We start from the raw sequence: 72,089 nt of genomic DNA, 5'->3' as shown, positions 1-72,089 counted from the left end.
CTGAGTCCAACATCATGCAGGATCTCACCTTGGTGGGCACATGCTCCTGCAATGAATGCAAGATACATGCCAGACCCCCTATCTTCAGATTATTACAAGAATTGACAATATTGGTAATCACATCCATGTTTGAAGAAATGTACCCCAGACCTCATAACTCAGGCTAGGATGGAGTGTGAAAACAGAAATAAAATATCGCTACACAAAAGAGTTGAAGGTTGCTAGTAGTTTATACTGAAATCTGGAACACCATTTTCCTAAGCTAAGAATATTTTTTTTGCAGCTAATTACTATGTGTAGAAAGGTCTTACATTATAATGCAAATTCTTATCACATACTAGGTAATTAGTTTATAGAATATTTCTCCCCCAGTTTCTTGGGGAAGGATATCTTCAGGTCATGACCTGGTCAGTCATGCTATTAATTATTAAACACTAAATCTTGAAATACTGTCAATTATGTAGTACACCACATTAATATTGAAGCAAAATAATCAATGTGATCATTTGATGCAGAAAAATAACTTGACAAAATCTAAACACCTTTCCAAAATTAAAAGAAAAATACACACACACATGCACACACACACGTACAATAATCAAGGAACTTCCTCAGCCCAATAAAAGGCATTCATAAAAAAATCTAACATCATATTTATTGAAAAGTAGAGCCACATCAATTAGGCTAGAAAAAAAGTATCCAACAGAGAAAAAAAGAAATAAAAACTATCCATTTGCAGATGGCAAGATCTTGTATATAGAAAACCCTAATACAGTTATTGCAGTGAACTCCTATAACACCTTGGAGGCTATGTGGGAGGCTGAAACAGGATGACCACAAGTTGGAAGCCAGTTCTCTCTCTCTCTCTCTTTCTCTATCTCTATCTCTCTCTCTCTCTGTCTCTCTCTCTCATACACACACACACACACACACACACACACACACACACACACATTCCTAAAGAATACACACATGTGCACACACACAACTAGAACTAATAATAAAAAAGTTCCATTTCTGTTTTGAAGAAAAGTTTGAGTTGCACTTAGTATTATCCTGGCTGGTGGGTTTTCTCTCCTCTCCTATCCAGCCATGGCCAAAAAGCCAATGAGATCAGTCTCTGTGATTATTACTGTTGCCATATTTTAAGGTGGAGAGAAATGCTAAGTATCTTGCCCAAGGTCAAAGAGCCACACAGTGTTGGTTTCTTAGCCTGGGTCTCCAGAGAGCCATGCTCTTTCCTTCAAGGAGGCATTTGTCCCAGACCCTCAGAGCCTTCCCCCCCCCACCCCCGCCGCCACCTACATCCCTAGAAAATATGCTTCTCTGAACCTAGAACACAGAGGAAGGGCAGCCATAAAAAGCAGCAAATATATTTATAAAAATTGAACATTTGTGGGGGTCAAGGCACTCCCGACTGGGGGGTGAGTGAGGGCTCAGGTCCAAAAGGCCTCCATGTGGGGCTCATGTCCTGGCATCAGTGGGTGGGATGGGATCTTCTGCTGTAGCACTGGGCTGATGGGAAGATTAACACAGAGTCAGTACATGGGGCTCTCCCTAACCTCCTAACCTCCACCCCAAAGCTCACAGTCAAGTCCTTGGGGCCCTGGAGGACAAAGGAGAGGGCTGGCACTACAAGTCACTAAAAGGAAACATGGGAAGGTACTGTGGGTTATGCACCCAATTGCATTCCTAATGTTCCACTCCATATATTTCACATGAGATTTCAAATAAAAATTTTCAATAAAAAAGAATCACCTTAATAAAACACCTGTACTAGTCTCAATCCTCAAGCAAGGTAAGAAAGGTAAAGGACTGGCCCAAGGCCAACCAGCTTGTTAGCAGTGCAGTCTTTTCTCTCTGTCTATCCAGGGACACCTGGGTTTACTCTGAAGTCCAGTGACCTGGACCCTGTGCCTTCCAGGTCCATAATCCTGCTTCTTAAGCTCCAAATGCTTCAGCTTCAGGGCCAGCCCCACATTAGGCGTGCAAATCACAGACACCCCTATCTCAATACACACCCTCTACTCCTCACCTCCTAGATAGCTTCAACCTTGCCACTTCCTAGGGAGCCTTCCCACAGTTTTCAAAGTCCATAGTTTCAGAGTTGGGTCCAGGGAAGTCTGTGGGATGTTGTGATGGGGAGTATATGTGTGAAAGTAGGGCCTCCATGGGCTCCCAGTCTCTCCTCCCTCTGGAGCCACTCAGCTTCCTACATGTACCTGGGGAGTGACAGGCCAAATGCAAGGATCAATACCCAGCTTGGCCTGGTCTCCCTGACCACCCTCACTCCCTCAGCTTGAAAAGAGCCCAGGGCTCCCAGCCAGGAGCCTCATCCAGGCTGCTGTTCCCCTCTAACTCATTTCTTGGGGAAAGGACATAGAAAGGCAAGAAGAGGGAACTTCCCAGAGGCTCCAAGAGTGCCCAGGGTGAAAATCCCAAAGAAAAGGAATAGTGAGTGATAGGGCCTGGGAGTTGGGGTAAGGGATGAGAGAAGACCTAGCTTCACCCCACTGCACCGGCCCCGAGGTCACCACTTGAGCTTCCGATTGACAATGTCATTTAGGTCCCAGTGTTACACAGAGGGTAACATAATAGTTCCTGGCACAACCCTGGTTAAAGGGCTGTTAAAGGGGTTGTCCCCCTGAAGGAACTGCCCCTGGAGGGAGGTGGAGATTGGAAGAGGAGGTCAAAACTAGTGGGACTGGGCAAGGTCTACTCCCAGTGACCCTTCCTAAGTAGGTCAATTAAACCAGAGCTCAACCCAAGCCTGGAGCAAGACTTTAAAGCCAGGAAAGCCCAAGAGTGACCCTGGGCACCCTACCTTCCAGAACTCCTAGAAAGTGTGTCCTCCCTCAACCCACTTCTGAGCAGCTCTCCCCAGACAGTGCTGACTTTGCACCCAACCCTCCTGCCTTCTCAGGGCTCCTCTTCCCCTTGTGCCTCCATGTGCAGCATCCTTGCTTTGTCTCAATTGGCCACACCTGTCCTCCCACCAAGTCCTTCCAGGTAACTTTTTATAATTTCCTTGGGCTCCTCAACTGCTCAAAGACATTGTCACTGCTCCAAAGACAGTGTCACCGCTCCCACTTCACTTTTCCACCTCTCATTTTTTTTTTTTCCTAAACATGTGCCTTCATTGAATTTCACTACCTGGGAGAGCAGTGGCAGCCAGAGATACCTAATCATATTTTCCTAGTCAAAAACCACTACTCAGAAAAATCTGGGCTGAAAGTCTTCAGTACACAAGTTGTAAAGTTTAAGTTCAAAACTCAAGTCATACCCTGAACTGACTGGCTTCTCCTCTCCTTTATTCCACTTTCTTCTTCCTCTACTCCATCCATCTGCTTCATTCCCTCTTCACCCCAGACCAGGTTGAGCCTCATCCCAGCTTCAAGAGCTTTAGCTAGCAAATATTCTGGCACAATGGCAACTGGTCCAGTACCACCTCTTTTCCATCCCCTTTTCTCCCATTGTCCATGCATGAAGACTTTGATCTACTCAAAGAACAAGGATTCCATATCAAGACAGCTCTGGAATATCTGACCATGCACAAAAAGCAGCATGAGCCAGTGTGCTCTATGAGGTTCTTCCTCCTTTAATGTGTTTACAGAACTTAAAAAACTAACATGCAGCCAGGTGCGGTGGTGCATGCCTATAATCCAGTGACTTGGGAAGCTGAGGCAGGAGGATTGCAAGTTCAAGGCCAGCCTCAGCATCTTATCAAGACCCTCACCAACTTAGTGAGACCTTATCTCAAAATATAACAAGGATCAGGGATACAGCTTCATTGACATAGAAGCAGTCCTGGGTTCAATCCCTACTATCAGAAAAAAATTAACTAATGGCAGAGCATGAAAAAAATGTAGAATTTTTAAACTTGTGGAAAGAATTTTTAATTATGTGTTTATAAACTATACAAAATATAGAATGTCTATAAGGTATAGAAAAATCCTTAAAGGAATGATAACTGATAATTTTTTTAAGAACTGAGCAGTAAATGTGAATACTTTTCTCTCCCCACAAAGAACCCTATCAGACATGAATAGAATCCAACATCTCTTAAGCACCCAGACCAGCTTTTCTCACGGGCTCTACTCCTGGGGAGCCTGCTCCAATTCTGTGTCTCAAATGCCCTCACACTCAACAGGATCAAAATCAAGAGGTATCTTCTCCTTTCCTCATCATCTGCCCAACTTTCTGCTGCCTCTCACTTCTTCCCCTTATCTAAGAGGATCAGAGCAACAATCTTCTTTCTTTTCTTCTAACCTCAAATGTTGATTATTTTCTTTGTTGTTTCACTCATTTATTGAGATTTCTTTTCTTTCTGTGCAGGAGATTGAAAGACTCAAGGCCTTGTGCATGCTAAACACATGCTTTACCACTGAGATACACCCCCCAACCAGAAATATTTCAGGGTATCTAAAATGTGTCAGTGAAGCTGGGCATGGTGGTGCACACCTGAAATCATAGCAACTGGGTTAGAATGAGGAAAGAAGAAAGCAAGTTCAAGATGGGCCTCAGCAACTCAATGAGACCCTGTTTCAAAATATAAAAATAGAAGGGACTAGGGATGTAGTTCAGCGTTTAAGTGCCTCTGGGTTCAATTCCCTGGAACAAATGTCCAGTCATTGCATTAGGGGTTGAAAGCACACTGCAAAGAGAATGACCAGCCTACTTTCAAGTGCTGAGGCCAGCAGCAACTCAAGGCCCTGAGCATTGTGCGGAGTGGCTAGGGTAGCGCAGAATGAAGGTATCATAGGAAAAGAGTAGGCAACCCAGCCCATGGCATCCAGATACATGTAGAAGAGAAGCCCAGAGAGCTAGGTGCTAAGACATGGGAAAAGGCTACTTCAGCTACTTCAAGTTTCAAAGGCCATGACTAGTGCAGAAAGAATAGTCTAAAGTCTGAGTGCTGACTTTGGCCACTCAGGAGAGCATCGTCATGACAACAAGAGCTGCAGCTGAGATAACAAGGACCAGAAAGTGAAGGGTGGAGCTAGTGAGCATGATCAACTCTTTTATGGAATAAAGCATAGGACGTACATCTGTCTGATGGAATGGAGGCCTGGGACATTAAGGGCAGGGCTTGCTTGGCTTTAAAGATGAGGAAAAATATGTGTCAATGACCTGAAGGAAAGGTAATAATAGTAATGATAGCACATAGGGCACTTTCTGGTACCAGAAAACTTCCCATGACATTTTTATGTGTCTTTTGCAACTTAACCCATGCTTCCCTCTTTTACAAATAGGAAATTGAGTGGCCAGATGGCTAAGTACCATACCCAAGGTCTCCTTGTACAGCTGTGATTTGGACTTAATGTGGTCTGGCTCCCATGTCCTTTCTACCAATCACCAAGCAGATGACTTCAGGAGGAGTCACAGGGAACAAAAGCCAGAGAGAATGAAAGTTGGAGCCTGTAATCAGTGTCTGACATGGGTGCTAAGAGTAATGGAAAGGAGCCCTGTCTGGTGAATCCCAGAGTGCAGAAAACATTTCGTTCTCTTGAGACTAGGAATCCTGGACTTGTAGGGCTTCATTCTGAGCAGAGGAAGAAGGGCAAAGGCCTGACCTGGGGCTGGAAGAAGCACAGGATGGAGGAAGGGAAAAGGCTGCCAGGAAAAATTAATGATGTACTGAAGATGGAGAAAGGAGAAGACAGGCAGACCACAGGGCTGATGAATAAGAGCCAAGCAGAGGAGTCACAGGTGGGAAGAGAACCAAATATGGCAGTGGGGGGGAAGTAACTAAAAGAATGGGAGGTGATGAGCAGAGAAGCTCCTCTGTCTGTTCACCTGTCTCAGGGTCTGCAGCCTCCCCCTTCCCCACTGATGCTGCCCACCAGTCTTCCTGAAAGATCCTTTTAGTCAAGTGATTGTCATACTAAACATTCCATGGCAAAGATGCCCACTCCTACCATTCCTATTCAATGCTAAAAAAAAAAAAAAAAAAAAGAAAGAAAAAGAAAAAAAGATACACTGTTTGTAAAGAAGGTAATGAATCTGTTCTTCACAGAGGACATGATTTTCATGTCAAATGAACAAAAACACTCAGTAGTAGATCACCCCTGATTTAATCCCCAGCACTGGAAAAACAACAAAACTAAGAACTTCAGCTTCTTTGGAAGATTCTACAAAGTAAATGAAGTGACAAGCAACCGATTGCAAGAGAAGATTTGCAAAACATAAATCTAAATCCAGTATAGAAAACTCTTAAAACTCAGTTAGGAAACAACCAATTTTTTTAAATAGGCACAAGATTGGAGCAAACAATTTACCAAAGACATACTATGGCTAAGAATGCATTAGGAAAGCACAACCTAGAGTCTTAATGAGATGCCACTACTCATTTATTAGGCTAAAATGAAAAGACAAAATAAAATACCAAATGACAGGGTCAGATATTGGTGAGGATGTGGAGCAACCTGAATTCTCATACATTGCCAGTAGAAATTAGGAATGGTACAGTGCTTTGGAAGACAAATTTGGCAATTTCGTATAAAGTTCCACCCACAGTTACTTTATGACTCAGCATAATGCCACCCCTAAGAATTTAACCAACAGAAATGAATACTATGTTCACATGCCTGTACAAGCAATATTTGTAGCAGCTTTATTTATAACTGTGAAAAACCACCTGTGCACATTGGCCCACACCTAAATCCTAGAAGTGTGGGAGGCTGAGACTGGAAGATGGCAAGTACAAATCACCCTGAGCAACTTAGTGAAATCCTGACTAAAAAAGAAAAAAAAAAAAAGAATAAAATAAAAGTGCCAGGGGGGGCTGGGGATATAATTCAGTGGTTAAATCCCTGGTAGAAACTGAAACAAACAAGAAACACTGCAGATAAACTAGATAAAATGAACAATACTTCAATTGGTGAATGTGTTAATAATGTGTAGTGCATGCATACAATACAACACAGTAATAAAAGGAAATAAAGTACTGATAGGAACAATGCATGTATGAATTCAAATGCATTGAACTAAGTGAATGAAGCCAGATTATAAAGGCAAAGACTCCTTTTTCACATGGTTCCTGAAAAAGAAAACCCCTAATGACATAGGGAGAGAAATTGACAACAGAAGATAATGAAAGAATTTTCGGGAGTAATGAAACTGGACTAACCTTGATCATGGTGGAGAGTGCAAAACGATATCCATCTGTCAAAAACCTTAATTAGAGACTAAAAAGAACGGATTTTATTTTATGTAAATTATTCCTCAAGAAATGACTTTTTAAAAAAGAATCCTACAATGGCTCCCAGGTTTTTACTTCATCCAAATTAAAATCCACACTTTCTGAGTCTTTTTAATCTTGACCTCCAAGGGGTGAATTTCATTGCCCATCCACCTACTGCTTGAATCAGAGCTGTAGCTTCATCATTTCCTTAACATGCTGTTTTCGGATTTCCGTTTCTTTTTGCACAGGTGTGCCTCTCACAGGCAATGCCCTCCTGACCTCTGCCTCTCCACAATCATATCTAGGACACATAGAGGCATGTCCTACTCTACTCTACAATGTGGGCCTCCCCAAACTTTCAGTTTCCTCCAGTGGGCTACACCAATCAGGACCTACACCGGCGTGCAGTGTTCTGGGTGTCTGCTGTGTTTGATTGAAGGTTGCTTATCAACACAAATGCAGGTGTTTACTTCTAGACCCATCCTTCAGATAACACACAGCCTAGCACACAGTAGGCTTTGGAAGCAATGCACCCAGGAGGGAGAATGACCAGTGAGCTCCAGCAGGAGGAGAGATCTGAGCTGCATCTTAAGGTGGGTCTGGAAAGACTAATGAGGCACCATCAGGGCCAAGGGCAGTGGAGAAAGCACAGAAAGTGCCAGGTGGCAGAGGTGCAAGTTGCCTCTACAGAGCCAGGTATCCAGGCACAGACACTGGGCACCACTTACCTTGCCCTTGTAGGGGTGCCTGGTGGTGTTCACCACTACAGCTTGGATCAACAGGCCCAAAATGAGTGGTTGAAGGGCACTAGTGGCAGGTACAGCCACCATGAAGCTGTGCACAGGCTAAGAAGGCAAGCCTGGTCACAGTTCCTCACTGGCCCTGCCCCTAGACCCACCTTTGACCCACCCTGGCCCCACCCCCATATGGCCCCGCCTACTACCCTTCCTCCCTGTACTGGACAGTCCAGTACACCCAAAGGAAAACTTACTTCACCTCACTGTCCTCCTGCCTGTCCCTTTTGTGTCTTCATTACCCCTGCCTGGTTTACCTTTGTTTATATATTAAGCCTTTATAACCCTGTATGAATTCTCCCCATTGGTGTTTCTGTGCTCCATGAGTTTCTTTGAATGCAAAAGGGAGGCATTTTCAATTCACCCCTTCCATAAATTCCTCCAAGAAAAGGGCATTTTGTGTCTAACAACAACTAGATGTCCTCCTTACCCTCCAGAGACCCATTTGGCCTGCCAAAATGAGAAATATACCCCACATAGATCATTTTTTTTTCTGTGGGTTATCACATTTGGAAGTATGTAGTAAGAGTATATTTAGTATATTATCTGAATCAGAACTCTCCATGGTTTTTGGCATAAGGTAATAAGGATTTCAGAGCCAACCTGGATAACATAGGGAGACACAGAGTTTAAAAATATTCTTTGGTCAACACACATTTATTGCTATATTATCTTGTTCCTATAAATAAGAGAACATGCTTTCCACATGATTCTCAAAGAGAATACATTCAATGTAGTGACAATCGTAATGTCTTATAATGTAAGATTAATTAAATATATATATATTAAATATGTATACAAATATTTTAAATAAATAGATACTATATAGATAAATAGATACTTTCAACAGAACCCAGAGATCCTGTGGCACTGAACTATATCAACACTTTTTATTTTTTGAGACAGGGTTTCACTCATTTTATGAAGCTAGCCTCAGCCTCCTAGTCAGTGGGAATAGTTTGTGCCACCACAGCGGGGTGATAAGATTATGTTTTCAATGCTACATTTTAAAGCTTTTTAATATTTTAATTTGTTATAATTTAATATAACTCCATGTATGTTTGCACATAAAATATTCACTTACTGAAATATGTGAAAATTAATTGATTTTTAAAAGAACTATGTACAGTGGGAGGAGAAAGTATCATAGAAAAGGAACATCCTTGAATAACAATTTGATTTCAATGTGAAGCAGTAAAAAGTTCTTATTTGTTAGGTTTGGTGGCATGCACCTGAAATCCCAGTGGCTTGGGAGGCTGAGGCAGGAGGATGTCAAGGTCAGCCTCTGATCTGAGGGAGACCCTGTCTCACAATAAAAAATAAAAAAGACCTTAGGTATACCTTAGTGGTAAGTGCCCCTGGGTTCAGTCTCCAGTACCAAAAAAAAAAAAAAATAATAATAATATATATATATATATATATATATATATGATATATAAAATCATTTTATTTCTCCCTATTCTACCCCATGGTAGAGAGTTATTACTTCACCTAACTTATTTAATGAGCACTATGATATTTTTACATTTTTTGAAAATTTTATGACCACAGAAAATTATTAGCATATTAATAGAACAATAGGAGATTCTGCACTTCTAAAGAAACTGAAAGTATTGAATAATATGTGGACTTGGGCTGTGCCAAGTAGAGGACTGCCAGCCTGGTTAATGACAAGGTGGACACTGCAAGCAGTTCTTATCCTCAGGCACTTGGACAATTATCTGATGATACCTTTGATGTTCCTGTTTTCTGATCCTGGACCTCAGGATCTTGGTCCTGCCTGCTTTAAAGATATTTTCTCTTTCTCTCTCTCCCTCTCTCTCTCTCTAGCTCTGGTTCAGGTCATCCTTCATCAGGGGATGAAGAACCACCAGGTGGGAGCTTTTCTGTCTATGTGTGTCTGTTTGTCTTTACTCCATCCCCCATTGCCAGCTTCTGAACTAATGGCCCTGCAGGTCACCAAAAGTTACTATCTGTATTTATAATTGCATTAAATATTCTATACTTTGGTTTATATGCTTTTACACTTATGATCTGGACATTCAACTGAATGTAAAATTCTCCTCAATTAAAAAATCAATCTTGTAATAATCTTGTTGTTTGAGAAGTAAAAATGTAACCTTTGTAAAATTCTTAGTTATTCAGTCTCTTATGTATTATGTTAGTTTATATAATCTCTCTATATTATAAATTTTTGAAAGAAAATAAGGGCTGTTAACTTCTTGGTGAGATTGCATTTCATTTTTGTAAGAAACAAATATGTTTAATCATGGTATAAAACAATTATGAGTAACGAATTTTCAACAAATCTGTGGAAAGCAATTTTCATTTCAATGATTCCTACTTTCTCTATAAACTCTCTCCCACATTTTATGTCTGTGTGTTATTGTTTCTGACAGTTGTCAGTGTACTTTTTGTCCCATCTGTCCTTTATGGGTATTTTTAGCCTTTATCTATCTCTTACTTCTTTAGTCACATACACCTAATAGCTATTTTTTCAAGTTGGAAGAATTATATGTGCATTAATTTTGTTATTTTTTTTTCATATGTTTTCATTGAATCAAATTTATTTTAAACTGGTATACAAAAACATAATAATTATATATATTAATAGGGTAATGAGAGGTTTTAGAACATGGATACACTGTTTAATATTCAATTCAAGTTAACCATATGTATCTGCTCAAAAATTAAGGGTTTTTTGTTAAGTCCCTCTTCTAACTATAGGGTTTTCCTTTTTCCTGTATATGATCTCTTTTAAAAGAACAAATTAAACTATTTAATCAAGCAAAGAATGATTCATGGATCAAGCAGCACACTGAAATCACTAGAGGTTTAGAAAGCTTCATTTTCCATGTTGGCAAAGTATTTATAGACAGGAAATAACTGAGGTGTAGTCAGAAAGAACTCAACTGCTTACAGCTCAGTGTTTGTCTTACATGGACATAGTTGGATTAGATGGCAGCCTGTGATTGGCTAATGTTCACTGCAGACAGTTTAAATTTTACCTCTCCCTTATTCAGTCTATTCAGCCAGCCAATTACAAAAAAATATCTATTTCTTACCAAGGTTTCCCTGTGTGGGATAAAAAAAAAAATCTCCAGGCATCTCTTGCCTCACAGAAACCATTTCTGGTAAGAAGTGTGTACCCAATTCACTATCAATAATATTTAGAAATCTAAAAAATACCAAAGTGTCCTTAGGAGGTCTTTCCATGATAGATGCAGAGTTCCAAGTATCATAGGTAGTGGTATTTTAATTCTCAGAATACACAGTGCTAGGCTCTTAGCATTTCACTCAGGAAACTCTTGCCTACACGTTGACCTTAGGATGCAGGCCTCATCAAGCACCTAACAGTTTTCTTGAAAATCTTTAAATTAAATTAAACGAAATATGGCATATTTTAGTCTTTAGATAAAAGCTTCAGTGCCAAATTGTAATACACATTCACATAATTTTTATGCTTGCTTAAAACTTTTGCATCTCCAACTTCCTGTTGCCCTTCTGCCCTATATCTGCACAGCTGATTACAGAGAGCCTGTGTGATACTTACAAAGTGCAAAAACTCTTACCAGCACCATTAACCAAGAAAACACACACACACACACACACACACACACACACACACACACACAAACTTTGCTTGCTCTTTCAATGTATTTCTAGACCGATTTTTAGCTGTCTTTCTCTTCCCAGAAAGCCTCATGAAGTGAGTAACAAATATTTTTATACCCTTTTAATATGTGTATTCCATCATACCCATATCCATATCCATTCAAACCAGATATGAAGTCAGACACACATCCTGCCTCTGCAGGTGAATATGTTTCTGATTTTATGTGCACTTTTTTATATTGGAAAAGATGATTAAATTAAAACAGAAAAAAGAAAGAAAATATATGGTATTTCTAACAACTGATAATACCAAACTCAGAGCCATTCTATTTTTTAGTAACTATGTTATTGTACTTACTCTAAAGTTCAATTAATTCTGTTTTCCACTTTTCTTTATGTACACTTAGTCTAACAGAAAGTTGGGCAAGTTCACCTTAGCAAAAATGAAGAAAGCTAAGGTAAAAAACACATTGTAGCATGACTCTTCACATTTATATATATTATGCATCATGTGTTAAGTATTGACTCTGAAACACTGTGAAATAGATAAGGCCAAAATTCAATGGCATAAAACAATACCTATTTGTCTCCAAAGTTCATGCTGGGTCAGGTTTCTGAAGTGACCTGGCTTGAGGATGGATAGCATCTGTGGCTTAACCTATGATGAACCAGACTTTCTAAAGAAGGGTGCTCAATCTCTGGCAGCAGGTTGCCTGGGCTTGTCCATACAGTACTCTTCAGAGCAGAAGTTAACAGATAATTTCTCTTGAGGTCTAGGTTCAGAACAAGTATACCACTCATATCTGTGCAGTTTTGTTGTTGTTGTTCTTATAATTTAAGGCAACCAGGCACTCCACAGCATGAGTGGAAAAATATAATTGACTTCTTAATGAGAATATATATATGGACTCAAAATGTAAGAGAATTGAGAAATCAGAGCCATCTTTGTAGTAAGTCATGCTCATTTCTGTTACACACAAATAATCACCTGTAAAATATGTTTAAAGGCAATTCACCATTTCTTTCTCCCTAAAATGTTGTAAATTATGATGCATTGGGAATGTTGAAATACAACATTGACAGATGGGAGATAAGCATACAGCCATTTCTTATCTTCTTAAGGAATACAAAATATCACATTGATGAGACTAAGACTTGACATTAACTAAGTATGCAGTGTACACACATCTGGAAATTAATATTTTCCCTTTATAAGGTAGCATGGTGAACCGGGGTAAGACATAAATGAATGGGGCTGAACTAACAGGGAGAAAGTGGAAGAGTCTACTCACTTGGGTGCATTAAGTGCTAGTAGGAGACAAATAAATGAGCTTTTGAGTGCCCAGTTTATAGTGTTTGAATGACTTTGTTATTACAACTCAGAAATATTGCCATATGGCCAAGCAAATATGACACAACATTACTCTCAGCATGTTTCCAGGTGATTTTCCAACCAATGTCTATTTCCCAGTTGCCTCAGTGTTATTCTATTTAGGTGTTCTGAGTTACTCTCTGGGAGTCATTTATTTCCCTAGTAGTTTTTAAGTTAACTAAGTGCAATAATGGATGAAAAATAACAATTAGCATGTTCTTTCTCACTTTGGTACACTCTCACATGATGTTTACCTTGCTAGGAAATCTCACCTTCTCTTTTTCCATCTGAATAATTCTTATTTGCATTTTAAGACTTAGCTCATGCCACCTTCATTGGAATTATATCACAAATGAGAAGAAATCTCCATTTGTGATATATTTCCAATCATGTGTGAGACATCCCCTTGCCCTACTCCTTTTTTTTAATATCAAACTACTGGAATTGTTAATTAACTTAATATCGCCTATTCTCAAAAAGTTAGTGGAGCACTTGAAGAAAAGATCTTTAAGCAGACAGCCTAAGCCATATATGTCTGTAATAGGCATTTTAATATTTAGTAAAATAAATACACTTTATTTAACCATGGGCCTGTTTTTATTTGTTATTTTTAGATATACATGACATTAAGGTATAGTTTTATATATATACATATATATATATATATATGTGTATATATATTCTATATATACTTTGCAACCCATTACAATTTTGATTCCAATCTTGTGATTGAAGATGATATGGAGTTACATTGGTCATGTATTCATATATAGGAAAGTTAGGTTCAATTCATTCTACTCTATTTCTTATCGCAGTCTTCCCTCCCTTCCCTTCATTCCCATTTATCTAATCTAGTGAATTTCTATACTTCCCTTCCCTAACTTCCTTTGTTATGAGTTAGCATCCACATATCAGAGAGAATATTTGACCTTTGGTTTTTTGAAATGGGCTTATTTCACTGGGCATGATATTCCCCAGTTCATTCATTTACCCACAAATACCATAATTTCATTCTTATTTATAGTTGAGTGATATTCCACTGTATAAATACACCACATTTTCTTTATCTATTCATCTGTTGAAGTGCATCTAGGTTGGTTCCATATCTTACCTTTTGGGAATTGAGATTCTACAAACTTTGATGTGGCTATATACCTGTATTATGCTGAATTTAAGTCCTTTAAGTATAGCCTGAGGATAACTATATCAAATGGTGGTTCCATTTCAAGTTTTTTTAAAGAATCTCCATACCACTTTTCATGTTAGTTGCACCGATTTGTAGTCTTACTAGCAATGTATGAGTGTACCCCTGGTTTGGATGTGAGGAGTCCCCCAAGAGCTACATGTGAGACAATGTCAGAGAGTTCAGAAAGGAAATGATTGGTTTGTGAGTGCCTTAGCCCAATCAGTAAATTAATCACCTGATGGGTGGCAGTTGGATTGTGATTGGAGGAGGTGTAGCAATTGGGGCATGACTTTGGGGCATATGTTTTGTATCTAGCAAGTGAGTATCTCTCATTCATTCATTTTCTCTCTCTCTCTCTCTCTCTCTCTCTCTCTCTCTTCCCCCCCCCGCCCCCCACTTCCTCTTTGGTTCCTGATTCATCATGTGAGCTGCTTCCCCCTGCCACACTTTTATGCCATTGATGTTCTGCTTCATCTCCATCCTGGAGGAATGGATCCTGTTATCTATTAAGACCTCTAAAATCATAAGCCCTCAAATACATTTTCCTCCCCTAAAACTGTTTTGGTTGGGTCTTTTAGTCACAACAGTGAGAAAGCTGACCAAACCCCCCCCCCTTTTTTCTGCCACAGTTCGGCTGGCTGGGCAAACTAACCGGGAAGGGAGGGGGGGGATGAGGAACTTGTGTAGATTGATACAGCAGGAGTGGGAGCCATTTGTTGTAGGACAGAAGGGATATATATATATATATATATATATAAATATTTATATATATATATTTCTGAATACACAGCTTATCTTAATTAACATAAACTAGATACAGCAGTCAACCAATAAGGAATCTCCACAATTAATGGCTCACTGGCGTTACTTCACAAACCACTCCCTCTGTCTGGCAAAATGCCAGGCGCCATCTTGACTTGTTTATGGACCCTAACCTCCCCTAAAATTGTTTTGGTTGGGTCTTTTACTCACAACAGTGAGAAAGTTGACCAAAACAACCCCTTTTTCCTCTCATCCTCTTTGGTAGTTACTTGTATTACTTATAATTTCTGTTTTAAGTGGAGTGAGATGTAATCTCAGCGTAGTTCTATTTGCATTTTTCTAATTTCTAGAGACACTGAACATTTTTTCATATTTTTTGACCATTTGTATTTCTTCTTCTGTGAATTGCCTGTCCAGTTCCTTTGTCCATTTCTGATAGAGTTACTTGATCTTTGGTTACATTTTTTGAGTTCTTTTTGTATCCTGGAAATTGATGCTCTATCTCAGGTACAGGTGGCAAAGATTTTTTTCCATCCCACAGGCTCTCTTTTCACAATATTGATTGTTTCCTTTGCTGTGAAGATTTTTAGTTTCATAGCATCCCATTTATTGATTCTTGATTTTACTTCTTGTTCTTTATGACTCTTATTGAAAGAGTTGCTGTCTATGTTAATATGGTGGAGAGTTGGGCCTACTTTTTCTTCTGTAAGCACCAGGTCTTTAGCCTAATACCTAGGTCCTTGATCCACCTTGAGTTTTGTGCAGGATGAGAAATAGGGTTTTAATTTCATTCTACTACATATGGATTTCCACTTTCCAGGGCTACCTGTTCTCCATTGTATGTTTATGGTACCTTCGTCTAGTATGACATGACTGTATTTATATGGGTTTTTCTCTATGTCTTCTATTCTGGTCCATTGATCTTCATCTATTTTTGTGCCAATACCATGCTTTATTTGCTCTATATCTCTGTAGTATAATTGATGGTCTGGTGTTGTCATACTTACTGCATCACTTTTCTTTTCTTTCTTTATAAAAGAGAGAGAGAGAATTTTTTAATATTTATTTTTTAGTTTTTTTTTTTTTTTTTTTTTTCCGGCCGACACAACATCTTTGTTTGTATGTGGTGCTGAGTATCGAACCCGGGCCACACGCATGCCAGGCAAGTACACTACCACTTGAGTCACATCCCCAGCCACCACTTTTCTCACTCATAATTGCTTTGTCTATTCTGGGCACCTTTTTTTAAAAATGAATTTTAAGACTGCTTTTTTCTATTTCTATGAAGAATGCCATTGGAATTTCAACAGGAATTTCATTAAATCTGTATAGCACTTTTGGTCATATGGCCATTTTTATAGTATTAATTCTGCCAATCCAAGAACATGGGAGATATTTCCATTTTCTATGGTCTTCTTCAGTTTCTTTCTTTAGTGTTCTATAGTTTTCATTGTGGAGGTCTTTTGCCTTATTTATTAGAATGATTCTTAAGTATTTTTCTTTTTTTCTATTCTATAGTGAATGTAATAGTTTTTTTGATTTGTCTTTCAACTGATACATCATTGGTGTATAGGAACACAATTAAATTATGGGTGTTGATTTTATACCCTGCTACTTTGTTGAATTTGTTTATGAGTTTTACAGGCTTTCTGGTAGAGTTTCTTAGATCTTCTCTATATAGAATCATGTTGTCAACAACTAAGGATAGTTTGAGCTCCTCTTTTTCTATCCATATCCCTTTAATTTCTTTGTTGTGTCTATTTGCTCTGGCTAGGGTTTCAAGGATTATGTTAAATAGGAGTGGTGAAAGAAGGCATCCCTGTCTAGTCCAAGTTTCTACAGGGAATGCTTTCAGTTTTTCTCTATTTATAGTGATGTTGGCCTTGGGTTGAGCATATATAGTTGTTCCAATGTTGAGTTATGTTCCTACAATCTCAAGTTTTTCTACTATTTTGAGCATGAATGGAGGCTAAATTTTGTCAAATGGCTTTTCTCCATCCATTGAGATAATCATTCTTTAAGTTTATGTGGTGAATTACATTTATTGATTTCCATTTGCTGAACCAACTTTGCATACCTGGAATGAACCCCACTTGATCATTGTACATTATATTTTTAATATAGTTTTGTATGTGATTTGCCAGAATTTTGGGGGTCTATATTCATCAGGAATATCAGTTTGATGTTTTTTGTTTTTGTTTTTTTTTTCCTTGGTGTGTTTTTGTTTGGTTTGGGCATCAGAATGATACTAGCTTCGTTGAATGTGTATGGAAGAGTTCTGTTCTTTTCTATTTTATGAAATAATTTGAGCAGGGTTGATGTAAGTTCTTCTTTGAAGGTCCAATAGAACTGGGCTGAGAATCCATCTGGTCCTGTGCATTTCTTTGTTGGTGGGATTCTGATGGTGTCTTAAATTTTATTGTTTGAAATTTATCTGTTTAAGTTTTCAATTTGATTCAATTTGGGTAGGTCATATGTCACTATAAATTTGATAATGTCTTAAAGATTTTCTATTTTCTTGGAGTATAGATTTTCAAAGTAGCTTCTGACTATCCTCTGTATTTAAGTGGTGTTCATGGTGATTTTTTTTTCATTACAAATTTTAGAACTGAGTTTTCTCTTTTTCTTCATTAGCTTGGCTAAGCGTTTATCAATCTTGTTTATTTTTTCAAAGAACAAACATTTCATTTCATCGATTTTTTGAATTCTTTTTGTTGCTTCAATTTCATTAATTTTGGCTCTGATTTTAATTATTTCTTGTCTTCTACTGCTTTTTGTTTTGATTTGTTCTTCTTTTTCCTGGGTTTTGAGATATAAAGTTACATTATTAATTTGGTGATTTTCTGTTCTTTAATGAAAGAGCTTGATGCAGTATTCCAGAGATTTTGATATTTTGAGACTATAGCTCAGCCCTAGTTCTGTTCCTCAGCCTTGTCTGATATACCCCAAATATCCCAGTCTTCAAGACTCTTTGTCCAACATTGCATATCAGTGGAGTGTTGTTTTGTTTGTTTCCCATTCACCTCCCAGACAAATAGTTTCTTACTGTTTTGAGTCTTGAGTCTTGGAGTTGTGAGAAAAGCCACTTCTCACTAATTCACCATCTTGTCTCTTCTCAGAACACTATTTACAAAGCATACCATCAAATAGTTTCTGACTTAATCAGAAAGTGTGCTATAGTTAAAGAGTAAACTACAGAAAAATTGGGTTGTGTTGGAGTAAGGGAACCAAATGTAAATCTCAAATTAAAATACAAAAAAAAATCTGTATGAAAATTTTACCTAGAACTGTACAATTAAACTGCAAAGTAAGCAGATAATAAACCTTGTCATAGTAGGACTGAGAATGCAAGAGATGAACACCTATTTTTCCTAGTTTTGTAGTATGAATTGTGTTGAACAATTGCACAAATGGTATATAACAACATTGGTGAACCTAAAGGAAATTATGAAAAGTGAAATAAGTCAATCGTAGAGGATAAATACTGCAGGATTCCACTTATATGTAGTATTTAAAATACTCGGGCTCACAGAAATACAGTAGAATAGTGGTTACCAGGGATTGTTTTTTCCATTCAATGAGCGTAAAACTGTAGTTGTATGAAGTGAATAAGATCCACAGACCTACCATAGAGTATCATCTTTACAGTTAACCACATCATATTGTGCACTTTAAAAATTTGATTAGAAGGGGAGTTCTCTATTAAGTATGCTTACTTCAATTTTTAAGAGATAATATATTTGAATAGAGAAAGAAGTATCTATCATAAGGTTACCTAGCTATTTTTCAGCATAGTTGCTTCCATTAAAAGGAAATTCAATTTGATGTTGGCAGCAATTTTTTGACCCAGTGATTTTGGTTACTGGCTTCTAAGACCAACTGTGACTTATTTTCATAGAGTGCCATCGGACAACTGTAATATGATCACTTTGGGCAATTTTATCCCCTTCTATTTTATTTTAGTCATGGACTATAGGGAATCAGAAGCAACTTTTAAACACAAAAATCCAATAATTCTTAAAGGATGGAGGTTGAATAATTTTAAAATGATTCTTTACTAAAATACTATTGATATCAAAACATCTTTGAAAAATATGGATTATTTTCTAAATAATAATCAATGCTTTTCAAAATTATCAGGGAAAAAGTTATGAAAATAGTTACATTAAAAATGTTGCACGACCAAATCTGTTATATATGTGCTATTCTGTTAAAATACTATGAGTTAGATTTTTGTTCCATAATGAATTCTGTTTGGAAATAATCAACTATAAATAAAGCTTCCTGGTGGGAATATCTCTTTCATACTCAATGACACACATATAAATCAGCTTATATTCTTGAAACAGATAAAAATCAGCCTAGATTACTAAAGTTTATAATTTAAAAATATTTCTTAGTATCTAATTTTTAGCAAATAATAAGAACCCTTTGAGAAGTTTGTAATATAACTCAAATTGATGATATGCAATACAAAGGTAAGCATGACTTGATAATTATTTTAAAGAAAAAAATAAAAACAAATGATTTTACTGCATATCATAATCAAAATCTTACTAAAGCAAAAAAAAAATCCTCTTTTGTATTAGCTGAATGCAGAGGAAGAATCTTTTATATTAAGGAAAACAATAAGGAAAATCTCAGAAGAAGTACAGAAGGAATGCATTTGTATTTTGTTTGTGCCAGAAAATTTAGGAAATTGAATATTTATTCAATACATGTAAAAAACACAGGCAACTTGATTCATTTTAACAGTGCACTTAGGTATCTCAGTAATTACCTCCTGAGATTTCCATATAATTGACATTTTAAAACAATTAGAAATTATGATCCCTACAGAACAAATTGCTAAATTAGATATTAAAAAGAAACAATAACAAGAATTTTGTCAAAAGATAAACTTATAGAGAAGATTCTTCGGTATTCTCTAAAGAGATGAACAATGTATAAATTTAAATATTTGAAAAGCCTTTCTTAGAATGTATCCTCAGATATTGAATCCATTATTACATAAATATTTTCATTAAAAATATTGGTGCTTACATATTTTTACTAAGATATCTACATAAAGCTTGTGATCATATATATATGAATGTGCATATATTCACTTCATGTAATTTTTTCCAAAGTAAAATTATATTTAAGGTAAACCAAATATTTCAGAAATTTTTAAAACAACATGAAGAAGATAAAAGATAATTGTAGTTACGGGTAGGATACCCAAAATATTGTTGTTAAAATTGGAGCTTAATTTACAGTGCTATCCAAAAGAAGGCAATTTCCCAACTTGAATAAGTGAACATTCTTGGAACATTTTACAATTGTAAATATTTATTGAGCTTGATATTGATTGGCCTGAGGACATGTTAGCCACAATGGGCATAGGGACAAAAGTAGAATAATCTGGGGGCGGGGGGCACTTGTCAATCATGTCTAAATTAGCAGTACATTAGCACATGCTAAGAAATTGTGTATCTTTGATAGAGATGACTAAGAAATATGAAGAATAGAGCATCTTATTTTAATAAGATATTAAAATAATTGTTAGTTTTTATCTGTGGTCTATGTCATTCAGAGAACACTGAAACTACTTATAGTGCAAAGCGTATTCAGTAATATCTCTAACTTTAAACACTTCTATAATGTAACACAGCTTCTCCTGAGCCTTCCAGAGAATCAAAATATTACAAGAATTTCTAAGAATAGGAATTCATATCTGCAAAGAAACAAGAAAATTTGATCCTGACTGGGGTAAAAAACACAGCTATGTGCAAACTTGAAGAAATAAGAATATGGATAAGGATATTTCAACATTCACAAATACTAATATGTATAAATAGACCAGAAAGCTATAAAAAGTCATAATCGTGATATTATTTCAACAGGTGATTGTAAATAGGAATCTATGGTGCAACAGAAAAGTTTGAAAATCTTGTTTAGTTGTAGATTTTATGTAGATATTAATGTCAGTTTCTTTGTGTATCAAACTATAAAAACTTAACTTTCTAAGTTTGAAGTAAGCTTGTTTAATTCAGTTATAAGTATGTGAGTGTGTATTTAGAAGATAATATAATAGACTACAGAAAATGTGCAGTGATATGAGTGTTCTTTGTAAAAACTCTAATTTTTATTTTAAAGTAACTTTTTTTGTTCTCTAGAAAACATAATATAATATATGATTTCTACAGTGTTGTCATATTTGTATACTTTATGGACTTTTGTATAGGAAATAAAGTTTATATTTAATATCTTCAACTTTATGCAAGTTAACTTAAGTCCTTAAAAGCAGAAAGGGAATGAAATATGAATTTTAGTCCAAAAAAATCCCAAATGCTGTGTAAGTTATTAAAAATATTTATATATTTAAAATATTTATATATTTAGAATACCATCTCATGCATACACTTAAAATAGAGGACACCTCCCAATTTCTTTTATAAGACCAACACAACCTGATAAAAAAAAATTGTAAGATCAGAAAACAACAGACCAATGTCCTTTATGAAGATGTGAGTAAAAATAGTAGTACCTCAGTTCTATCAATTTATATGAATAATTCACCGGGACCAAATGGAGCTCATCTCAGAAATGAAAGGTTGATGTTATTAAAAAATACATTGTCATTCAATAAATAACAACATAAAGTAAAAAAAAAAAAACATAGTCATTTCAAGAGAAACACAAGCATTAGAAAAACTAAATTTCCATTGATGATAAAAATGGGCAAGGATATTAACTTTCTTGCTGTAATGGAAGGTCACTATGAAACATTTACAGCTAACATTTCAATCAAGGTTGAAATGTTAACTTCCTTCCCTACAAAGATGGGATCACAGCAAGGATGTTCCCTACCGCCATTTGCATTTATATTGCCCTGGATGCCATAACATTGAAAGATGACAACAAGAAATGGCTAAAATGATTAAAAATGGAAATAAATAATTATATCTATCCGTACCTTCATTTGAATTAGTATTTACTTACATACTTCTTTAAAGAACATACCAAGAACACACCAACTATAGCAAGCATATTTAGAAACATTCCAGGATACAAGCTAACTATAAAAATGTAAGTACCTTTATATAATGACAGGAACTGATTAGAAAAGTAAATTGAAGAATTAATATTTTAGAAGAATTAATTATATTTAAATATATATTATATCTAAATTAATTTATAGGAAAATCAATAACATGAAATTTATATTTTTTCTTGTCAGAACCTTAGTAGTACATGAAGAACCAGACATTGAATAAGAATGCTTTGTCTGTCAAAAAGTCATGGGAAAATGGTTTGGTGTCACTATCCCATGAACTTTTAAAAATATTAATGAATCTATTAATTAAAATTAATATTCCCATATGACTTGTGCCTACCACATTAGGCTAAGACCTAGGACAGCACCAATTTTGGTACTAAATACTGTTCATACATGCTATTTCTGATGTTCATGCTTGAAGCAATGATTCTGATCCCTATGTATTTTTCTTTTATTATTTATATTTCAATTTATCACTATAAAAGAAGTCATTTTCTTCCCTCCTGCTTATGAATCATTTAGACATAAGGGAAATCTTACTATAAGGGTGATGAGAAGAAATTCACATGGGCTTCCAGTGAAAAATGAATCTAAACACTACTTATGCCAGGTGTTTCCTCAAATTCAGAAGGCTTTGTGACTGCCTCTGCTTAACTTTTTTGAACACTGATCTTTGAATAAATTTTTCATCCCACTATCCTTCTTGTCTAACCAGTTGAAGTTCTAGTTTACATCATTAACTTAATTTCTCAGTGAAGCCAACAAATGAAGCAGTTGTTCCAGTTACTAAAGCACAATTGTAAATTATTAACTTATTTTTTAAAACCTGATGTGTGGTGAAAATTTTCTCTATATTTAGAACATAAAGATATTAAACTCAACAGAGAACTAGGCAAAAGATAAAAATAAGCAACTCATTAAAAAGGAAACCCAGTGGAAACTAGTGTAGTGTTATACCAACAAAAATATATTAGTTTTACTCACCTGATTATCATGCAGAAATGAGAAATAATTCATCTATTTCTGCTCAGAAATTGCAGTAAGTGCTTGAAACATAGATCTATATAAATATTTGTTGAATAAATAAAACTGACCAATGTCAAATTTTACAAGTATTGTGGAGATTCCCACTACACAAGTGGTAAGAGTTTGGTGCATCTAAAATGCAAGCTTCATGAAATACCATGCAGTATAATCTATTTCTCCAAATTCTTACTCTGTACAAAGTCATGCATATGTCCATAAAGAAGCATATTTGAAGTGTTCATCATAATTCTATTTCAAATATGAGGAGATAGAGGCAATCTTTAAAACCATCAAAAATCTATCTTGAAAGATATAGCCATTTTTGTCTTATCATTATTTATTTTCTTCTATTTTTAATCATTATGAAAAAAATATCAGTAGCACCTGGACATTTCTGGTAACCTTTCCTAGTAATTTCTCATTTTTCTAAAAAAAATTATTTATCTTAATATATGCTTTTGTATTTAAAACCATTCTCTCTTGGGCTAACATATATGAGAGTATAAGAAGCAGAGATCAGAAAAAATACATTGCAATACTGTTTTGGGAATTGAAAGAGATTAAGTAAACTATGGTTTCCTTCTTTCCCCTTCACATTGAATATTTATTTATTATTCATAACTTATTCATTATTTATTATTACATATTATATGTGGTCTTGAAATTGAACATATTTCTCTTCTCTTTTATTTTTCTTTTTGCCCCTCCCCTTTCCTTCCTACTTCCCCCTGGTTTTATTTTCTCAACTTTTATACAAGGAACTTATTATATTTCTTTTCCTTACCTGAACTTCTCTGTCTTCATCTCCTCACTTTCTCCCTGATTTATTTTTCATTATATTTTTCAAAGCTACTACTTTCTTAGGAAGATATAAAGGTCTCATAATTTAAACAAAAATTATCAATGTCTTTGCTGAAGTTGCTAAAAAGCAGAAACAAAAAAAAAGTAAATACATAAATAAAATAAAAGCAGGTCCACAGTAGGGGCCTGTGGAACACTAATTGAGAAGTACTTCCTCACCAAGGTGCAAGGAATGAATGTGATTTATATGTAAGACCTGTCCTCTTTGTCACATTCACTCTTACTTAAATAAATGGTTATTTTACAATAAATCAATTGTAGTTTAATTAAAATGTTAATCAGACTATTCATAGGAAAGTATGAATTAAGTTGCTCCGTACATAGGAAACAGCATAGCATTTCCCAAGAGAAATAGAGAAGGAAGACTTTGCAAACATCCACATGATGTACAGGTCAAACTTTTTTCTACTTAAAGGAAAAAAAAAAAAAAAAAACATACAAACCAACAAACACCTAATGAAATGTAATGTAATTTTGATATTTTCCTACAGGAGTAAATTATTACCTAGAACTTTCACAACTATAATCAAGTTAGTTCTTTTCTGCCAGCAAAGCTTCTAAAAACCATGTAAGAAAGATGAATTATAATCTGAATATTTCCATAAGAGTGAAAGATCAATTATAATAAACATTTTAGTTTCATTATGACACAGGGAAATCACTTTTACCACAGAAGGGAAAAGCATCAGACACATACACACAAAAATATAGAAGTTTCTGATGGGAAATGAGATCCTTCCATTATAGCCCCCCATTTTATCCACATGATCTGAAGTGTGTTAAATTTTACAGAGTAATAAAGTGTACTAACTGCATGTTAGTTTATAGCAAAAAAAAAAAAGGAAAAACTAATCTAATTAATTCATTTACTGACATTTTACTGTTTTAACAAAATAATTTATTGAAGTTTAGTTTTATAATTATTTTCATTTAAAAAATAAGTCAAATAAAGATTGCTTTTCCATAATCTGCCACTTCAATCATGCCATAAAATTTATAATAAAGATTGTGCAATTTTGAAATTTTAATAGTTTTTAGTATTGTAGTTTATACTTCATGTTTGTTATTGTTTTGTTCATTACAATCCTCTAAGTTATAATTTATCTCCATTTTGCTGGTGAGAGAATTAGGACGCATATTTCCCTTTGCCCATTGTTATAGATGTACCATTGGAATAGCTAATTTGTTTAAAACATCAAATTGTATACTTTATTTATTTTTATGTGGTGCAGAGAATCAAACCCAGTGCCTCACATGTGCAGGCAAACACTATACCACTGAGCCACAACACCAGCACTGGAATAGCTAAAATTTGAACCCGAACATTTGAAAACACTAGCATGTACTCTAACATAAACCAACACACAATGAACCAATATGGACACAAGTTTGACAATACACTGTCATGAAAAGTGGTAGCACATGCTCAACAAAAATTGCCTGTCGATCTTCACTGAAATGTATGTTTCTGAAACAACATACACATCACCAAAAGAAAAATTGAAAAATTGTATATAGCCATACAGTGGAATACTCCTCAGCAGTAATAAAGAAAATTTTGCCACATCAAAATGGAAATTTTCCAAAACAATTTTATTGAATAAAAGGACACAATGAGAAAAGGTGCATATGATACATATTTTCATAAATTTCTAGAATATAAAAACTAATAAGTGATAACACAAATATGATAAGTGGTGAGATAGAGAGGGGGGAGCTACAAGAAACTGTAAGGAATGATAGAAATGTTTGTTACCATGAATATGATAAATATGTCAAAAATTAGAGGACTGGGGATGTGGCTCAAGTGGTAGTGTGCTCACCTGGCGTGCACAGGGTGCTGGATTCGATCCTCAGCACCACATAAAAATAAAATAAAGATGTTATTAAAAAATTTCTCTCTCTCTCTCTCTCTCTCTCTCTCTCTCTCTCTCTCTCTCTCTCTCTCTCCCCCATCCCCTCTTTAAAAACATCAGAAAAATATACATTTTAAATATATGCAGTTTCTTATAAATAAGTTAAACCTCATTAAAGCTTTAAGGGGATAAGAGAGCTTCAATTTACATAAGTACGACATCTTTGGTCTATATCAAAAGCTTGAAATTTTGATTTTATTGAAACTTTTTGGTAGATGGAAATAAGGGGTGTCAGGAGAAAACCACACATCACATGATTATTGTGTTAAAATAATGAGGCCTCTGGCCCATTAAGCATCAATTAAGATTTAAATTTTAAGTGCCATGATTCCTCAGTAGGGGAATTGCACAGATCCACCGGTAAAGTGATCCTGTTAAATTGAATGTATAAAATTTAATGATTAGTAGATCTGTGCAAAGTGCAAAGAACAAGGAAAACAAAGAACAGCTGGGAAAGTAGCTTAGTGGCAGAGTGCTTGCCTAGCATGTGTGAGACCTGGGTTTGACCCCCGACACTGAAGAAGTAAAGAGGGGTAGAGGATAAAATATAGTTAGAATTTGGTGCAGAGTAGAGACCCGACCCGAAACATTACTTATCTAGCAGATTAATTGTTTATAAGCATCAAGTCTTTATTTGATACCAGGTGTTGACCTGCGCTGAGTACACAAATCTACCTAATAGCTCTTTTCATTCTATTTAATTACAATTGCTTGAACAGAATCTGAATTAGTTTTTCTAGAATCAGGATCAGGAATTTGACCAGCTTCAATATCAGGAGTTCTGTGCTCTGGGAAGTGCAGATGAACAAATCAAACAACAAAAACAACAGCAGAAGTAGGAATGAATAGGAAGGTTTCAAATTAGACCCAGAAAACAAATTTCATACTATTACCCATGGGGGAAAGAAAAAGAAATATACTTTCCCCACTATAAAATAATAGCCTTCTTTATGTACCTTACATTACAATTGTAGGAAGATAAAAATGTAAAAAGTGAAGAAAAAGAATCAAATACATTGATTTTGATTGTCTGACATGTCAACATTTTCATTTTGTACATGTTATGGAAATTATTTCTTACACATGATCTCATTTGATTCTGATGGCAACTACATGGTTAGGACAAAAACTATTTTATGTTTTAAGTGAAGAAATTGAGATTCCAGGGGCCCCAGGAAATTGATTAGATCATTATTCTGGATTTAGTGCCTTAGGATTACATTAAAACAATGATCATAAAATATTACAATTACAATCTCTCATTCAAGTTTAAGTGGAAAAAATAAACAAAAATTCTATTAGCATACAATTTATCATGAACCTTTGCCGTACACATTCCTATTTAGTGTCTTTTAAAACGGGTGTTTAAAACAAGACATAAAATTATATGTAGTAAATAAGGCTGTGGAGGAGTGATATGTAGGGTAGTCACAGACGATGAGTCATGATCATCATGTATTAAATTCCTGCTGAATCTTTTAAATACTCTGTGCAATTAGTTTATTAGAGCATTTGTGAAATCACTCTTTGCTCTTCTATTTGCATTTCTGTTCATGCTGTCCAACTTTTGATTTAATATTAAGATAGTATGATCTGACATGTATTTCAATCATGGGAGCAATGGTTTTAAGAACTGAAATAGGCATTTGTATAGCTTATACTTCTTCAAATATATTTTACTCTGTTAATTTAGGATTGTATAGTTAAAAGAAGACTAGTATTATACTTAGATTTTTGCTTTCTGGGTACAATTTACTTTTTCCTTATGATATAACATTGGTGAAACACCTGAATATCTCTGAATCTGATTATTTTTATTTTAGTTTTGAGAATGTAATAATTCCCTTGACTGTTTCACTGGGCGATAGTCAAAATCAAACAAGATAGCATACTCTCCATTGGTAGGACACATATAGGAAACAAATGCTTTAATTAAAATAATGCAGGGTGAGAAACTAAACTCTGGTTTTAAGCAGTAATTTTGCCACTTTTTAGCTCTGTACTCTTGGGAAGATATCTTGAACTTTCTATGCCTCAGTTTCCTTATTTATAAAATTCATATCATAATGATAATTCTGACCTAATATCACTATGATGATTAAAGGAAATTAAATATCCAGTGCTCTTAGAATAGTGTCTAGTATATAATAAATATTCTTCAAAATTCTTTTATTGGGAAGTAGAGTAGGAAGAGGAACCACAACTAGGATACATTAGTGAACAATCACAATTATTTCTTTCAGTAGATTTCAACTTTCACATACATGTAAGCTCAATATCATAATGCTAAAGCTTTATTAACAAAGCTTACATTTGCAATTTAAATCTTACAGCATGTAAATAAATTTAAGCTTTATCAAATTACTTGTATGCACAATTATAAAGTAAGTATGTTGAATCACCTTTGGCTGCTTTCTTTGAACAGCATGCGCCACCTCTCTTAACACTTTAATTCCTTTAAGAGAAAGAGGAAAAATTTGGGATTTGCCTCAAACCAACTTTGTGTTGAGTTTCCACCTGTGAAACAAATTCACTGAGCAAAACTCACTGTAAATCAACACACAAATTTTCCTAGATGTTTTACTTGATGAAAGTTTAATACTCTAGTAATTCTTTTACTTATAATTCCATAAGAACACAGTAGTTTTATGTTTTAACATACATATTAATCTTTATGATGTACTACATATTGTTCTGGTCCATGTACATATTTTATATTGTCCATATGATGGTAAAAATAACCTTAAAACATAATCTGGTTAATGAAGGGCTAAAATTGGCCCCATGAATTTCCATTTCAGAGAATTTACTCTTACAAATTATCATACATATGATCAATGGTTCATAGAATAGAAACTCTATAATAGTTATGCTGGTGATTTTCAAAAATTGCTTTTATATTATTGCTTGACTATATAATTAAATTAAATGCCTATTTGAATATCTTCCAGCAATCACAGTGTGGAGTAAATAAATATGTTAACTAATGTACACCTGAGCTCATTTTTTGTTGTTATTGTTTGCTTCCTATTCTCTCTGTAATAAAATGTTAGGATCTTATATTTTGAAAGATAAAAACATTTAAATTGAATATTCAAAATGGATAATTATGTGTCTTTCACAAGTCTTAATTGTTTAATGAACATTTGCTATTTGTGAATATTCTATATTTTTATCAATAATGAAATATGTGTAGATATAAAATTTTTTAAATGTGAGATACTTTCAGATTATATTTCAATTAAAATTAAAAATAATACAGTATTTCAAAATGTGTGTCGTTTCATGTTTCACAGATTTGTTAAAATGCTAGAGTAGAAGAATTTTTTTTTTTTCCCCAAGCTGCTCCATGCATGAGACTGGGAAAGTGGATAAATATATTTTCATTAATGTGGGTAAAAAGAGGTACTTTACTGGGATTTAATTTACTTAAAGACTTACAGAAGAGCTTGGAGGCTCAGAAGATTGGATATAGAAAAATAAAAGAAAAAACTGCACCCCAGGCACCCACTGGAACTGATACACTGTGGGGAAGTTGGGGAGAAGGATGGAAAATACCCACATCTCATGTGGCACCATAGTACATCTTTGTATGAGAAATCAGAGATCAAGGACACTGTTAGACTTATCCAGAGAGTGAGATATACTATATCCTCTTGTGGAAAAGATGCTGTGTGTCCACAATTATCCATGGAGAGCTGAGGCAGATGGCATGGTCTGACCACACTACAGTGGCCAGTGGTTGTGGAAGCAAGAGCAGGAACACAGACCTATGTAATCTGAGCAGGGTCAAAAAACTAAACCAGGCAAGGACCCATCACAAAACTAAGAGTGTGCCTAGGAAACCAGGAGAAATTCAAGCACAGAGAGTGTTTTACCCAGGGGAATATGGGTCACTGAGATCCAAGAGATCCCCATATCCCTCTCACACTTTGAATCTGATGGCCTGCAGGACCAGCTGGGGCATACCAGGAATTCTGTCAGATGGTTAAGAATGACTGTAGGCTCACGGATTGATCCCAAGAGGCCAGTAAGGACATGATCTGTGCATGGCAGAGGGGAAAAAGAAATTGATCCTTTCTATATGACAGGAACCCAGAGCAGATCCTGTGGTGCAGACTTCCAGTGTAGATTGGCTGCTGCTGGACTCTAGAGGTACACTAATTAAAAATCTTTAGCCCAATCACCCTTCAACAAAAGACCAGGGTCAAACTAGACATAAAGCCTTTGGGAGATCTACCTATGGAAACTCATCTCAAAGAATTCTACAGCAAGCTCACCCTGAGATTGGAGGAGAAAACTCTCCAAACTGCCCTACCTCATACTGCCAGGAGGGGAAGTGGAGAATTTTTGAACTCCAACCAGCAACCTGACCAACAACACAAAAACAGAAAGGTCTTAGTAGCATATGGCAACTACTCTAGAAGGGAAGACTTTGGGGAACACACAACTAATGTATATTTTCATTGACAATTTTGACAACTGCAACAGAAACAATTTAATTTTTCATCAAGAATCATTTTTAAAGAATCTTATTTTAGTTTTTTTCCTTTTGTTCTCTCTTCTATCTCTTTCTTTTGATTGGGTACAGAAAGGTACATGGGCATGTGTATATACATATATTTCATAATTTTTTGATTTCTAACATTTTTAAAAAGTAGTTATTTTCATGACTCTGTCTTTTGAGGGCTTGGGTTTTTGATTAGTGTACTGAAATTTGCCTATTTCTCTTTATTGTGTTCCTCTCTGTTCTTCACTAACATACAAATTACATCATTCTATTTTTCACTCCTCCTTTAATTTTTTACTTTCTCTCCTCCTCCCTTATAGTCATCATATCCTACATCTCTTCTGGACTCTTCTTATTCACCTTTTGAAATAGCAAAGCCTTTTGTAAATTTATTGTTTTAAAGTAGACAATTGCTTATCATATAACTTCTGTTTATTGTGTAATTTAACATTGTAGATGTCATAATAGGAACTAAGAATTTAGGTGAATGATATAAATCGTTTGCATTGGATGATGTTGTTATTATGTGACTCCTTCTAAACTGTGAGGTACTAGAAATCTTCAGTGACATTATTAAGTTCGTATGGGAGAGTCTCTGTCACCTAAACTTCATATATTGAATGGACACACAAACAGTATGAAAAAATAAAGGAACAAAACATTTCCAACAAACCAAAATACCTAAATGACAAAATTCATGGACATAATAATGGAGGAAATGTCAAAAAAATAAACTTAGAAAATTCATACTTAAACTGATCTGTAAGGTAAAAGATGATGTAAGGAGCCACATTAGAAAGAAAATACAGGAAGTGAAAGACCACTTCGAAAAGAAAGAGATTCTGAAAAAAGATCCAAATGGAAAGCCTCAAAATGAAGGAATTAATAAACCAACTTAAAAATTTTATGGAAAGGGTCACTAACAGACTAGACCACCTGGGATGTAGAGTTTCTGGACAATGAAAATAAAATATATAATCTTGAAAATAAAGTTGACCATGAAGAAAAGTTGTTAAGATAATCAAGAAGTATGAAATAACATGAAAATGCCAAATTTAAGATTCATTGTGATAGATGATGTCTCTAAAATACAGACTAAAGGAATGCACAACCTTTTTAACAAAATAATATCAGAAACTTTCTCAATCCTTAAGAATGAAATGGAAAATCAAACAGAAATCATATGAGATCCCAAATATGCAAAATTACAACAGACCCACACCAAGTCACATTATTATGAAAATGCCAATCATGCAAAATATGGATAGAATTTTAAAGGCTGCTGGAGAAAAAAATGACAGGTAAACCAATTGGATTTCAGCTGATTTCTCATAAGAGACCCTAAAAGCTAGAAGGTCTTGAAATTATATATACCAAGCTAAAAAAGAAAATGGGTGCCAACTATTAAAATAATACACCAAGAAAAATTAAGCTTCAGAATTGATGATAACATAAAAGCTCCCATAATAAACAAAAGTTAAAAGAATTCACCACTAGAAATCCTGCACTACAAAACATAATCAATAAAATATTTCATGAAAAATAAATAAATAAATACAACCAGCAAAGAAAGGAACTACACTATAAGAATAGTCAATCAAAAGAGAAATTAATGTGAATTAAAATTAGAAATCAATCAAAATGATAAGAAATAAACCTTATCTCTCAATAATAACATTGAATGTAAGTGACCTAAACTCATCAATAAAAAGACACAGTCTGGCAGATTGGATTAAAAACAAGCCCAAAATATGCTGTCTCCAAGATATTCACCAACTAGGCAAAGCCATCCATAGACTGAAGGTAAAAAAATGGGAAAAAAGAACATCATTCACATTAATCTTGTAAAAAAACAGATAAAGTAGACTCAAAGCCAAAGTTAATGAAAAGAAACAAAGAAGGTTATTTTATACCGCTAAAGGTAATCATACAACAACAAGAAATAACAAAGATAAATATTCATGAGCCAAACAATGGAGCTTCTACATACATCAAACAAACCTTCTCAATATCAAGAATCAAATGAGCCACAACAGAATAATACTGAAGGATATTAACATGTCTCACTTATCACTGGATAGGTTTTTGAAAGAAAAATTAAAGAAAGAAGCCATAGAAATAAAAATATAATTATTTAGGCAGACATATATACGATATTTTAACTATCAATGATTGAATACACTTTCTTCTCAGCAGCACATGCGTCATTTTTGAAAATAGATCCTATCTGAGGCCACAAAGCAACTCTGAACAAATAAAAAAATACAGATAACTTCTTGCATTGTGTTAGATTGTAATAGAATTAAATTAGAAATCAACAATAAGACAAAACAAAGAAACTACTGTAACATGTGGAAACCAAATAATTCACTATTAAATAATCAATGAAAGCATAAGGAATCAGGGGTGAAATTAAAAATTACTTAGAAGTAAATGAGAATAGTGATACAATATATCAAAATCTCTGGACACTATGAAGGCAGTATTAAGAGCAAAGTTCATAACATAGAGTTGATCATTAAAAGAAATGAATGGCACTAACTAAAAAAAACCTTAAATTATATATAAAGGCCCTAGAAAAAAGAAGAACAAATTAATGCCAAAATCAGAAGACAGGAAACAATCAAAATCAGAGAAAAAAATCAACAAAATTGATACTAAAATATTCAAAAAATCAATGTAGCACAAAGCATGTACGTTGAAAAGTGAACAAAACTAATAAACATGTAGACAGGCTCACTGAAATAAAGAGGAAGAAATTAAAATTATTAAAACTCATTGTGAAAAAGAAAATATCAGATACAAAAAAAATTTTTAAATTTTTTTCGTGGTTGATGGACTTTATTTTATTCACTTATTTATATGCTGCACTGAGAATCAAACCTAGTGTCTCACACATGTGTAGCAAGCACTCTACCACTGAGCCACAACCCCCGCCCATACACACAAAAATTTTCAATAAAGTATTGTCAAATTCATACAAAAACACAATATAAAGATTGGGCACTATGATCAAGTAGGGATCATCCCAGGGATGCAAGGATATTTCAATATACAGAATCAATAAATGTAATCCATCACATCAATAGACTTAAAGAATCATGTGATAATCTCAGTAAATGCAGGAAAAGCATTTGACAAAATTCAACGTCTATTTTATGCTGAAAATACTAAAAAAAAAAAAAGAAAAGAAAAGAAAAACAGGAACTTTTTAAAAATTGTATACACAAACCCAAGGCCAAGATGATTCAAAATGGGGAAAAACTAACAGCATTCCCACTAAAAACTAGAATAAAAGAGGGAAGTCCTATATCACAACTTCTATTCATCATAGACCTTAAAACTCTAGCCAGAGCAATCAAGCAAAAAGGAAATTAAAGGGATGTGAATAAAAAAGGGCTCAAATTATCTCTACTTGCCAATGACAAGATTCTATATATCTAAATCTCAAAGAACTCCACCAGAAAACTGCTAGAACTCATAAAGTAATTTACCAAAGTAGAAGGAAACAAGATTAACACCTATAAATCAATTGAGTTCTTATACACCAATGTTACATCAACTGTAGAAAAATTAGGAAAATGAACCCATTCACAATAGCCTCAAAATAAACAACCAAAAATTTGAGAATCAATCTAACAAAAAAGGTGAAAAACCTATATGATAACAACTACAGAACACTGAAGAAAGTAATTGAAGAAGACCTTAGAATTTAGAAAGATCTTCTATGTTCTTAGATAGGCAGAAGTAATATTGTCAAAATGGCCAAACTACCAAAAGTGCTATATACATTGATTGCAGTTACTGTTAAAATTCCAATGATGTCGTCCTTTCACTAGAAAAAGCAGCCATGAAATTCATTTGGAAAACAAGAGGTCTCGAATATCTACGACGATCCTCAGTTACAAAATTAATGCAGGAGGCATCACAATACTAGACCTTAAATTATACTATAGAGCTATAGTAATAAACAAAGCATGGTGTTGGCACCAAATGAGGCATGAAGAGCATTGAAATTGAATAGAAGATAGTGACAAAAATCCACATGAACACAGTTATCATATACCAGACTAAGGTGCCCAAAACATACATCTATCTTGGAGAAGATAGCCTCTTCAACAAATGGTGCTGGGAAAACTTGAAATCCATATGTAACAGAATGAAATTTAACCCCTATCTCTCACCCTGCACAAAACTCAACACAAAGGCATGAAGGACCTAGGCATTAGACCATAAATCCCATACCTACTAGAAGAAAATGTAAGTCCAATACCCCAACATGTTGGCTTAGGAACCAGCTTTCTCAATAAGACACCTAAAGCACAAGAAGTAAAATAGAGAATCAATATAAGAAATGTGATCACTGCAAAGTAAACAATCAAGAATGTAAAGAAAGCTTACAGATAAGGCTTTAATTTCAAGAATATGCAAAGAATGGAAACAGCTTAACACTAATAATAATAATAACAACAACAGCAGCAGCAGCAGCAATAATAATAATAATACAATCAATAAATAGGCAAAAGAACTGAACTAACACTTCCCAATAGAAGAAATATGTTCAGTCAATTAATATAAAAAAAGTGTAACATCTCTTACAATTAGAGAAATGCAAATTAAAACTACACTGTGATTTGAATTCATTCCAACCAGAATGGCTATCACCTAGAATACAAATAACAATAGATGTTGGTGAGGATATGGGGAAACTGTGTGCTAATTTATTGTGGTGGGACTGCATATTAATGCAACCACTTTGGAAGGCAGTATAAAGATTCCTCAAAAAAACTAGGAATAGAACCTCCATTTGACCTAGTTTTCCCAATTCTTTGTATATATCCAAAGGATTTAAAGTCAACATACTATAGTGATGCAGCAACAACACTTATAGCAACATTTATAGCAGCTCAATTCACAATAGCTAAGCTATAAAACCAACCTAGTGCCCTTCAACAGATGAATGGATAAATAAAATGTGGTATATGTGCAAAATGGAATCTCACTCAGCCATGAATAAGAATGAATTCATGACATTCACTGGTGAATAGATAAATCTGAAGACTATCATGCTAAGTGAAATGAGTCAAACCCATAACAAGGGGGGTGGAGGGGAAGAATTGTAGTAGTAGATTAGACAAAGGGAATAAAGGGAATGGAGTGGGAAGTAAGAATAGATAGTGGAATGAATCTGCTATAAATTTCCTATGTACATATATGAGCACACCACAGTGATTTTCAACATTGTATACGTCCACAAGACTGGGATACTAGTTAGAATGTATGTATAAATATGACAAAATAGACTATACTGCCATGTATAACTATGTATAATATGTATGGATAAATATGACAAAATAGACTATACTGTAATAGTCTATAATATGTATGTATAAATATGACAAAATAGACTATACTGCCATGTATAACTAAAAAGAACAAATAAAAATAAAAATAATATAAATAAAATACATTCTTCATTTGCTATAACACATATGTGTTCCACACATCTATCTCTGCATAGAGAATTGTTTTATTCTTGAAAATATTAATGGGTTACATCACTGTAAATAAAAGTTCAACTGAGCTTAAAGTTTCTCTCTCCCTAATAATTATTTTAATTATAGTTACAGGTGGCAGCAAAAGTTAATAATATGCTTTGAACCATGTGCAATGGTATGGTACATGGTTGTAATTCCTGTGAATCAAGGAGGCTAAGGCTTTTTTTTTCTCTCTCTCTTATTTGGGTTCTTAGCAATAGTAGACATTCTTACTATAAAAAATACATAGTTTTTGAGACAAACAACTTGATCATGATGTAAAAATATTTTGAATATGTTGCTGAAAATATTTTTTTAATATTTCATTAAGGATATTTGCATTGGGATTCATCATGTGTATTGGCCTGTCGTTCTCTTTCCTCATTGTGCTCTTGTCTAGTTTTGGTATGAGTATGAGATGGCTTTATAGAATGAATTGAGAAGTGTTCCATCTTTTCTATTTCATGAAATAATTTGAGGGGCTTTGGCATTAATTCCTCTTTAATTTCCTGGTAAACTTCAACTGAGAATTCACCTGTTCTTGGGCTTTTCCTTGTTGGCAGGCTTCTTATTACTGCTTTTATCTCATTGCTAATCACTGGTCATTTCAGGTCTTCTATGGCTTCTTAATTCATTTTTTGCCAGTTATATATGTGTAGAAATGTATACATTTATTCTAGGTTTTCTAATTTATTGCAGCATAATTATTTAAAATATAAACTAATGATCCTTTAGATTTCTATGATGTCTTTGATGACTAGTTATTTCACATCTCAAATTCTATTAATTTGGGACCTTTCTCTTTTTTGTTTAGTATGGCTAAAGTTTAATTATTTTTTATCATTTCAAAGAACCCATGCTTTGTGCCATTGACTCTTTGTATTGTTTTTTAATTGTCTGTTTCATTGATTTTGGCTGTGACCTTAGTTATTTCCTTCCTTCCACTGGTTTTAGAATTGATTTGTTCCTGTTCTTGAAGGGCCTTGAAATGCATCCTTATTTCTTCTATCATCCATTCATCATTCAAAAATACATTCTTCAATAGCCATGTTTGTATATAGTTTCTGGGGTTTTTCTTGATGTTGATTCCTATTATTTTTTTTGTGATCATGTAAGTTACAAGGAAATATTATATATATAATATTTTATAATTTATAGTATTTTCTAGGAGTCACTTTGTGGTCTAAAGCATGGTCTCTTTTGAAAAAGGCTCCTTAAGCAGCTGAGGAAAAAAAAGTGTATTCAGCTGTTGCTTAATAAAATGTTCTATACATGTCTGTTAAGTTCATTTGATTTTCAATTTTTTTTAGGACTGAGGAATATTTATTAAATTTATGACTGGATGAACTATATTTTGGTGATGAGATGTGTTAAAATTACTCAGTAGGATTACATTGGAGTCTCTCTGAGCATTTATGTCTGTTTTATGTCATTAGGGGCATCAATGTTTGGGGCATACATATTTACTCTCATTTAATCTATTTGTTGGATTGTTCTTTTGCCAATATAAAGTGATCTTTTTGTCTCTTCTGATTAATTTTTGGCTTAAAATCTGCTTTGTCAAATACAAGAGTAACTATTCCTACTTGTTTTGGGGCTCCATTTGAATGGTATACCAATATCCATCCTTCCACTTTTAATCTGTGTCTGTCCTCTCTTGAAAGGTGAGTCTCTTCAAACAACAGAGTTGGGTTTTATTTTTTAACCTGTTCTGCCAGAATCTGTCTTTCAGCTGGTGACTTGAAAGCATTTATATCAAATGTTATTACGAAGAAATGTTTAATAATTTCTTTCATTCTCATTTAATTCTGATGTTTAATTTGCTCCTATGTCTTATTTGCTTAGGTCCTTTTTTTTTCTTCTTCTTTTTTTTTTTTTTTTTTTTTGTGTGTGTGTGTGATCCAGAAATGTTTTACTGGGAATTATGCCTGCCCTGCTGATATAGATCCTGAATGGAATCATCAGGAATGACACAGTGCAAGGTGTCAAAATCAAAGTAAGGCCACAGAATTTTGAGAGAATCCTCCGGACTCTGAAAAATTCTGTTGCACTCAAAACAGTCTCCCAGATTTCTATATTAGTGAGAAGGGCTTCCTACTGATGTCCCCCAGAATTGATTCAGACCTATTTCTCCAAAATGGTCCAATTGTGATGCGACATATTAGAAAGGGTTTATCTTCATGCTCAACTAGTATTCCAGGCCCCCATTTGCCGCAGTCCGGCTGCAGCAAAACGACTGGGGGGTGACGAACAACTTGTGTACATTGATACAGCAGGAGCAGGAGCCATTTATTGTAGGACAGGAGGGGTATATATCCATTACACACAGCTTATCTTAATTAACATAAACTAGATACAGCAGTCAACCAATAAGAAATCTCCACACTTAATGGCTTGCTGGTGTTACTTCACAAACCACTCCCTCTGGCAAAATGCCAGGCGCCATCTTGACTTATTTAGAGACCTTAACACCCATTACTTCAGGTGAGCTTGAAATTGTTTCAAGTTAACTATGTTGCGAATTCTCACTGTCTTATCTCAGGCAGCATACAGTGGAGAGGTTGAAGTCTGAACTCCTCCTGTGATGAAGAGAAACAAAAAGCCCAGCTCAGGAATGGCATCAGTTCTCCTACAAACTAAATGTTGGAATGTGGACTTATGGCACATTATGGAAATAGGAGAACAGGTTAGCTTCTTTTCAAATGAGACTTGTCCATTTTTAAGCTATGGGCTTTGTTTTATGTCTTCTATGTGAAGTATTTCCTTAAGTATTTTCAATCATGCCAGATTAGTAGTCATGACTTTTTCAGCTTATGTTTATGTTGGAAGTTTTCAATTTCTTCATCAATTGTAGCTTTGCTAGGTATATTAATCTTGCTCTACAGTTATATTTTTTTCAGGATTTGGGACATAACATTCCATGTCCTCCTGGATTTTAGAGATTCTGCTGAGAAACTGGAAGTAATTCTGATTGGCCTGCCTCTAAATGTGACCTTATATTTTTCCCTTTTAAAGTTTTAACCTTGTTCTGTATTTTAGGCATTTTAAAGATAATGTGTCATGGCAGGGGTATTTTTTTTTCCTTGTGTTTGAATTCTGAATGTCTCCTGCATATGGATATTGACCTCATTCTCAAAATTTTGAAAATTTGGTTATCATTGCTCTGAAGAGGTTATCTATGTCATTAGCTTGTATGGATTACTTCAATTCAAATAACTCTCCAATTTGGTCTCAGGATTAGCCCAGAGTTCTTGTGTAGTCTAATCATGGTTACTTTCTTTTTTCTCTAATATGGTCTAAATATTCAGGATTGAACGCTTGTGTTCCATCTCTAAAATTCTGTATTTAACATGGTATAATCTATTAAGAGATTTTTGACTGAATAATTTGATTTATTATGTGTTTTATTTGCAAAAATACTGTTTGGTTCTTTTACAATATTTTTATATTTTAATAATGTTTCTCATTCATATCCTATATTGACTTTCTTAGTTTATTGCATTTTTAAAAAAATACTTTTTATTTTTAGGTGGACACAATATCTTTATTTGTTTTGAGAGAGAGAGAGAGAGAGAGAGAGAGAGAGAAAGAGAGAGAGAAAGAGAATTTTTTTAAAATATTTATTTTTTAGTTTTCGGCAGACACAACATCTTTGTATGTGGTGCTGAGGATCAAATCAGGGCCGCACGCATGCCAGGCGAGTGTGCTACCACTTGAGCCACATCCCCAGCCCCACAATATCTTTATTTTATTTTTATGTGGTGCAGAGAATCAGACCCAGTGCGTCACGCATGCTAGTTGAGTGCGCTACCACTTAAGCCACATCCCCAGCTCCAGTTTATTGAATTTTAAAAATTTTGTTGTTGTTGTTGCACATGGACACAATACCTTTATTTTATTTATTTTTATGTGGTGCTAAGGTTTGAACCCAGTGCCTCACACATGCTAGGCAAGCGTTCTACCACTGAGCCATAACTCCAGCCAAGTTTATTGAATTTTTAAGTAGCATTTAACTTCATCCAACAATTAGTTGTGGTGCAGCTATTGATGGAGGCTGGAAGTTAATTTTGAATAATTGTTCAAATTTATAATTAATAATTATTCAAAACTTATAATTTTATAGTTATAAAATTTTCTTGGTGATACCTGATATAGGGATAAACTTCCTGTTATATGAAATTTAAAATGTAGCATGAGAAGAACACAAAAATTAGACTTGAGAATATCAAGGCTGACACCAGGAAACTTCAGATCACTTGAGGTTTTAACTTGCAGACTCCAGACAAGTATCAATGCACCTTTGAGTTCTGTTTGAGTTTCATTAACTAGAAAGAAATAGCATAGGTATGGTATTGTAATACAATCTTTATAGTAAAAAAAATGTATTTGTGTGTATGCATTTAATGACATTAAAACATGATAATACAAAACAAAATTAATGATTATTACTTACTACCATCTATTATCTCTCTAGTTTTAAGCTTTCAATTATCTGTTAATGTTTTACAAAAATAACCAAATATCCTTACATTAGTCTCTGCCTCCTAAATTAGGTTTTGTCTATAAATATTCTTTTACTCTGTCATCTCCATCTCTTTTTCTTTTATTTATTTTTTATTTTTAGTTATACATTAGAGTCTATTTTGAAATATTTATACAAATATGGCGTATATCTTATTATAACTAGTTTTCCAATCTTGTGGATGTACACAATAGTGAGATTCACTGTGGTGTATTCATATATGGACATAGGAAAGTTATGTCAGTCATTCCACTGTATTTCCTATTCCTATCACCTCTCACTTCTGTTTCCCTTTATTTAACACACTGAACTTGTATTCTTCCCATCCTCTCCCCTTTATCATATATTAGTATCCTCTTATCAGAGATACTATTTGATCTTCAATATTTGGGGATTGGCTTATTTCTCTTGGCATGATTTTCTCCAAATATTTCCATTTACTGGCAAATGTCAAAACATCATTCTTCTTTTCTTCTTTATGGCTAAGTAAGATTCCATTGTGTGAGTGTGCGTATGTATGTATATCATATTATATTTTCTTTATCCATTCATCTGTTGAAGGGTGGTGCCTAGGTTGGTTCCATTCCTTACCTATTATGAATTGAGCTGCTATAAACATTGATGTGGCTACATCATTGTAGTATGTTGATTTTAAATCCTTTGTATATATACTGAGGATTGGGATAACTGAGTCAAATGAAGATTCCATTCCCAGTTTGTTGAATAATCTCCAAAAGGCTTTCCAGAATGGTTACACCAATTTACTTTCCTACCAGCAATGTATGTGTGTACACTTTTCCCTGCATCCTTACCAATATCTACTTGTATTCTTTTTTTTTTTTAAAGAGAGAGTGAGAGAGGAGAGAGAGAGAGAGAGAATTTTTAATATTTATTTTTTAGTTATCGGCGGATACAACATCTTTGTTTGTATGTGGTGCTGAGGATCGAACCCGGGCCGCACGCATGCCAGGAGAGCACGCTACCGCTTGAGCCACATCCCCAGCCCCTCTACTTGTATTCTTGATAATTGCAATTCTGGTTGAAGTGAGGTGATATTTCAGTTATACATGAAGTAGAGTCTATTTTGAAATATTTATACAAATATGGGGTATATCTTATTATAACTAAGATTCCACTCTTGTGATGTACACAATAGTGAGATTCACTGTGGTGTATTCATATATGTACATAGGAAAGTTATGTCAGAGAATTTACATTTCTTTAATTGCTAGAGATGTTGAACATTTTTTCTAATATATTTGTTGTTGACCATTAGTATTTTTTCTTTTGAGAAGAATCTGTTTAGTTCCTTTGTCCATTTATTGATTGCCTTATTTGAGTTTTTGGAGTTAAACTTTTTTAGTTCTTTATATAGTCTGGAAATTAAAGCCTTATCTGAGATGTGGGTTGAAAAGATTTTTTCCCATTATATAAGTTCTCTCTTCACACTCTTGATTGTTTCCTTTGCTGTGAAGATTTTACTTTGATCCTATCCCATTAATTGATTCTTGATTTTACTTCTTGCACTTTAGGAATCTTGTTGAGGAAGTTGTTTCCTAAACCAAAGTGTTGGAATGTTGGGCTATGTTTTCTTTTAGTAGATGCAGGGTTTCTGGTCTACCATCTTGGTATTTGATCCACTTTGAACTTAATGCATGGTGAGAAAGAGGGGATAAATTTCATTCAGCTACCTATGGATTTCCAGTTTTCCCAGCACCATTTGTGAACAAGGCTATCTTTCTAATGTATGTTTATTGAGTCTTGGTCCAGTATGAGATACTGTGTTCGTATGGGTTTATCACTATGTCTTGTATTCCATTCCATTGGTCTTCATGCCAGTTTTGGTGCCAATACCATACTTCATTTGTTACTATAGCTCTGTAATGTGATTTAAGGTCTAGTATTGTGATGCATCTTGCCTCACTTTTCTCACCAAGGATTGCTTTGGCTATTCTGGGCCTCTTATTTCCCCATCTCTTTCTCTTTACATACCTTAAAATGCATTTGTTAAAAGCACCCATTTACCCATTAGAAGAGTTTTCCATGGTATAGATGTTGCTGATTGCATCTCCATATTATAAGTTAACATTCCCACCATATGTGAATGGGTCTCTTTAATCAGTACAAACCCTAATTTGAATGGAAAAGATAAATGAGAATTTCCTAGGACTCACTGGCTTCCTGCTGAATACACAACATGAGCTTTATCTGGGTGGTGGGCCTGTCAGTTTGAAATTGAAAGTATGCCAATGATTCTCCTGGTTGTCCAACTTGCCAACTGCAAATCCTGGCCTCCATGACAACAGATGAAAACTCTATACAAATGCATACACAACCATACACATGGATATTGGTTCTGTGTTCTGGAAAATGCTGATAAATATAAATTATGAGGTAAACTTTGGGGCTTAGAACATGGTCATATTTGGGAGGTCATCTTTTGTCTTTTGACAGGTAAAGGAAAAATAATATTTTTCATTTGTGAATAAAATAATTTTTTGGCATATTTCAAAAACAGCTCATACTTTTCCAGCCAACATAATTGAAAGCATATTCAGAAAAAGACAAATTTTGGACATTTGAGTTATAAAAATGTTAAATTTTAAGAAGCATTTTAAATTTGAAGGAAGAAGAAACAATGAAAGTTAATTATAAAAGTATACCAAATAAGCTGCCCTTTTAATTCTGGGCAATTAAGAAACAAAAGAAAACATGAAATAATTTTTAACATGGTCATAAAAATATGCCCACAAATTCTTATATTTAGAATTGCATTTATATGAAGCATTACATTAACATGCAGTTATTTTCAATGACTATAATGTTAACTTCATAATCATGTTTTATTTTTAAATTATAAATTTTTGAAAAAGGAATGTCATGTGGTGAGAGAATAACAGAAAACAGTGAAAGAACCTAGGCTATATGATAGTTTGCAAAAAACATTAGTTTTTCTAAATGTAAAATGAAAACACAATTTAATGCAAAGATGTTCTTGTCAATGAAATAGATATGTTCTGAATTTCTATTTTTAAAATCAATTTTAATTGGTCTCTTTCAAGGTATTCAGTCATTTTGTCAAAGTTGCTGATTTCATTGTCATAACAATTTTATAATATTCTTTTAAGCCATTTAAAAATATATATTGTTTTTAATTATTTTTAATTAATTATTAATTTTTAATTAATTATTTTTACTGTTTTATTGCTTCTAATATGATGAAACAACACATTTAACAGCTAAGTTAGCAGTGGCATACAAATAAATTTTATCTTTAATTATTGTTTTTAGAATAGAACATATACATACCCATATAAATAGCAGATGCCTTCTAGAATCAGCCAGTTTTTGTAAACAATGCATTTGTGCAGATTTTCATACTTTGATTCAAAAGTTTGAGAAAAATTAGGTAAAGGCAAATTTAGTATCCAACCCAGGGATAGGGGTGGGCAGGGATGAGTTCAGTTTGGCTTCCAACAACATAAAGTACCACTCCTCCTTTTAAAACAATAGCAACAAACAAACAAACAAAAAGCCTAGCAGTACATTAAGGAAAAAAAAGTTAAAATATGTTGCAGTACTCTTTTCTTTTCCTCCCATCAAAAACCAACAAGAATAAAGTGCAGCACCCATAAAAGTGTCAAAACAAAAAATACTCAAATTCTTCCTTTCATAACATAACAAAAACAAAATAGCACTTAGCCTCAGCAGTCTTAACAAAATTATACAGTGTTCATCATTTGGGGTTCATCATCTTTATGTACCACTGAGTTTAAACTGCAAAGAGCTACATTGATAAAGTACTGAAGAAAATTTGGATTCTGTGATCAGAATTCTAATAAACCTATAGATCCAACATCAGAATTGGGAACATGATTCTGAACTAACCTAGGTTGAAAACTTTCTGATTAAGAATAAAGTCTTACTCTTGACTGGAAAGCTTCAAGTTCATTTTTGAATACTTCAAAATAATCTTCCTCTGCTTTGGCTTTCTGGAAAAATAACGAAAACACCTCCTTGAATCCACATTACAGTGTTTGGACATTTCAATAATAAATTGCATTACAATAGCTTGATGTGCTATTTGTTCCATTAGCACCCCTTTCTGCTCAGCTTCGAGGTGAGCAGAAATGATTTTTTTGTTAATATTTCTGCATAAATGATTTTATCTTTATCTTCTGTTTCTTTTATCTTGATTAATAAAAGTGTTATTAAAAACATACTTGCTGGGGCTGGGGTTGTGGCTCAGTGGTAGAGTGCATGCCTAGTACACGGGAGGCACTAAGTTCGATCCTCAGCACCACATACAATTAAAATAAAGATACTGTGCCCACCTACAACTAAAAAATAAATATTAAAAGAAAGAAAGAAAAAAAAAAACATACTTGCTAATGGCATCCATGTTCCACAGACACAGCCTCTCTCTATGTATTAAAGCGTCGTCTCTCTTTCGCCATTCTCCTCCTTACCTCAATTCTGATACTGCTCTTTGTGCTTTGGCATGTTCCTGATCCAAGGACTCAAAAGTTTTGTAGTGCAAAATACCAAGTTTTTGATGATCTTTGGCAAGATACCATTTGCACAATACAGAGCTTTTCACAAACTCTGCTTTTGGCAAACCAACACAATCACATGGCTACACAACTGGGCGCCACCGCCTGGCAGCGGTGGGCAGCGGGGAGAAAGACGAGCCCATGTCCCTCTCTTCCTCAGCTTCACCCTCCGCCCGAGGGAGGCCCCCAGGGAGGTTCCAGGGTTCCAGCAGCAGCCACCGTTATTCCGTGTCCTACTGGTCCCAGCTCTGCAACCGCCACTTAACTGACTGGAACCTGCGCCACTGAGTCAGCTGCCCCGGCGTGCCAGGGCCAAAATGCCTCTCTATTTTTGTCAACTGTGATAAGTATGTAAATATGAATTTTATTATATTTCTTAAAGATTTAGCTTTTATCTTCATTTATTTTACCTACTTTCCCTGTATTTCTGCTCTTATCTCTATTTTGTTGCAACTTTTAAATTAGTTTTCAATTTGTATTCCATATTCATTTACCTCCTGAATATAAAAAAAAAAATTTAAAAACACCTAAAATTATGTTAATTTTAGAATGTGTTCACATTGCTTTTGTTCACATATGTACGCTTCTCTCATTCTCTGTTTTTCTGTCTCTCTCTCACATAAACCTTCTTAAATAAGTGTTAATTTTTTTTTCTTATTCAGTGTTTTACTTCCCACAGATAATATAGATTTTTGTCTTTCTCTATTTCTACTTGAATTTTTTTCAATTAAATCTGGTTTTCAAATGTAAGCTTTTAGACTGAATGTGAAAATCTTTTAGCCAAAGTAATGGTGTTCAAAACTAATATTTATTTAATATGAATATTTGTATTTACCTATGAGAAGTGTAATTCACTATTTCATTCTGTTGAACTGTCTATATTATTCTTTAGTCAACAACACTGGTTCATAATAAACAGGTAATAATATAATTTTTATTATTTTAAACTGATATTACTATAATGTACCAGTCAAGATTTTTATTAATTTATTTACTTCTTTTGACTTTCCTGTGAATTTAATATTCATCTTCTCACCTTTCCAATCTCAAGATATACTGATGAGAATTTTATTCTCAGAATTAGATACTGAATTTATAAAAATACATATAAAGTGTTTCTGAAATAGCATTAGTAAGACTACCTGTAAATCATTGTTTAAGTTTATTTTGGTGCTTTATATATTTCTGTGATAAATAAATTAGAAAAGAATATATCTTTGATAATAACTCAAGAAAAAAAATGGAAGAGGTAATGACTACAAAAAAAAATGCTGCTTTGTGTGTCATGTATTTCTGTAGTTTTTGAAGATTTATAGAGACACACAATACAAACATCTCAATTACAGAGACTCAAACCCAAAAAATGATTAATATGCTTTTTCTTCATCCAGGATTCTTTTTCTCATAATGCATTTTAATAATGTCATAATCTTTCTTTTCTTTACTAGCAAATTTATTCTATTATCTATTTTAAAAAAGCAAATATATAACCCAAATTAAGAATGAGTAGTTGAAATATAAACTGTGAAATATTTTACATTCACATTATCTTTTAATCCCATTTTGCTTTTCTTCTCAGCTAAGATTACAGAAAGTGGAATGATTATATAAAATGCAGGGACCATCATAACACCTGAATATTTAAAACTGACTTTCAACAATCATTTAAATTGAAGGTACATTTGGAATGTTTAGTTTTGAATTAGATATGTTCATATAAAAGTTTAAACATCAATTTACCTGATAAAAATGTTGCTATTTTTGCCTCAAAAGTAGTTTTGGATCATTTGCTAAAAACTTGAATAAGCTTTAGTGAGAATCAGCTGTGTGTTTTGCAACTGTCCTAAATAGAGAGTAAGTTAATATTTCTTTTACTGCATTTTAAGTGCTATGCAACCTATATGACCACAAAATTTATTGTTCATAACTCATGTTTTCTGAGAACAAATTAATGTTAACCAGAAAGCATTTTGAGGCAATAAAAATAAAATTTCAATTCTTCCAGGAGGACTAATGTTTTGAGTTTGTCATTGTTGTGAATTGAATGTTTTTATCTATCAAAAATTCATGTATTTAACTCTTAACCCCCAACATGGTGGTAGTAGGCAGAAGGGTCTGTAGGAGGTGATAAGGTTATGAGAGTGGAGCCCACATGAACAGGATTACTGTCCTTATAAGAGTAGGAAGAGCTTCCTTCCTCTCTGTTTGCTTTCAGTCATGGGAAGAAACAAAACAAAACGTCAACCATCTGCACACCTGCAGAGAGTCTTTCAACAGACTCAGCTCTGCTAGAGGCTGGGGCTTGTACTATCAGGCTCCATAATTATTAGAAATCTCTTTGTGTATCTAAGCTATCTAGTCGTGATTTTGTATATTAGGCGACCTATAGGCTTCTTGAATTTGGATTTCCAATTCATTCTTCATGTTTGGAAAGTTTTCTGATTTTATTTCATTGAATATATTGTTCATTCCTTTGGTTTGGTCCTCTTTGCCTTTCTCTTAAATTTTGTCTTTTTATGCTATCCCGTATTTCTTGAATGTTCTGCTCATGGTTTCTTATCATTTTGGCTGTGTGGTCTTTGTTCTTTTCAAGATGATATATTTTATCTTCATTCTCTGATGTCCTATATTCTAAGTGGTCTACTCTGTTGGTGATGCTTTCATTTGAGTTTTTAATTTGGTTTATTATTTCTTTCATTCCAAGGATTTCTGTTTGGTATTTTTTTAGAACCTCTATCTCCCTGTTGAGGTGATCTTTTGCTTCTTGGATTTGTTTATGAAGCTCATTGTCAAAGTGATCTTTCACTGCCTGTATTTGTTCTCTTATATTTTCTTTGAGATCCCAGAACAGTTTTACCATGTATATCCTAAAATCTTTCTCTGTAATTTTTTTTTTCTGCTCTAGCTGCCAATGCTTCTAATGATGTGTTGTCTTGATTTGTTTGTGGTACTTTCTTCCCTTGTCTTTTCATGTTGCTCATGTGTCTTCCTTTCCAGCTCTGTGAATCTGGTGTGTCATGGTTTTTACCTTATAGATTTGTAGTGCTCTTGTAGGGTTCTAAGATCTCTCCTTTGTGGGGAAGGACAATGTTAACAGATCCCAATATCAACAATATATAACCTATGAACAAATTATTGTTATTAAGACATTTACAGTACTCTGGTATAGCAGTCAAAACTGACGAAGAAGATTTTTATCACCAAATAGCAAAGTAATGATCCCTAATTTCTTTTTCTTCTTATATTTAGTGATTAAAGATCAATTTTGTCACATGCCTATATTTATAGCAGAACAATTCACAATGGCCAGGTTAAGAAATGAGCTGAGGTATATGTCAATAGGTGAACATGATAAAGAAAATTTGATATTTATACACAATGAATTTTATTCAGCCACAAAGTAGAGAAAAAATGTTTCACTTGCAGGTAAATGGATGGAACTAGAGAACATCATGTTAAGCAAGATAAACTAAAATCAGAAAATCAAGGGTCCTTTTTTCTCTCATATAGGGAAGTTAGAGAAAAAAAAATTATAAAAAGAGAGGATCTCATGAAAATAGAAGGGAGGACCACTATGGTAGAGGAAGGGGAATAGGAGGAGGAAACAGGGTAGGAAAAGGAGATGTATTAGGGAATGAAATTGCTTAAATTATGTGCATGTATGTATATTTCACAATATAATCTACTATTCTATATAATTATTATGCACAAATAATTTTTCTAAAAGATCAATATATTATCTTGCTGTTAAATTTACTTCCCTTCCCTCTGTCTTTTTCTGTTTGCTTTGTATCTTCTATAATTTCCTAAGTTAAATTATATTTATGAAATATGGATAGTGTTCTTTCTGATAATTGTTTATTATTATGATGATGATGATTATTATATTTTTCCATTTAACCTCCCTCAGCCTTTAGCAATACCAGAACTTTATAAAATATTTAATATGTATTGAATGAGTATTTAAAGTTTTTAGATTTAAAATCAGTGCCTCAAAATACAAATTGACTTTATTATCTTTATCTATTTTCTATTAATGTGCATTATTTGCATATCAAAATAATTGAAGCACAGTTTAGTTAATTGCATCAATAAACTCCTAAGACACATCCAGAGAAAAGATGAAGGAGTAGGAATATTGAGATCCACTTAATGTATGGTACAGTACAAAATTTACTAGTTTAAATGTTTTGCCTTTTACAATCATTTGCATTATTAATTTTCATGTGTTACATCTATATCTGATTAATTTACTCGCATAAGTTTAAGATAGTAAATAACATCAACCACAAAGATTTAGAGTCAATTTGATAAGACTATAAATTTCAGTCATAAGAATATTTTGCTTCTTAATCACACTTAATTTTTCATACCACCATTCTAGCCTACATTTTCATGAGATTTATAGTTTGTTTCCCAAGATTAGAAACCATATGTTATAAAACAAGATATATACCAAAGCAAGAATTGAAAACTTTTTAGCCAAAACCACTGCAATCCTGTGACATCTTTGGAGCATGTGAGTGGCATGTTCATTCCAATTTTAAAGAGCACTTCTAACTGGAATTGAAATGTTGATGGAAATGAAGTAAGACAGAGCCAGGAAATAAGAAAGCTGACTGGAGTTTTCTAGGAAAAATTGGGACGAGCCAAGTCAGAGTGATGACACTAGGGATACAAGGGGGGATATTTAATATTACAAGTGGTAACATTGACTGCATTTTCCCATTATCTATATGATGGGAATATAGGGAAGACAGAAACTGGTTCCTAGATCTCTGGCTTGGGAATCTAATATCTGGATCCATTTGTAAAATAAGTACTGTATAAGATGAACTCACTTTTGGAATATTTGGGTTTATTTTCCACCCTTGCCCATCATTAATTCATAATAATTTATTTTGGAAGCAGGTTCAGTCCTATAAATGGAGAAGAAAATAAAATATCTTGCCCTTTTATATGTGTTGCTCTTTTTAGTAGCAGTGATAGAATGAATATTAATAAAGCAAAGAATAGATTGTGAATTATAGTAAATGCTACTTTAAAAGAACAGATAAATCTTATGAAAATTCAGTGCAGAAAAGTGGCTCTTTAGGGTAAAATGTTGTCAATTTATTTTGTTAGTGGCCAGGTGGTAAAAGTTTGAGGCTAAAAAACAGAAGCAAATGTTTTATGTGGGTACTTCTGTATCAATTGAAGGTTACACACTTTTTATTGTTGAAATCCCAAAGCATAATTGTATTAGTTATTATGGGCTGTGATAAAAATCACCATCTACTGGGTGATTTAAATGATAGAAATGTATTTTCTGACAATTCTGGGGGATGGAAGTCTGAGAAGTAGGTACTGGAAGGTTAGGTTTCTCCTGAGACCTTTCCTTGGCTTACAGATGGCTTCTTTGTCTCTGTGTCTTCACATGACCTTTCCTCTGTCTGCAGACACCTTAGTGAACTAGTTCTTATAAGGTCATGCATTCTATTGAATTAGAACCCCACCCTTATAACCTTATTAAAAAGGGCCTGATCTCCAAATACATTCACATTGGGGTTTCAGGATTTCAGCAAATGAATTTTGGGGGGACTCCAATTCAGTGCATAATAACATTATCAGTAATTGAATAAATATTTGCAATACAGTTCTACTAGTAAGAACAGGAGCATTTTTGAGGGGATTACAGTTCTGCTCAATTAGGATTCAAAGACAGTTTTTTCTGTATTAAGATCAATTGCAAAAGTTCAGCTGTTAATATTCATCTGTGATGAGATTTTAAAAATATCTTTTCACATAGATATGTTGTACATGTAATAATCAAAACACTAAATCATTACTGTTCAGTGAGATTTGTAAGGCAGGCAGGCACAGAGACAGAACAGAGCATGGTGCTTCTCTCAAGCAATTTTCCTCCTGTCTTATTGCAAGCACCATTGAGTCTGCATTGTTAGAACCATAAGCAGAATAATGAAAAGTGAATACATTATCAAATATAATTAAATTCTTACAAGTTAAATTGATGCCCTGACTCCAAATGTATCATAAGTATAAATTAAAGTAGGTAATATGCAATAAAATTGATTAGAGGTAGAATGTGAATTAATATAAAGATACATTTCTATTCAGATTCCAAATGTATCTCTCTATATTGTTTCTGCTAAGCTATCATCCCAAAGAATATGCCTGGTTAAATGAATTTTTAAAGGAACTTCTTTTCTTTTTATACTATTCCCTTTCAATCTCATTCTTTAAAAAAATCTGACTTATTTTTATTCTTATTCCATTTTTTGAAGTCTATATTTGTTTTACTTGTGTACAACCAGAAACATGAAAAATTGTGCTTTATATTTGTAATATGAATTGAATAGCATGCTGCTGTCATATATAACACATTAAAAATAAATAAATAAATCCATATTAGATAAAAGTTTTTAGCCAGCAGTTATTTGGTTTTTATAACTTCTGCAGACAGAAATTAAAAAATTATGTAAACTATCATCATAAGTACATTTGAGATTGGGATGATAAAGAAATGCAAGAAAATAATGTAGCTAAATAGTCCATGAACTAATCATTTATCCTTGAGATATATAGAATGAAAATCCATGAAGAAAGAAAAGCATAGAAAACTTGCTACCTTAGGAAACATACACAACACAGTTAATTTTTTTTGCTTTTAATCAACACAAATGCATTATACTCCTAAAGTTTTAATGATTAACAACTCAAAACATGTCCAAATAAAAGTAAAAATAAACGTAACTCAGATTTAAAATCAGCATACTACAGTGATGCAACAACTTCATTGCTTATAGCATCTCAATTCACAATAGCCAAGCTATGGAATCAACCTAGGTGCTCTTCAACAGATGAATGGATGAATAAAATGTGATACACACACACACACACACTATATATATATATATAAAGATAAGTAAAATTATGGCACTTGCCAGTAAAAAGTTGAACTGGAGAGCATCATGCTCAGTAAAGTAAGCCAGCCCCCCAAAACCAATGGTCAAGTGTTCTCTTAATATTTAGGTGTTAACCCATAACACAGGAGGTTAGGGAGGGGAAGTATAGAAGTTCACTGGATTAGACAAATGGGAATGAAGGGAAGAGAGGAGGAGGGGAAAGAGAGTAGAATGAATTGAACCTAACTTTCCTATGTTTATATATGAATACATGACCAGTGTAACTCCACATCATGTTCAATAACAAGATTGGGATCAAAATTGTACTTGATTGCAGACCATGTATGTATATAATGTGTCAAACCACACTCTAATGCCATGTGTATCTAAAGACAACAAATAAAAAAGGCCACGATTTAACAAAATATTTTTCTTTTACTAAATATTAAAGTGCCTATTAATCACATTCATGGCTAGGACTGTCTTTATGACAAGATATTTTCTTGAAGATGTTTACACTAACTTCTTGAGGATAGGAGATATTAAGTGAATCAACAATTACAATAGTGTGATATAAGAAAAAAGGAAGCTATAGGAGTACGGCAAGGAGGGGGGTTTCAGATATGATCGGAATTATGATATCAAAAATGGAGAATTTTTCTCATAGTGAAGGTGGAATGAGCTAAATCTTAAAATACAAGTAAGAATTATGCAGATAGAAAAATAGAAGGTAAGATGTTCCTAGTAAAGTAAACTGCATGTGAGAGTTACTAAGGAGAGATAGAACATGCTAATTGTTGTTTTTCAACCATTATTACACTTAGTAACTTTAAAACCATGAAGTAGATGAGCTTCCAGAGAGTAAACTAAGATCAACTGAATAGAATAACATTGTGGCAACTGGGAAATAAACACTGGCTGGAAAAATCACCTGGAAACATGATAAGAGTAATGTTGTGCCATATTTGCTTGACCACATGGCAATATTTCTGAGTTGTAATGCCAGAGCCATGCAAAACTTTGGCAAATAGTATAAATTGTGGCCCTTTAGAACCAATTTATATGATTTATACAAGCCCTTGATGCACCCAAATGAGTGGCCTCTATTTAAACCTTCTCCCTGTTAGTTCAACTGCATTCACTTATGTCTTACCCGGCTTCACCAAACTACTTTATAAGGGGAAAATTATAATTTCCAGGTGTGTGTATACTATATACTTAGTTAATATGAAGTCCTAGTCTCATCTATATGATATTTTGTATTCCTTAAGGAGATAAGAAATAGCTTTGTGCTTATCTCCCATCTGTCAATGTTAGATTTCAGCATTCCCAATGCAACATTATTTACAACACTGTAGGGAGAAAGCATTAAAATACAATAGTTATAAAGTTTACAAGAAAATATAAGATGAAACTAACAAGAGTAAAAACATATTCAGTTTGTATAATAGCTATGAAAAAGGAAACATCATTTTTATAATCTCAAATTTTTACTTCAAATTTTAATTTTAAGAACATAAGTTTGATAAAATGCTATTCTAAGCTTTATATTTAAAAATTATGTATATTTAAAAGATATGAATATATCTAGTATACAAAGAATCTAGTATCAGCAACAGTTACACTGATGTTCTTAAGTTAACCTAGTTCAGCTTTTAAAGAAAAATTCAGAATCTGTAATGTAGTGTAATACTGTGAAATCAAGTTGTTCTTTAGTCAGAGTTGTACAAACCCTAATTACTTTATGACTAGTTTTTCTAAATAATAAAATTTACTAAACACATGAAGTTATTTTGATAAGAGCAAATTATGAAATCTGTGTTACTTCAACACAAAGAAGATTAACCTTTGGTTTATATCAGTACATTAATATTCAACCTTAGGAAAAAAACCTTAAATAACTTTAACTTATTGTTTCTAATTATATATAACCAACTTAGTTACACACAAACTTTTTGAAATTTATCCTCCTCAAACCTTCTTCAACTTACTTAAACATTCTACAACTTTTACTTTACCACAAAAGAGAGTTACTTATCCAGAAACTTGTCTTTTTCCTTCTACTTTTCATACTAAAACATATTTACATACCTAGAGCCATCTTATATCTCTTTCCTAGTTAATAACTCCTTTAAAATTCATATTCTGAAACAAGTTTTATGAAATTACTGAATTTAGACAAATTACTACACTTCAAATAGATGAAATACTTTTATGTTTTTATGGTACATTTCTTGAAACCCAAGTAAAACATTTTGTAGTCTTTATACATAGAATTCAGAAACAAAGCAATCGTAAGCCATTTCTTATTTACCCACTTATGAAAACACACATGTTTAAACATATTTCTTATGGAATTTTAAAAACCAAGAAGATTTTATTTTATATTTAGCAGTTGATATTTTAGCCCTTTAACTTTGCACATTAATCAGATGTTTTCTCTTATACATTTATAATTAATCCCATTGATGCTAAATCTAATTTACTCATTTTTAACTGTAAAAACCAAGATATCAGACAACTGTAGTTAATAGTATTAGCCATCTATTCTCTGTTGAATAAAAATCCCAGAAGCAATGGATATTACATTCTAGATATTTTATTGAAACCAACCCTCTGTTAGTTATTTGATAGCCTAGAAAACTTGTGAGTTAGTAAATTTAAAAGCATCTTTATTCTTTTTGCTTTATATAATTTAAATTAAACTTTCTAAAATGTCACAAGAACTAAAAGGTATTTGGATCCATTTTTCTTTAAATTTTGAGTTATGAGCACTCATTTCTCTTTATGCCAATTTTGATACCATGTGTGTGACATATGGACACACATACACTTGTGGACACAACAGTACCATATACAGGTGTGCACACACTCATAAAACATACAAGAAACAGAGATGTTTTAGCTCTTTGTAGGAAGATTTCACAGGTAGGAGGCAATGCTACAGATGTTTACTAAGATTCTATTAGATTTAATCTGTTATTAAAATACAGATTTTTACATTATGACTTAAATTTAGGGCAGGCCTGTATCATTGGAAATGCCAGGTATACAGTCTGACAGCTTTGTTGGGCATTAAAAATCAAGGGATCAGGTCCCACTTATCCTCAATGGCTATCATATTTATTCTCAACATCACAATGTCTATGCCCTTCTCAGGATTTTGCAAAGGAGATTTTCCAATGTCTTTGAAAGCCAAACTTCAAAAAGTTGACTTTGAACAAAACATAGTGTAAAAACCTTCATGGTTAGATAAAATAAGACTGTGCATAAATATATATTAATTTAAGCACACAGGATCATAACTGTTGAGAGCAAAGCTCTTGTTTTTTTGTCATCTGAGTGTGAGAACACAGAACTTAGGTGCCTATGCCAGAAAAATATCCACTTTTTTTTTTTCCTTTGGAGATATCTCCTTCTGTGAGCTTTTGATGGACAGCCAACCTGGCTCTTACCACGTTGTAGTAGGATCAAATGGGAATTTACCATAAAACTATGAGCTCGAAAAAAGGGAGGAACAGAGAGAAAACAGAAATTCAAAAAAAAAAAAAAAAAAAAAAAACAACAGTGGGGCTATAATTAACCTAATAAAGGAGCATGAATAATATCTTTATCAGATCAGAGTTTAATTTTGGCTGAGATTAAAGTCAGTCCAGATTTCTAAAGAGTGCAAGAGTCCTGAAATTCTCAGTTAAAAATTATCAAGGTAAAGAAGGCTTATATACATGAGATCATTTCATTTTTTTTTCTTCCTGTGCTAGTGTTTAGGTAGGTACTTGTTAAGAAAGCAGGGCAGTATAATTTAAGAGAATATAAGATAGCCAATAATTTATGCCCTACAGAGGTTTGAATTTAAAAGTGACCTCCTTTATTTACTTTGGTCTCAAACCAGTCCTCTGCAAGCCTTGTAAGTCATGCACACTCTGTAAGCCTTGGAGCAATAGATGTAAGAAGTTAAGAAGAAGGAAGTAAGCAGCACAGAGGTCTTAGGTGCCTGGTGCATTTAGGGAACTGTGGGAGGCTGGTAATGCTGGTGACATATGGGGAGTCTTCATGGTCTGTCTGTAGCCTGGATATTTAGATCAGTCCTTGAGGTCTGTGAGTCTGACCTCAGGTGATCCAGGCCTCATGGGGAGCTCTGGGTTGCCCCAGACTAGTACTGAGTTTGGCTCTGGTTTCAGATGCAGGTGGCTTGACCTGAACTAGGAGTGGGGCTTTGCCCTGATTACTGGCCTGGTGTTTCTGGTCATTTTCGGCAGCCTCGTATCACTGAACATCTCTGAACTGGGCATTTTGCATCAAGGTAAGGCCTCAGACCCCTGGGAGAAGGAGGTGGCACCCTAAGGGCTGACCCCACCTATGGCTTAGGAACCCTTCTCTTCATGTCATCAATACTTGGACCCTGGAACTTCATTTCCCAAGCCACTGAGGTGTGAAAAAACAGAATCCTGGAGGTTTTCCAGTTGCTTTAGAAGGGAGAACTGGGAAGATTGACAAGAGAGTCCAGCAGGCTCTTCCGAACCACATGGTTCCCTCTTCCTCCTTCCCATTTCACGTAGGACTTCAAGCACTGATAACTATTCCAAAGGATGGAGCTCTATAGCGAGCTCTTGTGGCTGGGAACCCCCCTCTCTTTGACTGCCAGCCAATTGGAGTGGTCAGATTGCTCAACAGAGATGAAGATTCCCCTGCCCACCTTTTCCCCCACTATTTTTTTTGGTCAGTGATTCTATGGGGACACATGATGGAAAGGCCTCCTGCCACTGCCCAAACCTCTTCCCATGCCAGGATTCTTCAAGCTGGACCCTGAGGCAGCATCCTTATGTGGCCTGGATATATTGAAGGATCTTTTAAATGCCCTGGTGCCCACATTGCTCCTACCACTGGCCACCCAGGATCTTCCACTGTCATTATTATAACATCTGTGTGGAGGTGAGTACTCCTCTTCTCTGTCCACTCACTAACCCACCACTGGGCACCCGAGTAGGACCAGGAACCTCACAGCTGAAGTGGACCAGGGGTGTGTATGAGACTGTGTTTCCAGACTGATAAAAGTGGCTCACAGCCACTCTTAGTCACTTAGATATGTTATCATCTCTCTATCTGCACCTGTCCCTAAAGGCTGGCCCTGTTTGCACAGGTGCTAACATGCAAAGGGCATCACATGTGTGCTGAGCCTGGTGGAGTCAGAGGAAGGAAAGGCAGCATCTGTCCCATCCCCTGGCTTGATGACACTAGATACACAGACCCTTAGGTCAGCTGCCACCCTCTTCTGGGAATCTTTTCCAATTTGGAGGTTTTCCTGGGTTTGAGGGATCTTCTCTCATTTGCACACCCTGCACAGGTTTCCAAGTGCAGAAGACTCGTTGGCCCAGGGAGTTCTTTCCAGCCTTATCCAGTATCTGAGAAAATAGAGGCTCAGAGTTATTCTCTATACAGCTCCAAGGCAGGTTTATTTACTAAAGACCTCACTCATGATAGGTGACCTGATGAGCTATGGAGTTCTAACTGTGCTTTAACAATAGAAATGCCAGGTTCTCCCTGAGTTGGAAACCCATGTGTAGGGCCAAGAGAAGGTGGCCAAGAGGACTGCATTGGGGGAGGCCTCAGCATTTGGGTATGATGGAGGCCAGGCCAGATAGAACCTCAGGGCCTGTCTCCTCATTCCTGGTAGTTTGATCACCATTGTCAGTGGGTTAATAACTGTGTGGGGTACCACAATGTCCGGCTGTTCCTGCTGTTGCTCATGTACCTTTGCCTGTACCTGGGTGCCCTGCTGGTGACAGGCATCATCTTCCTTGTGCACACCAGAGAAATGTTATTCTCCATCGACAAAGCCATGGTGTATCTACACAGCCCCAAGGGCCCACACTGAGAACAGCAGGGTTGTTGAGGAGGAAGGAGCACAAAGTCCAGCAAAAGGATAACTGAGGGTGGGCCTGATGTGGGTGGGGCTAGAGGGAATAACCCCTTGGGAGGATCTGTCAAGGATATGTAGAAGGTGAGTAGGGTTAGGAAGATGGGGAGGGGGTGGGATGCATTGTGGAGTTGAGAATATAATGGGGCCATGGAAATGAGTAATAAAGATGGAAAAGAGACAGGCAGAAGGACAACATGGTGGAGTGAGTGTCCATGGGTAGACCAGTACAGCGAGAAAGAGTACGTGGGTGAGGTCCTATGGGAGTGGGCCCGCGGAGGGCTGAGTAGGGTCAAGGAGTGGCGCCAGTCAGAAACTGTCCTTAAGCTTGGCTTCTTAGCCTGCATACAGTTCCATAGTGGCTGTACCTGCCACTGGTATCCTGCTGCCACTCATTTTAAGGCTGCTGACCAGGCTGTAGTGGTGAGCTCTGCCAGGCACCCCTACGAAGGCCAGGTAAGTGGTGCCTAGTGCCTGTGCCCGGATACCTGGCTATGCCGAGGCAACTTACACCTCTGCCACCTGGCAATTTCTGTGCTTTCTCCACTTCCCTTGGCCCTGATGGTGCATTAGTCTTTCCAGACCCACCTCTTAAGATACAGCTCACATCTCTCCTCCCCCTGGAGCTCGCTGGTCATTCTCCCACCTGGGTGCATTGCTTCCGGAGCCTACCAGGTGCTAGGATGGATGTTATTTGAGGGATTGATATAGAGGTGAATATAGAGGTGAGTAAGTACATCCTGCACTTGTGTTGTTAAGCAATCTGAGATCAGAATAACATCAGCAGACACCCAGGAACACTGCATGAAGTTGTAGTTCCTGAGTGGTGCAGCCAACTGAAAGAAACTGAGATTTTGGGGAGGCCTGCATTGTAGAATAGGACATGCCACTCTATTTCTCCCAGGTGTGATTGTAGAGAGGGAGAGGACAGGAGGGCATTGCCTGTGAGAGACACATCTGTGCAGAAAGGAATGAAAACCCAAAAGTAACATACTAAGTAAATGGTGAGGATATAGCTCTAATTCAAGCACAAGGTGGCAAGGGCAATGAAGTTCACCCCCCAAATCCACTGTTTTTAGTCTATGGGTAAGAATTTTGCCAAATGGATACCATCCTGTACTCTCCACCATGATCAAGGTTAGACCAGTTTCATTGCTCCAGAAAATTCTTTCTTCATCTTCTGATGTTGATTTCTCTTCCTAAGTCCTTCTGGTTTTTCTTTGTTTGGGAATCACATATAAATTGGGTCTTTGCCTTTTTAATCTGGCTTCATTCATTTAGTACAATTTTAGATTCATCTATGTGTTGCTTCTATCCGTAGTTTATTTCCTTTTATTGCTGTGTAGTATTATATGGATGCCCTACAGATTATTTATACATTTACCAGTTGAAGGATTGTTCATTATAGCTAGTTATTCCACAGTGTTTTTGTTTTGTTTTGTTTGTTTGTAGCAGGGATTGAACCCAGTGGTGCTTAAGCACTGTGCTACATCCCCAGCCTCCCTGCCCCCTTTATTTTTTCTTTTTCTTTTTGAGTCAGGATCTCACTAAATCGCTCAGGGTGATTTGTACTTGCCATCTTCCAGTCTCAGCCTGCCAAGAAGCTGGGATTCAGGTGTAGGCCACTGTGCACAGGTGGTTTTTCACAATTATAATTAAAACTGCTACAATCATTGGTGTACACGCATGTGAACATAAGTATTCATTTCTGTTGGCTAAATTCTTAGAATAAGATCAGTAGACACCCAGGAACACTGCATGAAGTTGTCGTTCCTGAGTGGTGCAGCCAACTGAAAGAAACTGAGATTTTGGCGAGGCCTGCATTGTAGAGTACCATGCTATTTGTCCTAGATGTGATTGTAGAGAGGCAGAGGACAGGAGGGCATTGACTGTGAGGGACACATCTGTGTATAAAGGAATGAAAACTCAAAACGTAACATGCTAAGGAAATGGTGAGGATATAGCTCTAATTCAAGGCAAAGTGGCAAGCGCAATGAGGTTCACCCTGTGGGGGTATTGCTGAGTCATAAGGTAACTGTGGGTGGATCTTTATAGGAATTTGCCAAATTTGTCTTCCAAAACCACTGTACCATTCCTAATTTCTACCAGCAATGAATGATAATTTCAGTTACTCCACATCCTCATCAGCATTTGACACTGTCATTTGTTACTCTGTTTTGTCTTTCATTGTACCCTAATAAATGAGTAATGGTATCTCACTAAGGCTCCAGGTTGTGTTTTTATAATGAGTAATGATGTTGAGCATCTTTTCAAGTCTTCTTGGCCATTGGCATGTCTTTGGTAAAGTGTTTGCTCCAATCTTTTGCCCATTTAAAGAATGGGTTGTTTCCTCACTGAATTTTAAGAGTTCTCTATTTTTGATTCACATTTCTGTTTTTCAAATATTTTCTTGCATTTTGTGGATTGTCACTTTATTTTCTTCATAGCATCTCCTAATGAAGCTGAATTTCTTAGGGTTGTTTTATTTCCAGTACTGGGGATTAAATCAGGGATGTTCTATCATTGAGTGCTATTGCTCATTCTACATGGAAAATCATGTCCTCTGTGAAGAACAGTTTCATTACCTTCTTTCCAATCTGTGTATCTTTATTTCTTTTTATTTTTAGGGTTGAATAACAATAATGTGAGTGGGTATCTTTGTCATGGGATTCCTTTAGTATGACAGTAACTCTTTCAGGAAGACTGGTGGGCAGCATCAGTGGGGGAGGGGGAAGCTGCAGACTTGAGACAGCTGAATAGACAGAGGAGCCTCTCTGCTCATCACTTCCCATACTTGTAGTCACCACCCCACAACTTCCATATTTGGTTCCCCTCCCACCTGCGACTCTTCTGCTTAGCCCTTATTCATCAGCCCTGTGGTCTGCCTTCTCCTCCCTCCAACTTCAGTACATCATGTAGTTTGCCTTGCAGCATTTTCCCTTCCTTTATCCTGTGCTTATTCCAGCCCCAGGTCAGGCCATAGTCCACTGACCTTTTTCCTGTGTTCTGAATAAGTTTTTACAATCAAGGAGCCTCAGTCTCAAGGGACCTAACTGTGCTCTGCCCTTTGGGATTCACCAGACAGGGCTCTTTTCCATTACTTGCAGCATCCACTTCAGGCTTTCGTTACATGCTTCATTCTGCACAATCCTGACCACTCTGCATGGTTCTCAGGGCCTTGTGTTCCTGCTGACCTAACCACCTGAAAGAAGGCTGGCTGAGTTTTTGCAGTATGTTTTAATCCTCACTGCAGTGACTGAACTTTATTTTTATTTTTTTGCAACTGAGAATTCAACCCAAGATCACTTTAACACTGAGCTACAACTCCAGTTCCTTCTTTTTTTTTTTTTTTTTTTTTTGAAACAGGGCCTCACTAAGTTGCTGAGGCTGGTCTTCAACAGCCTTTCTTCTGCTTTAGTCTCCCTAGTCTCTGGGAAGTCAGGCATGTACCACTGTGCCTGGCTTGACTGAGGCATTTTTGATACCCTGAAATATTTCTGGCTGGGGATGTATCTGAGTGGTAGAGCATGTGCTTAGCATATACAAGGCCCTTCTTTAATCCCCAGAACACAGGGAAAAGAAATTTGAATAAATGAGTGAAACAATAAACAAAGAATCAAAATTTGGGGACAGAAGAAACAGAGAAGGGAACAGAGAGAATCCTGATGCCCTGAACCCTCTGGCATAAGGAGAGGCAGCAGGAAGTTGGGCAGATGATGGGGCAAGAGGAAGATGCCACTTGATTTTGGTCCTGTGGAGTGTGAAGGCATTTAAGATACAGAATTGAAGCAGGAGCCTCAGGAGTAGAGTCAGTGAGAGAAGCTGGTCTGGGTGCTTCAGAGCTGTTGGATTTTATTTATGTCTGATGGGGTTCCATGTGGGGAGAGGAAGGTATTCAAATTTACTGCTCAGATCTTTAAAAAAATTATTAATTATCATTCCTTTAAGGATTTTTCTATACCTTATATACAATCAACATTTTCTACCCTTTATAAATGCCTAATAAAAATTTATTTTACAAAATTAAAAATTCTGCAATTTTTTTAATGTTTGCCATTATTTTTTTTTCTGGTATTGGGTCTTGAACTCAGGGGTACTTTACCACTAAACCTACATCTTTTCTTTTGAAAGAGGTTTTCACTAAGTTGCCGAGGGCCTTGCTCAGTTGCTAAGGCTGGCCTTGAACTTGAAATCCTCCTGCCTCAGCCTCCCAATTCACTGGGATTTACAGACATACACCACTGTACCTGGCTGGATATTAGTATTTTAAGTGCTATGAACACATTAAAGGAGGCAGAACCCCAGAGAGGACAGTTGTTCATGTTGCTATTTGGACATGGTTGGACATTCCACATGTCTAGATGTGGAATTTTTGTTCCTTCTAGTGGAGAATAGTGTTGAAGATCAAAGTCTTCTTGCATGTACCATGGGAGAGTTGGGCTGGACAGAGATGCTGCTGAGCCACTTCTCATTGTGACAGAATATTTGCAAGCTAAACTCTTGAAGCTGTGGTGAGATTCAACCTGGTCTTCGGTGGAGGGAAGTTGATGGATGGGGTATGGGGAAGGAGAAGCTGGAATAAGGGAAAGAAGACAGTCAGTGTCCAGGGAAGGACTTGATATTTGAGCTTGACCTTTATTGCTTTGTGTACTGAAGGCCTTCAGCCCAGATTTTCCAGAGCCATGTAATTTTTGACTAGGAAAATATGATTGGGCGTCCCTGTTGCCACTTCTGTCCCAGATAGTGAAATTCAATGAAGGCACATGTTTAGGAAAAATGAGAGGTGGTAAAGTGAAGTGGGAGTGGGGTGGCGATACTCTCTTTGGAGCAGTTGAGCAGCACAAGGAAGATCTTAAAAGGTTTCTAGAAGCACTTGGTGGGAGAACATATGTGGCCAGTTGAGACAGAACAAGGGTGATACATAGGGAGGTACAAAGTGATGAAGGTGTCCTGAGAAGAGAGGAGGGGTGGGTGCAGTATCAGCAATGTCTGGGGAGAGCTGCTCACCAGTGGATTGAGGGAGGACACAATTCCTAGGCGCCCTGGTAGGCAGGAGGCCCTAGGTCCCTCTTGGGGTTCCTGGCCTTGGAATCTTGCTCCAGGCCTGGGTTGAGTCATGGCTTAGCTGACCAACTTGGGGAGGGTCACTGGGAAATGGCTTTGCCCAGACCTTCTGGTTCTGACCTCCTCTTCCCATCGCCATCTCCCTCCAGGGAAGGTTTCTCCAAGGGGACAACTCCTTCGACCAGAGCAGTGCCAGGAAATCTTACATCAACCTCTGTGCACCCCTGGGACCCAAGTGAGTTGGTAAACCAGAGGCTCAACTGTAGACTCTGGGGCTTGTGGGTGGGGTCTTCTGCTTCTTTACTTGAGGCCATAGGCCCTAATACTCACTATTCCTTTCCTTTGGAGTTTTCTCCAGGGAGCCCTTGGGAACTTCCCTCTTCTTGCCTTTCTAGGTTCTTGCCTCAATAAATGAGGTGGAGGGGAATAGGAGCCTGGATGAGGCTTCTAAATGAGAGCCCTGATCTCTGTGCTTTCCAAACTGAGGGGTGAGTGTGGTCAGGGAGTTCAGCTAAAGTAGGTAGTGATCCCTTACATTTGGCCTCTTACTCCTCAGGTACATGTCAGAGCGGTTTGGCTCCAGAGAGAAGAGGGGACAAAGTGGGAGTCCATGGTGGCCCTGCTCTCACCCAGGTATTCCCCACTACACCATCTCACAGACCTCCCTGGGCCCAACTCTCAAAATGTGGATTTTGATACACATAGGCAGGGCCTCCCAGGGAGTGGCAAGGTGGAAATTATCTAGGAGGTGAGGAGTAGAGGGTATGTATTGGGAGAGGGGTGTCTGTGTGTTGCCTACTTGTTTGGGGAAGCCCCTGAGGTGGGACTGGCCCTGAAGCTGAAGCACTTGGAGCTTTAGAAACAGAATTGTGTACCTGGAGGCATCAGTGTCCGAGTCCCAGGGATTCAGAGCACACTCAGGTTTTCCTGGATAGACAAAGAGTTAAGATGGCACTGCTAACTAGCTGGTTTGTCTTGGGCCTGTCCCATAACTTTCTGGGCCTCAGTTTCCTCAGTTATTAATGAGGAGTAGACTTGTCCAGTAGTTTATAATGATTTAAAGGAGATTCCTTTTTTATTGAAAATTTTTACTGGAAGTCCCATGTGAAATATACGTAGTGGAGCATTAGGAGTACATCACCCCTAATGGGTGGGTAACATACACTGCCTACCCAGTGCCCTTTAGTGATTTGTGATGCCAACCAGCTTCTTTGTCCTGCCTTCAGGTGCTTAGGGTCTTGATTGTGAGCTGAGGGGTGTAGTTTAGGGAGAGCCCCCATGTACTGACTCTGTTAATCTTCCCATCAGCCCAGTGCTGCAGCAGGAGACCCCATCCCACCCACTGCTGCCAAGACATGCACGTGATGCCAGGATGTGAACCCCATATGGAGGACTTTTGGACCTGAGCCCTCACTCACTCCTCTGTTGGGTGTGCCATGTCCCTCATAACTTTTGAATCCTTATAAAAATTTTCTCTGCTTTTTATCGCTGCCCTACCTGTCTGTGCTAGGTTCAGAGAATCCAATTTTTGGGGGTTGTGGGGGAGGCTCTGAAGAGCTGGGAAAAATGTCTCCTGGAAAGAAAGAGCATTCCTCTCTGGAGACCCAAGCTCAGAAACCAATACTGTCTGGCTCTTTGACCTTGGGCAAGATACTAAACATTTCTCTCATCCTTAAAATGTAGCAACAGTAATAATCACAGAAACTGATCTCATTGACTTTTTGGCCATGGCTGGATAGGAGAGGAGAGAAAACCCACCAAGTGCAACTCAAATTTTTCTTCCAAATATAAATGGAACTTATTTATTATTAGTTCTAGTTGTCTGTGTACACATGTGTTATTCTTTAGCATTGTGTGTGTGTTTGTGTGTGAGAAAGAGAAAGGGAAGATTGGTGTGTGATACTGGGGATCAAATTAAACGCAGAGCCTTATGCATGATAGGCAAGCACTCTACCTGTGAGCTATATCCCCAGTCCATTTTTATTTTCAGACACGGTTTTACTAAATTGACCTCCAACTTATGGTCCTCCTGTCTTAGTCTCCCACACAGCTTCCCAAGGTGTCAGGGGAGACCAGCTTTGCTAGAGATTGCAGGGCAATATTTGAAAGAAGACACCTGCTCTGAAAAAGAACTCCAGTGTTCTGCAGGTTGCTCCAGTGGTCTGCAGGGCATTTTGAGTTCTTACTAGAATTATGATTGAAGCTTATGGGTCAAGAAACATCCCAGGACTGAAAACAACATGCAAAATATTACAAAGAAACATTGCTTGATGCCTACACAGGTTGGGAATAATGTGTTCCTGTTGGCCAAATTGGAAACCTCAAAATTCTTGAAACTGACTAGAATACAGAGAGTTCTTGCTTCAGTAATGAAAATTAATTAGCACTAGAGTAAAATTTTTCTGGTTCAATCTAACAAATAATAAAGGTAAGACCAAAAAAGATCCAAGAATTCTGACCTTAAGAGCTTTATAAATAAAACTCAAGAAAATAAAACCATAATGCCTGAAATTTAATAAAAGATTGCCAGGTATTTTAAAAAGAGGTGGGGGCACAGAGAATTTTCTTTCACATAAATTTTGTTGAATTGCTTGGGTGAAACAAGAAATCAAATATAAACTAAGTTTAATCTATAACTGGACCCTAGAAAATGCTATAATATTCAAAATAAAGGTTAAAATATGTTGAATGTTCTACCATTTTAAATAACTCTTTTTCTTTGGAAACCCCAGATTCATAGTATGGCATAAAGATGAAATGTGATAATTTATTGTATTCTTTTATTGGAAAAACAATTTTGCAAGATGAATGTCTTCCACTAGTTTCACTCACATGGTTGATTCAAAATATTTTATATTTTTATGTATTTTGCATTTACATTTGAAATTCTGCTTAATAACTGACATAGCCCTCTTTCCAGCATCAGAAAACAAGAGAGTGTAGTATGGCTAATTAAAGGTCCATGGTGCACTTCACAGAAGAAGAAACATCAATTGTAAATATATATATATATTTACATATATATATGAACAAATGTTCAACATCTCTAGCAATTAGAGACATGCAAATTAAACTACACTGAGTTTTCATCTCCAATCCAGTCAGAATAGTAATTATCAAGAATATAAGTAACAATAAATGTTGGCAAGGATGTGGAGGAAAATATACACTCATATAATGCTGATGGGATTGCAAACTCTTGCAACCACTATGGGAAGCAGTATGGACCTTCTTTTGATAACTTGTATAGAATCACCATTTGATCCAGTTGTCTCACTCCTCAGTCTATATACAACAGGCACAATCAGTGTACTACAATGATGCAGCCACATCAATGTTTACAGAAGCTCAATTCACAGTAGCCAAGCTATGGAACCAAACTCGGTGCCCTTCAACAGATGAATGAATAAAGAAAATGTCATATATATTCACAACAGGATATTATTCAGTCATTAAGAATGAAATTATGGCATTTGCTGGTAAGCAGATGAAACTGGAGAATATCATGCTCAGTGAAATAACCCAGTCCCTAAAAGCCAAAGGTAGAATGTTCTCTCTTATATGTGGATGCTAACAAATAACAAGGGAGGTTAGGGAGAGGAAGTATAGAAATTCATTGGATCTAATTTTTCCAAATGAATTTCATGATTGCTTTTTCTATTTCTATAAGGAATGAAGTTGGGATCCTAATTGAATCTGTATAGCACTCTAGGTAGTATGGCCATTTTGACAATATTAATTTTGCCTATCCAAGAGCATGGGAGACCTTTCCATATTCTAAGGTGTTCTTAAATTTCTTTCTTTAGTGTTCTGTAGTTTTCATTGTAGAGGTCTCTCACCTCTTTGTTGATTTCCAACCAAGTTTCTTTCTTTTCTTTTTTTTTTTTTTGTCTTTGTTGTTATTGTTGAGGCTATTGTGAATGGGGTAGTTTTCCTAAACTCTCTTTCTGAGGCTTCATCACTGATGTATAGAGATACATTAGATTTATGGGTACTGATTTTATATCCTGCTACTTTACTGAATTCATTTATTAATTCTAGAAGTTTTCTGGTAAAATTCTTTGGATCCTCTAAATATCCTTTCCTACTCATATTCCTTTAATTTCTTTCATCTTATTGCTCTGGCTAGAGTTTCAAGGACTATGTTGAATAGAAGTGGTGAAAGAGGGCCTCCCTGTCTTGTCCCAGTTTTTAAAGGGAATGCTTCCAACATTTCTCCATTTAGAATGATGTTGGCCTTGGGTTTAGCATAGATAGTTTTTGTTGAGGTATATTCCTACTATTCCTACTTTTTCTAATGTTTTGAACATGAAACAGTGCTATATTTTGTCAAATGTTTTCTCTACATCAATTGAAATGATTATATGATTTTTACCTTTAAGTCTATTGAAGTGATGAATTGTATTTATCAATTTGTGTTTGTTGCTCCAACCTTTCATACCTGGAATGAATCAAGAAGAGTGAAGCAGGAGGCATCACAATACCAGAATTTAAACTATACTACAAAGCTATAGTAAAAAAAAAAAAATGACATGTTATTGGAACCAAAATAGATATGTACACCTATGGTACAGAATAGAAGACACAGAGACAAACCCATATAAATACGGTTTTCTCATACTAGACAAAGGCACCAAAAACATACATTGGAGAAAAGATAGCCTCTTCAACAATGGTGCTGAGAGAGCTGGATATACATATGCAACAAAATGAAACTAAACCCGTATGTACAAAACTCAACTCCCAGTGGCTCAAGGACCTAGGAATTAGACCAGAGACCCTGCACCTAATAAAAAAATAGGCCCAAATCATCATGTCAGATTAGGCCACAACTTCCTTAACAAGACTCTTAAACCACAAGAAATAAAATCAACAATTAATAAATGATATGGATTCAAACAAAAAAGCTTCTTCTCAGCAAAAGAAACAATGCTCCCTACTTGGGAGCAAATTTTTGCCATACATGTCAGAGCACTAATCTCCAGGATATATAAAGGATTCAAAAAACACCAATAAATAAATAAATGGGCTAAGGAGCTTAATACTTCTCAGAAGAAGATATATAATCAGCAAATATATGAAAAAATGTTCAACATCTCTAACAATTAGAGAAATGCAAAATAAAATTGCGATTTTATCTCTAGTACTCCAGTCAGAATGGCAATTATTAAGAATACAAACAACAATAAGTGTTGGCAAGAATGTGGGAGAAAAGGCACACTCATACATTGCTGTTTGGACTGAATATTGGTGCAACCACTCTGGAAACTGAGCTAAGTTAGGTAATTTATAAGAGAACCAAACTCAGTCTTGCATATCTTGTTTCCCTGCCGTAGCCTGGCTGGGCACAACTCAGGAGCCACTTGTCAAAAGAAACGAACTTTATTTTTAGAACACACACACCAAACCACACAGCTCCTCAGGAAAAACCTTCAGAGCCCAACTGCCACCACCAGCTTCCCACAATCCTCTCAACGTCCCCCACTCCTCCTGCTCTTGAGGCTGATTGGCTGGGTCGCTTGGGTAGAGCCAAAAAAAGTCCCCCAATGAGCAGCTCTGTGGTCTGAAAGGGCGGGCAAACAGCCCAATGAGCATCATCGCAGAGGAGCCAATCAGTTGGCAGCTAGAAGTTTGCTAGGGCCTCTGTGAGCCAATCATCAGCTGGCAGCTGGAAGTTTGCTGGCAGCTGGAAGTTTGCTGGGGCCCCTTTCGGCTGTGGCTCCTGTGGCTCTCAACATTTTCCATTCCAAAGATCTCATTTTATTTCTTACAAATTCATACCCAATATTTTCAACTACAAAGATGATACATGAACAGTTCTAAATTTCAAAGAAAAGAAAAATATTTCACACATATGCCTTCTCAATGATTTTTTATACAAATTTTCAAAATATGTTCAGCACTCAGACATAAAAAATATGTAGATGTATACATATATTTTTCCAAAAATGAAAATACTTTATACATACTGTTGTGCATCTTGCTTTTCCCACTTAACATATTTCTTTTTTTATGATTAAATTGACTGGATGTTATCTCATGACTACTATGATTTATGACTTCCATAAAGTGTGTAACTGCTTGAAACTTCAATATACTAAATCTTAGCCAAAGAACAATCAAAAATAAAGATTCAGCTATTGTAATTGTCAGCTGAACACTTCCTGAAAAGATCATCAAATCAAAATGATCACACTAAGCCAAGTTTATGCTCACTGCACTCCATTAACTTTATAGAGACTTTGTAAGAGTTGGAAGGCAGAAATCAAAAGCAAGTAATCTACAAGGCAAGGTTTTGTTAGATTTAAGGCAGAGGACTCAATGTGGAGTATATTTGGGACAGGGCAACATTTGTGGCATAATTTTTTTTAGAATTGATGGACACCTCAGGTCAAGGGTTGAATGATAGCCATCATTTTGTAAAGTGTCCATTTACCCATATGACAGCAAATTGAGTAACATATTGTTGGTACAGATAAAGTTATTGAAATTTGAAATAGATTGCAATTTATTAAAATTTATTTCATGTAAGGCTTTTCTGAAATAGAAAAGTTATCTTAATGCAAAGTGCATAATAAAAAATGTTAATATTGATTGTCAATTAGTAGATTCATGCTAATGTGAACATATTTATTTGATTATGGAAAGTTTCAATTTTTATAATCAAGTGGTTTAGGTATTAGATTACATCACTAACAAAAATTCAATAAAATATGGATGTACTCAGCCTTGCTCTAGTTCTATTTCAGCTCTTTGTTAATAACCTTCTCTAGGGTAGCAGTATGCGTACAAATGTTGTACTTGTTTTATTCAGTTGGTGCTGCTCATCATCTAATAACCTAATATTTTAAATATAAATGTAATCCTTAAAAATTTATACAACAATCCAAAATGACAATATTCTCAACTCTCTCTTCTGTCATTCCTGGGGACTGAGCCTGAGTAGGCTTCTATAATTAAGCCCAAAAGAAATTGGACTGTGGATTACTACCCTACTTGTTTTACCAGATATATTTGGTAGAATCAGCCACTTAAATTTGAATCGGCAAAAAAATACAATGATGAGATTCTTGGAATGGAAAACAAGATATTCAAGACTGATTTTGGTTCTCTTATAAACTTAAGAGTGAGGCTCTTTGAGAATATGCCATGGGTAATTGGTTAGCATTTTTCTAATTATCTCATCATTTAGAATTATTTCATCACTTCTTGTTCTTGTTGCAGAGCATGTTGTATCTTGTAAGGGGAAACTAGAGATTCCAGGCTACATAACCAGGCTTCCAATCAAACATACTCTTAATTTTTAACAGTTTCTCTTATAAACCTTTTTCTTAACTTGACTTCCTAGTAAATGGAGAAAAACAAATGTATGCTCTCTCATATGGAATACAGGTGAAAAGTCTCCAAGATGAACATAAAATTCTTCAAAAGGCTCAGAGGTACTTTCTTTTTCTTTCCATTTCCTGGAATAATTCTAGCAATGGTGGAATGCTAACTGAAACATTTTTTGTCAACTATCATGATCAATTCTGCCTTTTTACAGTTTAGTTTCCTCACTTCTGGATCTGATTGTGTTTTTCACTTTGAAGCATGATGTTGTACTGCATTTTAGCTTTCAGCTTCCCTGGTTGACAATTCTAGGGTAACAAGAAAAGTTTTATTTCTTGTTATTCAGTATCAAAACCTTAAAAATGCTATATAGTCAAGAAAAATATTGGAGGGTTCTGTAATTACAACTCAATGAATTAGTTTTCAATGATTTTTATTTTGTGGAGTGCTATTAAGAGTATGTCTTTGAAACCTTTTTTAACATATAGGGTATAGAATATGTTGAACCATCATTCATAAAGATGTAGCATGCTTGAGATTGAATTTAAAAATTATGAGTATCTGGTGGTAATTATAAAATACCATGCATTTCTCTCTTACTGATTCTTGTTCATTTTTCTCCTATTTGTAACTAAGAAAATTCAGTTTTTCATTGCTTTCTCCAGCACAGTTCTTTTGCAGAGCCTACAGATGACAAGTCACCCATGTAAATCAACACAGCAACTCCCCACCTACTGATAGTAGCAAATTAAACAAGAGGGAGCACCCTGCAGTGGGTTCTCTTAAGAGTCTGTCTAGAAAAACCTTCTAGCAGGATTGCTATTGGCCAAAAGTTGCTTTTCCCATCCCTCTTGCCGCAAACAAGGAGACTAGAGAGAATCAATCTGCCCAGAAAGTGCTCATTCACCTCAGTGCTCCACATAGTCACTGTGGAAGCTGGGGCAGAGAAGGAGTAGACACCTATAATTCCCAGCAGCAGAAGATGTGAGAACTCAGATCTGAGGAGCAAAGAAATTTTGACCCTGAGCAGAGGAAAGGGAAAGCTGAGGCATGAGAACCACTTCTGCTACCTGATTGCAGTCACAGTCTTTATGGAATCATTTTAGTTGCATAGAGGTATGGTTCTCAAGATCATGGCAGCAGCTGGTGGAAGGCCACTACTAGAAGTTGACTGAATCCCTGTGAACCTTTAAAAGAAGTTTTCCAGTCTTTAACATAGCTAGCCAGATGTCAGTCAAAGCAGAAAGTTCCCTAGGTTCAAGGCAGCAGACAAGAATCCCAGCCTGACCCAATTTCCAGGTTGACTCTAGGCCACAACTACCCAGTGATAGGGCATTATTTGGATCCTGGCTTAATCCTGCCTCATGCACGATTAGCAGAGGGAATCAGCACTGGCCATTTCCAAAGAGAGGCAGTGGAAATTAGAACCCAGGTGAACCACTTGAGTTCATATATTCAGTTTCAAGGAAAGTAACTCAGTGATCTGCATAGGCCAGGGGAGATGTTTCTCCACCCCAAATCACCCATGAAGAATCCACAACCACAGGACCTGTGCTTGTAGACAGCCACCCAGCTCTACACCACCATTAAAAGGATCCTATAGAAGGAAGTGGGTACACAGTGTGACCCCCAGCAATCACAATTTCAGTTTTATTTGGACATCCTTAACTCCTTCACATAACAGAAACAACTGACATACAGGATACCATATCCTCCAAGCAGTGAGCCACAGGCCCCTGAGCTGACAAAGCAGAACCAGCCAATGGGAGATTCACTAGCAGCTAGGAGAGTGGATCTTGTGCCCCAGCACCTCTGGAAGAATCCAAAGGAAATAATGACTGACATATTCTAAATGTTCCAAATTTTAATGAAATCCAAACTAAGATTCAACAAAAATGTTTTTTTTTTGCACCTTGACACAGTTTACTATAAATAACTATAACATCAAATTTGATCATATATATTACTTTTTATCTTGATTGTTAGTTGTTACCC

At 35.6% G+C, this 72,089-nt stretch overlaps 1 pseudogene; it reads right to left on the bottom strand.

Annotated features, from left to right (window-relative positions):
- Window positions 1-44,048: 44,048 nt before the first annotated feature.
- On the bottom strand, window positions 44,049-57,625 carry LOC143407900 (hsp90 co-chaperone Cdc37-like 1 pseudogene; annotated as a pseudogene).
- Window positions 57,626-72,089: the final 14,464 nt, after the last annotated feature.

Source organism: Callospermophilus lateralis, chromosome 10 (assembly GCF_048772815.1).
Source record: "Callospermophilus lateralis isolate mCalLat2 chromosome 10, mCalLat2.hap1, whole genome shotgun sequence".
Taxonomy (NCBI): Eukaryota; Metazoa; Chordata; class Mammalia; order Rodentia; family Sciuridae; genus Callospermophilus; species Callospermophilus lateralis.
This window is presented reverse-complemented; position numbering and strand designations above follow the sequence as displayed.